Genomic DNA, 72,089 nt, shown 5'->3' on the forward strand with positions numbered 1-72,089 from the left:
GTCCATCATTCATAGTGACAAAAATATCAGTTATAGCGAACTTGTTTTTGTCAATGCTTTGTAATCTCAAACTTAAAGTTTAGTTTATCTCTGAGTTAGAGTAGAATTCGAGATTCCCATCTTCAACCTCTTCATCTTCAATAAAATGTGAAAATCTACCAATATTAACACTTCAGTAAATATGGCCATGATACATTCAATTTCTAAAGCCAAAAACTTAGAAATCTCTGATGCATTTCTTTTCTCATGTTTCTCATCACCAAGTTTTATTGCTCTACTTCCAAGTCTTACCATCAATTCTAACATATCTTTAATCCAAAACAACTTCATATATTATCAAGAATAGTTCAATAGCTTCCAAACGTATCTCCATTATTTCTGCTGTCCTCTCCCCCACTGCAGTACCTCCACTTCAGAACTCAATATCTCCCTCAACCACATCAGTCAGACAATATCACACCTATACACAAAATCATCTAATGATCCCCTCTACTATTTACAATGAAATCTAAAGTCTTTGCAAAGAATTCTAAACTGTATAATCAGGACTCCCTTTACAACCATTCTAAAGGGGAAGAGCTGCAACAGATATTAAACACGTAAACAATTGCATAATTTTTTTAAAATAAAGACAGGTAATGATAAATGCCACATAAATAAATAGAGAAGGTAAGGAAATAGGGCCCATGTGGTGGAGATGAAGAGCTATTTATATAAAGTGGGCAAGGAAGACCTTCCTTAAGATTTGCTGATTGACAAAATATTCAAGTAATATGAAGAACAAGAAAGAAACTAGAAGGTACTAATGCCTGAAGTCATAGCAACATTGACTGAGAGAGAGCAGGATAACCTGTAGCTGGGACAGGGAAGATAACTTGTAGTTACAACACAGTGAGAAATCAAGGGAGTGATAGGTGATTATGCAGGAGGCCATCAGGTTAAATTTTGCCTGGTGAGTTAAATCCAACTTTCTATCCACTTCATGTCTGCAACCTTGCAACTTCAGGTATCTAGAAAAAATCCACAGCAATGATGACTGCCTCTTTTTAAAGTCATTATCATTAATGAGCCACAAATGCTACCTTCCAATCTCACAGTATTGTCTTAGTTCAGTCACTCTTTCACTCTCCTGGTCATTAATTTCATAGCTTTTTATCTCTCGTCAAATTCTCAGCGCCTTCTTCTCTATTCTGACCCTCAGCTCCTAACTTTACTTTCTATTTCACTGAGAAAAATTGAAACTATAAGAAGAGAACATCCATAGTCCTACTGCCATGTCTACCCAAGCACTTGCATCTGTGCTCATTTTCTTTGTAGTTACTCTTGTTACCATAGACGGCCAATCCTTTTTTGCAACGAAAGCCAACCTCTCTGCTAATACATTCCTTCCAAAAACTGCACCTACAGCCCCATCTAATCAAAGATAACTATATAACAATTCTTTTGTCTTACTCTGAATTGGTTGATGCTTTCCTCTTGACTGCATCTTTTACATCCTCTTCCAAACACATTTAACAAAATCACTTAACCCCACTTTCCTTCTAGTTACCACCACATTTCTTTCTTTATCTTTACGGAAAGTCTCGGTTAGATTTTCCCCAATATTTCTACCCTCATTCTCTCTTTAACCTACTTCCTCCAGGCTTTTGAATCCTACAATACACTAAAACTACCCGTAAATAAATCACGACTGATCCTTCTGTTGCTAAACCCAATGGTTAAAATTCGGTCTTTATTTTTTTTTGACTAATTGGCAGTACGTGAACCAGATGCTTTTTCTTTTCTTCCTGCAACATGTTCTGAACTTATCTTCAAAAACTCAATACTAATTATCCTCCTAACTCTCTGCCTTTTTTCTTCCCAACATTTTGTTGGTTCTTCTTTGTTTTGCTAGTCTCTAACCATGGAGTTCTGTAACACTCAGTTCTTGGTTCTCTCTCTTTGTTTGCACACACTTATTTAGTGAGTTCATCCATTTTCCTGTTTTTATAAATGATATAAGTATACTAATTTCCCTCAAATTTATGTTCTGACCACTCCCTGAGCTCCAAGATCACATATTTGATAGCTTACTTGATATTTTCACTTGAATGTCTGCTTAACATATCGAAACCTGAGGTTCTGTTCTTTCCCCATCATCAGCTCTCTCAGTTCTTTTCTCTATCATAATAGATGATAGCACCATTCCACTAGTTTTTTAGGACAAAAACTTTAAAGGCATTGTTGACTTCTTTCTTTCACACTCTATATTTGACCCATCAGCAAAAATTATAAGCTCAACCTTCAAAATATATTTAGAATATCCAATTAACCAATTTTCACAGCAGCCATTACTACTATTCTGGAAAAAGCAGTATAAAATCTCTCTTGAATTACTGCAATGTTTTCCTAAATGTTTCCCCTGCTTATAACTTTGTCCTTTTTTAGTCAATTCTCAACATAATGTCTAGAGTAATCCAATTAAAACATAGTCTGATCAAGTCACTCTTCTCAAAATTCATCAACAGCTTCCCTTCTCACTCATGATAAAAGACGAAGTCTAAGCAGTAACCTGGAAGAGCTTGAATGGTTCTCTCACCCTCTTAAGTCTTGAAACTTATTCCCATTTACTTTTTTTAATCATTCTGCTCCAGCCACACAGGCATCCCCTTTAACCTGAGAAACTTTGAGCTTGCATTTTCCACTGCCTGAAATCTCTTCCGTTGATTGTCACATGGTTCTCCCTTGCCTCTTTCAGGCCTATAGTGACATATCATCTTCTGTGTGGTTTTTTGTGACTGTATTCATTTTCTAGAGCTGCCATAGCAAAGTTCCACAAATTGAGTGGCTTAAAAGAACAGAAATGTATTCTTTCACAATTCTGGAGGCTAGAAGCCTTAAATCAAGGAAACAATCAAGGGTTAGTTCCTTCCAAGAGCACAAAGGGAGAATCTCTTCCCTATCCCTCCCTTAGTTTGTGGTGACAGCTAGCAATCCTTGTCATTCTTTGGCTTGTGGATCCATCACTGCAATCTCTGCCTCTATCTTCACATGCTATTTCCCCTGTGCCTCTGTTTCTTTACAAAGCCATATTCCCTCTCTGTCTCTTTTCTTATAAGGTCACTGCCATATTGGATTAAGAGTCCACTCTACTCCTGTAGGACCTCCTTTTAATTAACTACATCTACAACAATGCTATTTCCAAATAAGGTTGTGTTCTGAGGTACTGAAGGTTGGACTTTAACGTATCCTTCTTTTAATGGACACAATTCAACCCATAACACTATTCATCTCATCTAGAATTGAACCTGGCATTCTCTGCTCCTTTTCCTAATTTATTTTTCTCTATGATGTGTATCTCCATCTTACTTCCTATATATTTTAGTAATTTTTTATGTTTGCTATCTATTTCTTCTTATTACCTTTTAAACTCCATGAGGGAAGAAGTTTTGATTTATTTTTCTTCATGTTCTACTCTCAGCGCAAAAGAAAATGGAATGTAGTTGTTGCAGAGTCATGAAAAATATTTGTTTAATTAATTGGTGAATGAAGTTTAAAAGCATTAATGAAGGAATGAATCCCTGGACTATAGAATACTTTATTCTAAGCACTGAAAATATAATGAAAAGCAAGTCACATGCAGTTTTTTCTCTTTCTAACACTGGAATATATTAAGTATAAGTACATAAATATGCACCCTCTTAAGCACAAGTTGACACCATCAATGCTTTTTCACCAACGACGTGAACTATATTCACATAAAATTCAAAATATTCCCACCAAGATGTGCTATTTACTATTCACAGTTAAGAAGACACTACCTTGCATAAAATTTGTGCTTGTAACATAAGTATTTATTAAGTGTTAAACCACAGTTTATATTCATTTCTCTGATGTGTGTATAGTAACATGGATGGGTCGATGCTAATGAAAAATCATTTGGCACTGATACTTCCTCCACAGTCTCCCAAGTCCCATGCCAGTAGTGGAGGAACTAAAACTGAGTAACATTTCATATAATTTTATTTTGACATCATTGTTCATTTTGTTTCGCAAGTTTGCTCTTTCCCAGGCACTTATGATGTTAATGCATTTTTTATTACTGTATATGTTGTAGTCCTGTTGAATTCTGATTAGGATCTGGAACTATATATCACATATGTTTGCTCAGAAGCAAAAAATAAGTTTGAGTTGATGTATTTCATCATTTATCAATGTTATCTGAAAACTCTTCAGAAATGCTCCATTTCATTCCCTATCACTTTTGTTGCTGTGAGAGAGTAAGAGATATTAAAGTTGGACAATGTCTTTTTTAATTAAACCATTATTAAATGTGAAGATAGAAAATTAGAATAAAGAATCATATGTAACTTAACATTGATTAGACATACACTTGTGGATGCCACTTTCAAAGTGATAACAATATCACAGATTTAAATGAAGACTTCCCCTTGGAATATTTTGGCTTTGTTTTTAATCACCTTCCTGGACACAGGTATGAACAATAGAATGTACTTCTTAATATAAATAAGCCAGGTAAAACGTGGCGTAATGAAGGTCGTGCTTTCAGAGGGAGACTTGATCTGAATTCTCTTTCCTTGTTTTACTCTTATGTACTTGGGCATGTCCCTTAACCTTTCTGGAATTTGATTCCCTCATCAATTAAAATGGCAGATTCAACCTTAGTTTAATGCTTATAATATGCCCTTGAGGCTCTGGTTTAGAAATTTCACAGACGTTATATCATTTTATTTCCATAACACGTTGGTGTGGTATACAATATTTATTTCTTTTTATAGACAAATAAATCAAAGAAAGTTCTCAAAGGTAAAGCTGATGGTGGATATGTGAATGCGGAGCTATGAATTTAGCTGTTATTGAGTGCTCATATGTGCCACATTGTGAAATATATATTTTATAATGACTCTTTTGGAAATAAAAATTATATATATTTATACATAAATATACATACGTGTAGCTCTCTCTCTAAATATATATATTATATATATATATATATATTACTTTTATGAGAGTTTTTCATAAATATAGTTTAAAAAGCCAGAGTCTTAAAAAACTTTTGAAGAAAATGACCGGAGATTGCCCCACTCCTTGTCATTCCCAATCTCTGCTTTCCAGAAGCAGTCACTTTCCTTTCTTTTACTGTTTCCTTTGGTGTTTATCTCCGTGTCTCTTAATAATGTGCTTGTATCCTGATTTATTAACTTGTCAGTATTACATGCTATCTATGTTTTCTCTATGGAAAGCAATAATTTATCCTCCTTACACTCTACCAGTCCCCCTACACCTCTACCTGCATCACCCATGCTCACTTCTTTCACAATCTACACAGTTATTTTGAGTTCCTTAATTATTGCATTTATATTCTTATGACTATATAATATTATTCACAGTTGAATTACATAATGCTGTATGATTATATGCTTTGCTTTGCATAGTTTTTGTTTGCCTAGGAATTAGTAATTTCCTCATCGGTTTTATTTAATTTTCTATATACCCATCCTTTTATCTTATTCGTGAACTAACTTTCGGAATTTTAAATCTCTTCTTAGTACATTCATAAAGCTCAGTGATCTCCCATTTTGGGGGGCATATTTCTCAGGGCCTTCCATTCTACTCCTCAAATACGGACTACTTGTTTTTGGGCCACTTGCACAACAGCACTTCTCTATTGTAGAATATCTTTTATTCCTCTGATCTCCAGTCTTTTTCTTTCTTGGCTTCTTCCTTCTTCTGCAGAACAACTTCTAGTAGCTTTTTATGAAAGGGACTGTAGGATCATTGTCCACATAAATGTGCTGTAGTCTATAATCACATCTGATTCTTACTTTGCACGTTAAAATTTTGGTTTTAAAATTTTAGAAATTATTTTAGAAACTCTTTTGGGGAATGGATTAACTGAAAAATAATTACTGTGTAGGCTTTTGAATGTTTTGTTCCTTTGCTTCCAGATTCTAGTGTTGTTTCTAAGAAATCAGATGCCACTCCTGTTCTCAGCCAATTTTATATGAACTTTAATTTTCTTAACAGTTTCTCTCTCTTATTTTTTTTAATATCTTTCTATCACAAAGTTTGATGATGATATGCTTTTTTACAAATCATTTTAATTTGGAAACTCATGCCCTTCAGTTAAGCTAAATGTTATATATTATTTTTATGTTCTAAAGAAATTAGAAATTTCTACTTAATTTTCCTTTTCTGCCATTATAGCTTTCAATATATTTTCCTGACTTTTTAATATATATTTATTGATTCCTTACTTATATATTCCTTTTCTTCTTTTATAGATAGATATATGTCTGCAGTAGAAATCACAGACTGACCAGCAAATCCTTGCTGTTGGCTAAATCCTAGAACAACCCTCCAGTAGGCAGGGGCTGCATGAGCCATGCTGGTTCTCTGGAGGAACATTCTCCAGTACTCACTTTATATAATTTAATGAAAAAAGAACTTTCAGTAAGGAGAACATAGCTGCTAGAGAGAATTTTTTTATTTTCCTGAGGAAGATTCACCCTGAGCTAACATCTGTTACCAGTCTTCCTCTGTTTTTGCTTGAGGAAGATTAGCCCTGAGCTAAGTCTGTGCCAGTCTTCCTCTATTTCGTAGGTGGCATGCCTCCACAGCAGCTGAGAGTGGTGTAGGTCTGTGTCCAGGGTCTGATCCCACAGACCCGTGTGGCCGAGGCTGAGCATGTGGAACTTCAACAACTAGGCCATGGAGCCGGCCCCTACAGAAGATGTTTATTTTTGTTTTTGTGAGGAAGATTGACTCTGAACTAACATCTGTACCAATATTTTTCTATTTTATGTGGGATGCTGCCACAGCGTGGCTTGAGGAGCAGTGCTAAGTCCATGCCCAGGATCTGAACCTGCAAACCCCAGGCTGCTGAAGTGGAGTACACCAACTTGACCACTACGCCACTGGGCTGATCCCTACAGGGGACTGTTTTATTATTTTCAGAGATTGGCACCTGGGCTAACAACTGTTGCCAATCTTATTCTTTATTTTATTCTTCTCCCCAAAGCCCCCCAGTACACAGTTGTATATTCTAGTTGTGAGTGCCTCTGGTTGTGCTATGTGGGACACTGCCTCAACATGGCTTGATAAGCAGTGCCATGTCCCCAGCCAGGATCCAAACCCGTGAAACCCTGGGCCACTGAAGTGGAGTGTAGAAACCCAAACATTTGGCCATGGGGCCAGCCCCTACAGGGGACTTTTTAAAGTCACTTTCTTACAAATAACAGAAGCAGCCTCAAACAAAGTATCTTACTTCATTATGAAGATATGGCCACTTGAAATTCTTGCCTAGCAATATTTCATTATGACAATGAAAAAATCACCACTGAATTTCTCCTTTTTTTTTTTGAGTGGAAGCTTTTTGTGTGATTATCTTCTTCATTTTTACTACTCTTTATTGATTGTGAGTGTGTGCAGGAGATTGTAGTGATATCTATTTGTTTATAAATTGTTAGATTAGTGAGCCATATCAGACCTACTGGAAAATACAGGGCAGAACCCAGAGATCCTGAACGTTAAGCTGGATACCTATGTTGTATGGGATCTTTGAATGGTCCTCTTTGGTGAGGAAGGAGCGCACTTCATGAACGGGAAGGAGGGTGCACTTGAAAATGTGGGGGGCCGGAGGAAGACCACTGCCAATTTAGTGACTGGATTTCCTAGCCTTCCTTTAAGACTCATGTGTTCATGTGACTAAATGACTGTTAAGGAGATGTGAGTGGAGAGATGAGTGCAACTTCTGGATCATTTCGTTTAAAACAAGCCACTTGCCGTATATTTTTGTTTTACTCTTCCTCTGAGTACAAAAATGGATGTGCAAATGAGCTCTTCTATCATATAGATGAAGACAAAACTGTTGGAGGTGGGGGAGAGGAAAGTGAAGGAACCTGGACTTGCACGATTGCAGTAGTAGAACGGCCCTGCCAACCCAACACTCCTTGACTCTGGAATGCTCTGTGAAAGAGAAAGTTGCTGTACTTTTTGGCTCTTTTTGTAATAGCAGTTTAGTCTATACGGTAATTAACAAAATGTAAATACAAAAAACGGTTTGGAAAACAGTGTGCATTTTCTCCTAAAAATGAACCTGCATATAACCTACTAGAACATGAGCACAAGCAGACACATACAATAATATTTGTAGCAGCTTACTCATTTTGGAAAAACTGAAATCAATCCAAATATCTATTATCAATAAAGTCATATACTGGATCACATAAGCATTCTTCAACAGTTGGCCGAATTTCATTCGTACACCTTCTAAAAGGAAGGAAAACAATATAATTTTGGAATATGTGCAGAGATGATATGAAGAGAAGTTTGATAATGTTTATCACCAAAGTCAGAGATGATATGAAGAGAAGTTTGCTAATGTTTATCAACAAAGACAGACTAGACGTGATTAGCAGTAGAGTAGAGAGAAGCATACAATGGCAAAGGGAACATGAAGAGAGATTCTAAGGAGCTACTTTCTGTTACTTTGTCATGTTGAGGTAAAATGAGTGTTTCCCTTTTAACTTCTCTTTAAAGTGAACACATTTTATACTCTCTTTTGTGAATTATTTTACTATAAAAAGAAAAAATAGTTTGAGTTGCATCATTCATAAGATGTGTTATATTTGCACACATATTATACATATCTGTTGCACATGCACACAATATTTGATATAACGTGATATAAGGTGTGTATGAATATAACACATCTATAATATACAGCATTAATTTTACAGTGCCAGTTAGAAAGGATAAAGGACGCCACGAAGGAGCAAACATTAATTGGAAAAGTTCTTAAAAGGCAGTTGCATTACTTAAAAAATTCAATACTCTAGAGCTTCAATGAAGTTTGTATAAAATTAGTTTGAATCTTGCAAAGAGGGCTCCTCCTGTGAGTCGCAGTGGTCTCTCGTGTAACACGGGTAGGAGAGCACCTGAACAAAGAAAAAAGGCACTGTGATTAGAGATTTCTGTTAACCTGGGGAAAAATACAATTATGAAGAACCCTGTTGAAAAGCTTTCCAAAACCCCTTGAAAGCCATAAACCCCCTGGACGTGGCAAGAGGCATTTTGCTTGCCTTCACTTAAAGTGCATGATGGTCAGAATCTGACTCAGAGAGACTTGAGTTTTGTTTGGCTCAGCAGGCAATTCAATTAAAACACAATAATATTTGGTTGGAAAGGGTCTGTTTTTATGCAGCTATGGCCTTCTTTCATTTATGGATATTTAACTGTAGTATTTACTTTTTTTTTTCCTGTCTATTCACAACATACATGATTTTTTGTGTGTTGCATTCCATTGTGTTTTATAAGGTTTCTTTTTCCTAAAGTGGCAGCTTATTTCAATTTACAAGACCGCAGCAAATAAGTTACTCTTTTGTTAACAAAATGGTCTCTTTGCAGTGGCCATTAGGTAACACCAGAAAACTTGAGTGATCAAGTTATTGTATATATTCTGTGGTTTCCTCAAGAGGCAAATTAATAAAGATTTTCTTTCTCATATATTTCCATGCAATATTGTAAAATAAGAACAGGGGCCTAATGGACCTCAGTTCTCTCTACCTATTCATTCTCTCTTGCCATATCTATCATAGGAAATGAGTAAAGGGATTACAAGTAAAATGATGGAAACCTCCAACATTACTAAAAATTAGGGAAGGTTAAAATAAAATGCAGATAAGATGAGTTTGATGGAAGACATGAGTACTAGATTTTTAATTACCCCCTCTGAGAAGCAGTAATATTCCTAGACAATAGAAGGAGAAAAAGCCACAAGAAGTCAAGTACTACTCATTATATAGAGAGTGAGAGGTCCTGGTGAGGCCATTTGGGACACTTTGTGGAAAAAAACCCACTAGTATGCCATTTTACTGCTAGGAGTCAGCCACAATTGAAATGCTAGAAATGGGAAGCCTTGGGGATTAATTAAGGAGTCTACCACAGAGCTGACTCTATCCTACTCCCCACCCCCCTTTCAGGCTACTCTATTATTGATTATTAACGTAAATTCACAGCAATCAGCAGAACATTGCAAATTTTAGAGGAGTATTTCAAGTAAAAAATAATAAGAACAAAGGAAAACCTACTCATCCCATTGATCAGCTAACACCAGGCCACATTGTTTTTTTTCCGACTCAAGGAAGAGTAAATGAACAATAAAATTACAGGCCAAGACTGATGAGAAGAAACCACAGCAAAAAAAAGTAAGAATGTAAAATCTCCTTCAGAGTAATGTCTCCTTAGAGACCCAGAGCAATGTAAAAGAAGACAGAAATCTTTTGCCCAGAAGAATTATTGGTACTACCTTGATCACATAGAGCCTCCAAACATAGGTAGTATCCCCTCTTAGCCCCATTTGAAAGGAAACTCTTTCATATAAATATATTAATTTTAGTTATATCATTCCACTCGTCCTACTTCACGTACTCATTGTGAAGACTTACAAATGTGATAGGAGGAAATTTTCTATATTCTGCTTTGTCCAGGGACTTTGCTTCAATCAACCATAACTCATAAATAGAACTATAACATCACCTGCTTCAGGAAAAATAAAATAAAATGTAATGTACACTGATGGCTAAAACACTTCACAAAACAGACTCTGTATTATATCTTTAACTTAAAATTTATCTATCAGAAACCTAAAGCAAACATCAAACTTAATATTGAAACACAAGAATCACTGTGTCTGGGGGTGTCCTGAGGATCGACATCATCGTGGGGGGAGGGAGGTGAGTAAACTCTATAGGGTGTGTTGGAGGTCCATACGTGATACTAGAGCTCTCTGCCCTAACGTTCATTTCATATCCTCAAGTCACATGAAGTAGCAAATAAGGTTTAAGATTTCACCTTTCCCCTCAGATATGAATGATTAATGAGGTAATGATATAATGCATACCAAACATGATGAGAGAAAGCAGATTATCTGAAGAGCACAGCACCATGAAGACAAAGAACTAAATAACCAAATTTATATACAAGGCAGAAAAGCAATTTAAAAAGCATAATAAACATGCTCAGAAAGGTAAGGGATGAAATTACAAACTTTCAGCAGGAACAAGCATTATGAGATAGGGCCAATTTAAATTATTGTGTATAAAATTTTAATTGCTGAAATAAAGATCTCGATAAATATATTGGATAGAAAACAAATATGGTCAACAGTTAGAATTAATGAACTGGATGATGAGGTAAGGGAAATATCCCAAAATAATTGAGTTAAAAATGTCAGCACAAATTTTATGAGTCACTAAATAAGAGAAAAAATAAATATGAAAATATTTAATGGTGTAATAACTAGAATTTCCAAGAATGAAATATGGAAATGACAAGCAAGATATATAAGGCAAAACAAATGCACACACACAAATGCACAATTAGAAATATTGTTTTTAAATGTAAGAACCTCAAAGAAAACATGACAATTCTAGGAGTACCAGAAGAGGAAAAAAGTTCACCAACAAGAGACAGGAATCACACTGACTTCAAACTCTTCACTCAATGATATTTGAAAGCACTTAAAGATATTAATAGTTTTTCTTTTTTTTTTTAGGTTTTATTTATTTCCTTTTTCTCCCAAAGCCCCCCAGTACAGAGTTGTATGTTCTTCGTTGTGGGTCCTTCTAGTTGTGGCATGTGGGACGCTGCCTCAGCGTGGCCCGATGAGCAGTGCCATGTCTGCTCCCAGGATCCGAACCAACGAAACACTGGGCTGCCTGCAGTGGAGCGCATGAACTTAACCACTTTTAAACCACTGAGCATCACATTTTACATACAGGTAATATCATTTAAATATCTGATAGCCAAATTCAGTAAGTTGTCAGAAATATAAGTTCTCATAGGTTTACTAAGCAACGGCATTCTTTGAAAACACTCACAGCAGAAGTACATCGGCAAGGATAGAAATGACCCTGATTAAAAGAAGAGTAATGCCAAATTGTACTAAAAATAAAGAAACAAAGATCAAGCAATCTCTTGTCTTTATTTCTCCAAAAACAGAAAAATTAGTTATATAAGTATGGATGGAATCCATGTATATATTTTCTTTTATCTTATATATCTGTAAGAGGAAACCTGAAATACTTCTAGAAAATTTTAATATCAGATTAGACATAATTTAAATATAATTTTAAAGCTAAAGACAGAATAAGTAATGAAGAGGTGTTCTATGTATTGATAAAAGACATACTTTGTCAAAAAGAGATGATAACCATATTAGAGCCAAATACCAAAACATTTCTCCAGTATTCCCTTTAAATATTTTTCTCTTGTGCCAAATATTCTAGTCATATTATATCTACGGTCTTTTGATAAGCCCACTGGAAAGTTCAAAGAAACACAAAGGTGAAAAACAGAAATCAGCATCATTATTGGACAAAAGGGCAGTGTAATCAGTGGACCGTATCTTTGAGGTATTCTTGCTGTGGTGAAGACGGTATCAGATAGAAGAAAATAAAAATTAGCCTCTGATCATAACAAGGACAGACCAATGAGAAATGAATTATTTCAATAAAGTCAAGGAAGACACTTATAATGCAAGATCTGTAATTAGGAATACTCACTAATGAAAACTCTCTAAATACCAGAAAAACTAATAAATGCCAACTTATTTACAAACAAAATATCTTTAATGAATACAATATATGCCAGATCCAATCCATCAACCATGAAGATGAGAGAACATTCAGGAAGCCAATCCAGAGGCATTCTGAAAGCCAATCAGCAGGTTATGGAGTGTGTGCCCAAAGGAAGTGCCAGAATCGTGAAAAGAATAGTGAATGTGGCTTTTTTGGAGTGATGTGATACAGGGGTTAAAAGCCATAGAAAAGATAGGAGTTATGCCTTTATAAATCTAGTTTGAAACTACAGTTTGGGAAGTGGCTCTAAAAGAGGTCATATGAATAAGCCAGAGGCAATTATTGAAAGACAAATTGGGTAATAAAAAATATTCTCAAGCATTCACACTTGTGTTATCCCTGAGGTGAGGCGGGGTGACGGGGCTGCTTATATTGAATTTCAGCCAATAATAGAGACTTTTTAGTAAAACAATTGGTATTGAATCTATTTTAATATAAAAATAAGAATCATGATTAAATATAAGAAAATAAATGCTAATCTTGAAAACATAAAAATAACTTAAGTAATAACACCTGGAGAAACAGGCTGGGGGAGTGGAAGTAGGGAAATGTTTAAAGATCTTACATTTGTTATCTTTATTAGTGGATAATAGATCTTGTAATTACTCCAACCTTGTAAGTTAGAAAACTTCGAAGGAATAATTTTAGGATAAACATCTATACTAAAGAAACATTGGAAGGCTAGAAACTTTCTCAATTTTACTTCCTACTGATTCAGATTGATTTCTACTTCAGCAAAATTCAATTAAAGTAACGCTTGGCATACTTTATTAAAATAAGCTATAAGGTCCATTTTTAATTATTTATATGTATATTCCTATTAAAAGTAATTCAACAAAAATTTATTGAATACTACTAGGAGCCTGCATCTTGTATAGGTCCTGAAGACATGGCAGTGAATAAAATGAACAAAAGTCACTGCCTTCACAAAGTTATGTTTAGTTGAAGTGGCAAGGGGCAAAATATGCACCAAAAAAGTTGTACACTTAACAGTATATTAGAAGGCAATGAGTAATTATGGAGAAAAAGCAGGGAGGAAGGAGACTCAGGACAAGGAAAATTGAAAGGAGTTTAAGTACAACAGTTCGGGGAGTCCAGACTGAGCTGTTGGTGCCTGTGCAAAGAAGACAGCCACGATCAAGAGATTTCTGAGTAGTACAAAAAAGTGGGTGCCGGAAGAAGCCACTGGGACTGGAATGGAAGTAAAAGACAGAGAGGGTAAGAATGACATCTGTCAGGGATAAAGGGTTGTGATCATTTAGGGACTTGTAGGCCATTCAAAGCATTTTAGTTTTATATTTTGAGTAAAAGAGGGTGCTACTGGAGAATTTTGAAGAGAAGACTGACATCTACCTATATTTCATCAATCCCTCTGTCTCTATCTCTCTATCTATGCTATATCTATATATGCATGCATCTATATTGATTGACCTTGTTTGAGTCACATCATTACACTATCCCAATCTTTTGGTGGGATTATAGTTTCGTTTGGATTAATATACTTTTACCTGTGGTGAGGGCAGAGTTTACCGTAATCACTAACACTCGGCAGACCCCCATCAAGGAAGTATGAAGGAGGTAAAAATTGCCGTTATTAGGGGAAAAGAGGGGGAGTCTCTAAGGTTCACTGAACAGTCAAAAACAGCTACTATCTATAGAGAAAATAAAGCTGAAACATGGATGGGAGACAGGTAAGAGGACTAAAGCTTAGGTTCCCTCGAGCCTACAGTGGGTCTCTGGCATGGACCACTGACCAGCAGCATTGACATTACTTGAAAACTTGTTAAAAATATAAATTCTCAAACCTGAAAAATTAGTAACTAGGAGTGTAGTGCCTAATCTTCTTCTTCTTCTTCTTCTTCCTTTGCTGAGGAAGATTAGCTCTAAGCTAACATCTGTTGCCCAATCTTCCTCATTTTTGACTTGAGGAAAGTTAGTGCTGAGCTAACATCCATGCCAATCTTCCTCTGCTTTTTATGTGGGTTGCTGCCACAGTTTGGCTGATGAGTGGTGTAAGTCCGTGCCCAAGATCCAAACCTGCTGGAGTGGAACGTGCTTAACTTAACCACTATGCCACAGGGCCAGCCTCTAGTAATCTGTTTTCTAACAAGCCCTTTGGAAGATTCTGACACACACTAAAGTTTGAGAATTAATTGCCTATATAAATAGAGTTCTTGAGGTTAATATGTAACCTTAGTTTACCAAGACTGACATTTTCTATCTGTGATAAATGTTCCAGTAATTAATAAAGTATAATTCAATGATGTGTACTCAGTGCCTCTATACTGAGATAGTAGGGGGAATTGTTCTGGAAAAAGAAAGGGGCTTGTTAGAGATTTTGCGTTCAGATTTCTTCCCCTCTCCTCTAGGGAGATTCTCAAAATCAAAAGCCAAACTACACATGTACACATACACTTAGACATTATGTTATGTTGTGGAATGCCTGGGATTAATAAAACTTTTAAAAATAAAATATTAACTGGGTAATGGTGATATAGGAGGTCACAGAGAGCCCAAATTATAGTTACAGCAATTATTAATGCGTAACAGGGACAGGATGCCCACTGACCACACAGAGCTTAAAAATAACTCACTAATTGATCATAACTATTTCTGACATCCTATTTGGAGGAGAGAAGATGTAAATGGAGCCACTTCAACATCATAGCTTGTCTCCATGAACACTGCTGGGAGCTTCGCATAACATACCAAGGGCTGGCAATCGCCAATGCCTAATTACAGTCATTTACCACACAATGACATTTTGGTCAAGGATGGACTGCAAATATGATGGTGGTCCCATAAGATTGCAATGGAAGTGAAAAATTCCTACTACCTAATGACATCATAGCCATTGTTAATGTCGTAGCACAACACATTACTCATGTGTTGGTGGTGATGCTGGTGTAAACAAACCTACTGTGCTGGTATTCATATAAAAGTATAGCGCAGGACAGTCCTGGTGGCATAGTGGTTGAGTTTGCGTGTTCCACTTTGGCAGCCCGGGGTTTGTGGGTTTGGATCCCAGGAGTGGACCTACACACTGCTCATCAAGCTATGCTATAGCGGCATCCAGTATACAAAGTAGAGGAAGATTGGCACAGATGTTAGCTCAGGGTCAATCTTCCTCACCAGAAGGAAAAAAAAAAGTATGGCACATACAATTATGGGCAGCACAAAATACTTGGTAATGATAATAAATGTCTGTTACAGGTTTATGCATTTACTATACTGTACTTTTTATTATTTTAGAATGTACTCTTTCTACTTAAAAAAAGTTTACTGTAAGACAATATGCCATGTTACACCAGCAGCAGCCTCATACATCTCGTGCTTACTATGTCGCTTGATTGCATTGTTTTCTCTTGTGCTTGATTTAATCCCGTGTTGTTTTGTTCATGATGGCCCATAAGTATAAAAAACATACTGTTAATGTTGCCAGTAAGAGGCCACATCGAAATGAAATGTAAATGAAATTAAAAGTGGTTAAGGACTACAAAGGTGGAAAAATCAATGATGGTTATTGCTAGCCAGTCAGGCATGTCCCATTCCACCATAGCTACAATCTTGAAGAACAAGAACAAAGTGACAGAAGCTGTTAAAGGATCTGCTTCATGGAAGGCAACACGACTAACAAAAATTTCAGAAGGACCTACATCAGACACGGAGAAACTTCTAATGACCTGGATTGAAGACCAGATACAGAAGTGTATCCCTCACAGCACCATGATGATCACTGCCAAAGCAAAAATTTTGTTTGAGATGTTGGAAGAAAAGACTGGACCAGACTATGATGTTGGATTTACTGCTAGCTCTGAGTGGTTTAAATTATTCAAGAATCGTTACTCATTATACAACGTGAAAGTGAGTGGTGAGTCTGTGAGTGCTGATATAAAAGCAGCTGAAGAATTTTTGGAAACTCTAGATAAACTGATTGTGGAGGAAAACTACTTGCCAGAGCAAATATTCAGTGAGGATAAAACCTCCTTAGTTTGGAAACCGATGCTTGACAGGGCTTTCATCCTTAAGGAGGCCAAGTCAATGTCAGATTTCAAGGATTTTAAGACCAGGATAACAGTCTTTCTTGTTATTGTTATTCAAATGTTATTTGAATGATGAAATATTTCTTATTTTCTTTTTGCTTTCCATATAGTCCAACTTTTCTATGGTATGAAAAATTATATTTTGTAACTTTAAGGAATAAATTTTGTTAAGTATTACATGAGTTTTGAGAATTATACAGATACATATATAGCTCAATACATTTTCACAAAGTGAGCATTCTTGTGTAACCACAATATACAATGAGAAATAAAATATTACTGTATCAAAAAAGTTCCACTTCTGCTCTATCCCTGTAGCTGGCCTTGCGAGGGTAACTACCATGTTGACTTCTATCATTTTAGATTAGTTTTTCCTACTTTTTAACTTTATTAAATAGATTCATATGATGCATGCTCTCTTTTGTCTGGTTTCTTTTGCTCAATATATTATTGTGTGTAGTTTTTTTTTTTGTCAGATTTGTTTTGTTTTGTTTCATTTTTTAGTTTGTTCTTATTCATCACTGTATAGATACAGTTGTCTCTCGGTATCCATGGGGGATTGGTTCCAAGACCCCCACAGTTACCAAAATCAGCAGATCGTAAACATAATGCACAACTTGTGGTTGGTTGAATCTGTGGAGATCAAACTTGTGGATTGAGAGAGCCGACTGTATTCACTCTGTAAGAAAGACACAATTTACTCATCCATTCTAATATTGATATACATTTGTACATTTGACTGTTTTTCTCTTACCAATGATGCCATTATGAATATGTATATGCGTGTTTTTTGTACATATATGCTTACATTCCTGTTATATATATATATAAATAAGAGTGGACCTGCAATGTCATAGGGTATACCTCGTTCAGCTTTAATAGACACAACGTGTTTTGGAAAATGGCTATGCACATTTCTAGTCCTACCAGGAAATTGAGAATTTCAATATTTCCGCATCTTAATCAAGATGTAATTTTAATTTTCCTGACTAAAAAGATGTTGAAGAGACTTTTATAGTTTACTTGTATATTTGACCCTCTTTTGTTCCACCTCACATAACCTGGGCCTTTTTACTTCCATCATTGTCATGAAAAACAGATGCTCGATGGATTAATCTGATAACACATTGTTTCAACTGCATCCTGTGTTTTGGTTTCCTGTTATGGACCTAAGATACTGGGGAGATGCCTGCCAGAACCTTCTCAGCCATTCTGACACATGTGCAAGGGGGTTAATACCATAAGGGGCAAGCATTAGCCATAGGGGAACATGAGTCGCTGGATAAAGGTTTCTTTCCTCTCTCACTTAGGCAGACTATGTCAAGGTACAATCTACATGACTTCTCAGAAGGTCCCCTGAGAATTGTTCCCAAATTGGCCATAGCAATAACAGACTCAGTAGCATAGCCTGCTTTTCCTTTTCTGTTTCACACTTTCCAGGACTCTGGTCATATTCTTTTGAATTCCTTCCTAAAGTAAACTACTTGCACAGTCATTGATGTTATGGGAGAGCACAAGCTTAGAGAATTGGTCATTTGGAGATGTGTTCGAGATTTTGTGAGCTTTTATTGTTTCTTTTTTCTTGTTGAGTTGCAGAATGCTTGTGGTAGGCCAAATATAGCCCCTAAAAGATATTCACATTGAATCTGTGGAATGTGTTAATGTTACCTTATTTGGAGAAAAGGGTCTGTGCAGTTGTGCTTAAGTGAAGGACTTTGAGATGAGGAAATAACCCTGCATCTAAATAATCCTGGGTCCTAAATCCAGTGACAAGTGTCCCTGTAAGAGAAAGACAGAGGGAGATGAGAGGCAGACAGAAGAGGAGAAGACACAGAGAAGACAATGTGAAGATAGAGGCAGAGATTGGAGTAATGTGGCCAGAAGACAAGAAATGCCAAGAGCCACCAGGGCTGAAAGAGGCAAGGAATGATTTTCTCATAGACCCCCAAATGGGAGTGGGGCTCTGAAGAGATCTTGATTTTGGAATTCTACCCTCCAGAACTGTGAGACAACACATTTTTGTTCTTCTAAGCCAGTCAGTTTGTGGTCATTTGTTACAGCAGCCCTAGGAAACTAACACAATGCTCTTTATATATTGTGGAGATGAGTTCTTTGATATATGTGTGCTACTATCTTCCAAATCGTATCTTTTGATGAATGGTTGTTCATCATTTTAATGCAATTCTATTATGAATCTTTTATGGTTACTGTGTTTTGTGTCCTACTTAAGAATTCTTTGTCTATCTAAAGGTCTTATTTATTTGGTCCTTTGTTATCTTCTAGAATTTTTATTGTTTCAACTTTAAAATTTAGATATACCAAATATCTCACATTGGTTGTTTTTTGTTTTGTTTGTTGTGTGTGTGTATGTGCTTGTGTGTACGTGTGTTTCTTTTAAAATTTGCCTTTTTTCTTTTCTACTTCGTTTTGTTGTTTATATGTTTTCTTTTATCAAGCATTTCACATTGTTTGCCTGAATTTTTTGTTTTGTTCTGTTTTATTTTACTCTGTCTGGTATTTGTATTACTTCTTGAATCTCTGGCATGGTATTTTAAGTCAGTTTTGAAAAACTTGTGCCAAATCTCTCTTCAATTATTACTTTTTCCTTTCTATTTCTTTCTCTCCTTCAAGAATTCAGGTATGCTGGACTTTCTTTTTGTAAACTGTTTCTCACGTTCTCTTAGGTCACTTTCTGTACTTCCCATTTGGATTATTTACATTTCAGCCCTGTGAAGTTTAAAAATTGGTGAATGCCTTGAAGGGAAAATCAGCACATAAGCTAAACTCTCTTCTCTGAGCTTTCTTATTTATTTGAGATGGTGGCATTTTCATTTCTGTCTGACATGCATGGTGCCTCTCAGTAATTTCATCCAGTTCTTCCAGTTATACCTAGGGGGAGAAATAGTCTGATCCATCATGCTCTAAAGCAGAATCGCTACTTTTTAAATGTGCATTTTTCATTGAAGTATAGCATTGAATACAAACTGCATAATTGTGCTTAGACTTTTCACCAAGTAAATACAGCCACCCCCAGCTCACAGATAAAGAAACAGAGCAGTTTCAGCAATTCAAAATATCCTCTTGTGCCCCCTCCGTCTTACTAGTCACCCAAGAGTCATAAATTTACTTCTAAACCCGTTTTCACTTCTCTCTGTTTTTGATTTGTGGAGAAATAGAATCAGATATTAGAATGGACTTATGAATTCAATATTATATTTGTAAGATTTATCCATATTATTACATATAATTCCAGATCATTGATTCTCAGTCTGATAGTGTATTGCATTATTTAAATGCAGCACAATTTATTATTCATCCCTCTGTTGGTGGACAGTTGGGTTGTTGCTTGTTTTTGCCTATTTGGTATAATGCTGCTATGAAGATCCATGTATGTGTCTTTTTTTATTTTTTGTAACATTGGCACCTGAGCTAAAATTTGTTGCTGTTGCCAATCTTTTCTTTTTTGCTTTTTTTGCTGCTGCTTCTCCCCAAAGCTCCCCAGTACATAGTTGTATATTCTAGCTGTAGGTCCTTCTGGTTGTGCTATGTGGGATGCCACCTCAGCATGGCCTGACAAACAGTGCCACGTCCGCACCCAGGATCTGAACCAGCGAAACCCTGGGCCGCTGAAGAGGAGTGCGTGAACTTAACCACTTGGCCAGCTCTAAATATGTATCTTTTGATGATCAATAGCGTACATTTCTTTTGGTTGTAATCCAGTTACAGGCTGGATTTTGGAGTCATAAAATACAGTAATATTTAGATTTAATAGTTAGCAGTACCACCCGAGAGTTTTCTAGCGATTTTACCATTTCTTGCCAGCTAAGTGTTAGAATTACACAATTTTACAAGCATACTTCTCATCTTTGCCAACATTTGCCTTTCTTAGTCAGTTTATTATTTGCCATTCTGGTATGTGTCTAGTGGTATCTCTTTGTGATTGAATTTGCATTTCTTGAAGAGTAATGAAAACAAATACATATTCATAGATTGATTTGCAACTTGGATTCATATTTTTTTGACTGTTATTTAAGTGTTTTGTTTCTTTTTCTATTAAATTGTCTATCTTTTTATTACTGTCTTCTAGAAGCTCGTTATATAGTCTTTGTGGGTTTTTTTTTTTGAGGAAGATTAGCCCTGAGCTAACATCTGCTGCCAATCCTCCTCTTCTTGCTGAGGAAGACTGGCCCTGAGCTAACATCCGTGCCCATCTTCCTCTACTTTATATGTGGGACGCCTACAACAGCATGGCTTGCCAAGCGGTGCCATGTCCACACCTGGGATCTGAACCAGCAAATACCGGACCGCAGAAGCAGAATATGCACACTTAACTGCTGTGCCACTGGGCCGGCCCTCTTGATATATTCTAGATAGCAGTACTCTTTTGAATATGTGTGATACAAATATCTTCTCCCTATCTCTGGATTAATCATCATTATTTAATAGTATCTTTAGATTAGTATAAATTTTTAGGTAATATTATTATTTCTTTACATTTTTCTTCTTTCAAGTTTATTATCGCCAACAATTAATACTCCCAGAATCAATGTTTGTATATTTGTGATGGGGGGAAAGGAGATTAACTTTTTTTTTGTATTGATATACAGTTGGACTAGAATAATTTATTGAACAAAATTTTTCTTTATTGCACTGTAGTAATACCATTGTCATAAATTAGGAGACCGTATGCATTGGTCTATTTCCAGGCCCTTTATTCTGTTCCAATAACTTATTTTTTTGTTATTGTATCGCTTCTCTTTATTAATTGCTATAACTTCATAAAAAGTCTTGATTTCTGATAGAATGAGTGATCTAAGTTTGTTCTTATTATATATTGCCTTAAATATCTTAGCCCCTTGTTATTATGGAATAAGTTTTTAAATCAACTTTTCAATTTGTACAAGAATATTCTTCTGGGGTTTTGATTGTGACCTCATTGATTCTATGGATAAATTTGGAGAGTATTGAATGTTTATAATATTGAGGCTTCTGATCTTTGAACATGGTATACATAGGTCTCCTTTTATTTAGCCCTATTTAATTTGTCTCAAAAATTTTTTGTAATTTTTAGTATAGAAGAATAGCTCATATTTAGTTATACTGTCAGCCCACCATATCTGCAGGTTGCATATCCAGAGAGTCAACCAACAGCAAATAGAAAAGCCTACAATGGTTGCATCTGTACTGAACATGGACAGACTTTCTTTTCTTGTCATTATTCCCTAAGCAATACAGGATAACAACTATTTACACTGTGTTAGGGATTATAAGTAATCTAGAGATGATTTAAACTATATGAGAGGATGTGTGCAGGTTACGTGCAAATACTATGCCACTTTATATATGGGATTTGAGCATCTGCAGATTTTGGTATCCTCAGGGAGTCCTGGAACCAATCGCCCACAGATACTGAGAGGCAAATGCATATATTTCCAATTATTTGGTATTTTTGATGATATCGTAGATGATATCACCTTTATAATGTTACTTTTTAGCTTTTGTAGATTTATTACAGTGCAATCGATTTTTGGATATTGACCTTGTAACTAGTTGCCTTTCTAAACACATAGTAATATTCATTTTTTGTCTATAAGTACTTTTGGAATTTTCTCTGTACCATTCATGTTCCATTCATCTATGTCAAAAGAAAGAATTTATTATAGGTGGTTGTTTAAATGATTACAGACAAACTGAAAAGTTGAAGAGAAGACAGTAGGATAGTAATTGCAAAAAGTATCAAAAGTATGTAGTACAGTGGGAACAAAGGAAAGAGACTGGATTATTTGAATATAAGTTATTTTAAATAATTGTAGCTTTGTGGATTATTATATGCACTTTTGTTAGTTCGTTAATCTTTTTGTTTTCTTGCTTCTTTTTACTACATTTGCTTTTAATTAATGTTTCTAACTTCCTGAGCTATTTACTTATACTATTAATTTATTATCTACTTTTCTAATTTATAATTTTCTAATATTTATATTACAGAGTTTTACTGTTTCTCTAAGCACAACTTTAGCTTGAATTCCTGATGTTTTGACATTTAGTGTTTTCATTATTGTTCAGTTAAAAACATTTCTCATTTTGACTGTTTTTATTTCTTAATTTCTAAAGCCTGGTAGATTTTCTAAGTTATTAATTTTAATAAGGTTTTCTAATTTACTAATTTTAATTAATTTTTAAAATTTCCTTCCATTGTGGCTACAGGAGATCATCTACATTATTTCAGTTCTTGGAAATTTGTTGAGGTAATTAAACTTGGGAAACACAACGTGAAATTTCAAAGAATATATAGTCTGTGGCTTCTGTTTTTCAGAACTGCTCTACCCTTGCTAGTTTTTTTCCTGCTTCTTTTTTCAGTTACTGAAAGAGATATGTTTAATTTTCCACTATAATTGGTGATTTGACTATTTTATTATGTCTTATTTTGCTTTATATCTTTTGAGGTTATGCTAACAGCTCCGTACTCATTCAAAACTGTTATTTTTTTCCCAGTTGATTTGATTAATCATTTTCTGAAGTTCCTCATTCTCTCTAGCATTATTTCATAAAGTATACTTTCACTGGTGATGAATTGCTCCAATCCTATTTTCTCTTTTCTGCAAATTTTTCCTGTTTTCTTGAACAAATCAATCAATTATTTTAAGGTCTTTGACTACCAAATCTAATATTTAGGTCACTCATGTGTCTATTACTATTTTTGGTTTAATTTTTTAAAACTTGATTTTGAATGATATTTTCCTTTCTCTTGATATATTTAGTAATTTTTTTTTGAATTCTGAACACCTAATAAACTTAAGAGCCTGGTCTTGCTCCGGAGAGGTTCAGCCTTTCCTCTGCTACACGGCAGAGTGTGGGGATAATAAGTGTAATTCAATTACAGACTGAGCTGAATTGAGTGTGGTTTGCAGTTTTTCTAAATCTCTGGTCACCTAAATTGTAGCTCCGCAGGGATTAAAAGCTGACGTCCTGGTTTTGTTGTGTTTGCCATGCTCCTGGAAAATACCAGTCTATAATCCTTGTCTCTGTGGCACGCTGAGACTGCCAACAATAAAGCTTTTCTTTTCAAAAGCAGTCTGCTGCTTTTTCTGTTACCCGGAAGTAGACTTTTGCTAGCCAGACTAAAGCCCAGATACCTACCCTCTTGCTCTGTGCCCATAATTGTCAAATGTACTCAGGGAAGATATAGCTGTGGTCTCCTTGTGTTGCTGTAATTCTCCACTCTCCACAATCTCAGGTTCTAATACTTGATGCTTCAACGTTACTGTATGGTTTTTCTCAAATTTTATGGCTTTTTAAATTGTTCTAATATGGCCTCTCCTTCGTAACTATCGGTGAAAGCCCTCTTTCCAGGATTTTTTTCATGTTACCAAAGTTTAAGTATTTTAAAAAATATTACTTGATCCCAGATTTGATACTAAGATTATAAAAAGTGAAATATTGTTTCCCTACTATAAATTAGCGATGAAGCTCATTTGCAGTGACAGAAATTACTTTTCTCTGATTCTGCCTCCATATTGAAATATATGAACCTTATCACAGACAGACCTAGATTCAGTATCAATTGCAAGTGATTAAAATAGTTTATACATAATGGAAATATATCGGCTCACATATGTATGGTGCTGGAAATCATCTGCTTCTTACCTGGCTAGATGCAGTGGATCATTGTTGTTAGCATTCTGTATTTCTCCAGCCACTTCCTGTCTTTACTTCACTGTGTTTCTCTTTTAATACTAATATTATTTTTCTTCCTTTAGCTGGCTTATTATTTTTACTAAGTAAAGATAGCTACAATACTTCCAAGGAGTATTAGCCTTAAAGCTTTTGATCCCAAAAGAAGGACAGCACTGTATGCCTCCATTAAACAAATCTTATAGAATAAAACTGTTTCTGTCTAGGTTATAGGGAAATTGGTGCCATGTTTAGTCATTCTTTGGCCTTCCACTCTTTTGAGTATGTGGTTGTCATAACGATGTGATTAGAGCTTCAATGATTTATGACAGCATGAGTAAAGTATCACATGAGCTAGGGTAGAGGATGTTACTCATTTGAAAGAGTATTAAGCAGGTAAATAAAAGAGATGGTTACTGCATCTGTTCAGAACTCTTTGTTACTTACAACCATTTAATGTAGTTTTATCTCTGATAATTATGTTCAAACTACTTTGCATAATCTGCAAAACTTTTTTCCGTTTAACTTTAAACCTTGTTTTCTGTGTTTCTTCCTATTGGAAGAGGACGTGGCTGATGGTGGACCTTTGAGCTAGACCCAGACAGTTGGAGGTTCCTCACACCCTCAACTGTCCTTTGAACGCACAATCTGCCCACCATTCCCTAAGTGGGAGCCTTTTTCAAGGACGCAGCCTTGAGAGAGCAGTGTGTTATTAGGTGGTATATGTGGCTGAACCCAGTTGAGGCCTCTATCTAAACTTTTAAGATTCTGGCTGGTGGGTGTAGAAATCTGCTCATCTTGTGGCCACCAGAGAAAAACTTCGTATGACTTAAAATTAAATACAAAATGGAGATCAGATTTGAGAATTCCCTGAGCAGACAAAACCATTTAAGCCATGGAAGCAAAACTGAATCTAGCTTATTTCATGAACATAAGCAACACTTAGCTTATTTCTTGTAAAAGTCTCTGACAATCATAAAAGAAACTTGAGTTATCTTCCTAAAAATGGTATGAGATAATCACATTTAACTATGCCCTGCAGTCTGGAAAGTCCCATTGTAATAAACAGTCATTACAGAGGGTAAAAATTCCTCATTTTTGCTTTATAAACCATCCTGTAACTTCATGCTTCTGAGTTTCATATCAGTCTTTCAATTTGGAATCTCCCAATTTGCGAACTGTTGTTATATGCATGATAAATTCTTGGTATATACTGTTTATTGATTTGGTGGTTTTAATTTTGCTATTTCTGGATTGTCGACATATATAACTTCCCTTGCTCATCAAATTTACCACCTGTCAATCTGGAGTGGACTGCCTCTTTCTTCGACCTCTCGTTGCCCTCCGTGTACAGGGACCAGTTTCAGATTCCCCTAGGAAGCTCCCGAGTTTGTGAAGCAACACTTCCACACATAGTATTTGATCTCTCATAATCACCCCACTTGTGCTTTCTCAGATGTCTCAGGCTTCAATAAGCCTATGAATCTGAGCAAGTTCTAGAACTCCTAATAGCTTTGTTCACATAAAAAACTCAAACATCTACTCATTTGTGAAATCCTTTCTTAGCTAACTAAAGAAATTTAAGTATTTTTCCAGTTCATTGTAAATATTTGAGTATTTGTGTGTATGTATGTGCTTCCCATTAACTCATTTTTTTTCTGCTAAGGAAAAAATCCAGTTCTTCATCTGATATGAAGTTTTTGTACATCCCACTTGATAACAATGAGCTAAGATGGCCCTAATTTCTAAAAGATATTTCCTGGACTTTCCTAATCATGTAAATGACTGAAGTTTTCTGTCTCTCTAAATTAATACGTTGTCAGATGACCCTGTTCTCCAAAAGTCAGTGTTACTTTGCTGAATTCTTCATGTCTATGGTTACAGGAAGGAAATTTTGAATTGTTTTAATGAGAAACATCATTCAGTACTTATTTTGAAGCTGAAAAAGGATTTTTGTGTAGCATAATGCCATTTCTTACATGTTAAAAATTGCTTTCTTGAGAATGGAATGTTATTCTGACTTAATCTTAAAGCATTATTCATTTATGGTTTTGCAATGTACTCCGAGATTTACAATGTTAAAGTTAGTCTCTTTTATCTTGTGTTTTCTTTAGTAGTGTATGAAGACACCTAGTGATATTCTCTATTATTTTTATCTTAAATTATTTGTTCATCATATATAATATCCATGCATTGCTAAAATGTTTCTTCTGCCTGTGTATATATTTTAGAGGGCCCAAACTTATAGCATATGTATTACATCATTATCTAAGGCCTAAATCCTTTTCTGGCCATTGAAAGAGTCTCAGCAGATACCAGTATCTCACGTGAATAGTAAGGGAGAAGATGCCTTGGAGGAAAACATTGTGAAATGTGGTCACTGGTATAGTGGAAGAATGCCATTTTCTATTAAAATAATAGTAGGTATCACAGTGATTAAAGGCGGCTATGTCTGTGAGGCCATACTAAAACTTCTAGAGCCCATTTTGGAGTTTAGTTAAAAATATCTGTCCCTAATGGTGACAATATGATAAACAGCACGTCACTAATAAAATATCCTATGATTCTCTTACAAAGGGTCATAGCTACTGTTTTCCTCACATAACTAAGAAAAAAAAATAGAAAAACCAAGGAGCACACATGGAATTTCACAGTGAGAGTTGCAAAGAAAAAGAATTGCTATATGGATATATAATATTCATTTATAAATATTTTATAAGAGAAGGAATTAGAGAAAGGTAGGGGAAGAAAAGACAGATTTATCATTCAGATATTTGAAGACCTACTTAGACATTCAAAATTACAAAGAGAAAAAAATAGGAGACAGATGATCTAGTGAAGAAATATCCTGAGACATAATAATCTACTAGTAAACAAATATAAGTATTACAGTTGGATTTGCTGAGGCCCACTTCAGTTAAAAATTACTACATTTATCCTAAAGATCTGAGGTGATTCCCAGAACTGCCCCCCATCAGTTTTATAAAAATATAAAGAAATTTGATGCAGGACATTTGAGTAATATTAAGAAGGGTTTTCCTGGGGGTGAGAGGTAAGTTCTAAATTCCTTGAGGGTAAAAAACAAAAGAGTCCAAATTAGGATGATTGGATATTCCTGAAATGAAGAAAAGAGTGGGTTGTGTTTTTTTTAATATATGTCCAAGGCATAGACCGAACTTGCACGTGTGGCCTCAAATCAGAGATCGGCGTGGAATAACTTATAGAACTTTGATGCTGTGTGCCACAGCCTTGAGAAATGAGACAAGGAACTCTGAGAATAAGTTTGCAATTGTTGGAGTATAGGGCTCTGCTGTGAAAAGCATTCTTGAGTCTGCCCAGGACAGATTGCCTAACCATTGAGAAGCAGACCTCAGTAGCAGCATTCAGCAGCTGATGACAAACAATGGTGATATCTAGAACCATTCTTCACAGTTTTTCCCAGGTTATCCACCACGTAGGTTTGGATGCGACGTTTACAGTATCTTGTGTGAGATAAAGAGTAGCCCTAAATATAATAAAAATGGGATAGCCCACTAGCAAGATGAGTAGAGGCTGCAGGCTTAGCTACAGTTGGATCAATATCTATATTTCTTTCTCTCTTGTCCTGTAGTCTAACATATATGCATACTCAAGTGAGTCTTTATTGACCTGATCATTGGGATGAATATCTTCTTTCCTGACTTGACAGTTGGAGAGCAGCTCTTCAGTAGCTCTTGCTATAGGGCTTTGTAACCCAAATATCATCATCTGAACAGTGTGTAGCAAAACATTATTGCACAAGTCTGTTGAATTTATTTGGGACCAGCTGTCACGACCTCACCACCACCACTAGATTTCCATTTCTATACAATATTTCGGATATCTACAAAGTCCAACTATTAGTAATTTATGAAAATCAAGATTCAAAATCAAATACAGCATATAGGTTTGTTTCACAAATTAGGGACTAAATAAATAATTATTGAGTAAATTATGGGAACATTATAATTTACTTAATAAACAGCATTTTGTTGTTACTTTATACTAAACTTAACATTTTGATAGTTAGTGTCCTGTTGTTTTGCTATTTTTAGCCTTTTGTAAAGAAGCACCATCAACTTAATTCTTCCAATACAGATAATACTATAGGAATGATAATTATTCTTTCATTTTATTAGAGATTGCTCCTCTATTTTCCACAACTTGAAATAGTAAGGCTTAGAAAATGTTCAAATAATAAACTATTAATTCATTTACTGAAATTTAGCATAATATACTTTGGTACCTAGTATACTGGTAAATCCCTCCTAAAATTTCAAAGTGTTTTCATTGAGATAATGATATAAATGTCTGGATAATATGAGTGCATTTGTGAGTGTGTTTGTGTGTGCATGTTTCCTGGAAGCCCCCCACCTCTGCTCTTCTATCAATGGCTGGATTGTCCTTCTCCTGGTTATCAGAAAGTGCATTAGCAGGTGCTGTTACGTTGCTGCTAACAGCTTAGCAAAATGTTTTGTTTTTCAAAGCTGCACCTATGACTTCTGTGGATGTCACAGATATGGTTAAAAATTTGTTGTGTTGCAATCTTTGTGTGCTTCTGCTGTTTTCTCCAATTCCCTACCTGTCCTGGAGTATATAAAGCTGAAAACTAAGTTAGCCTAGCTTTTAATAATCCTTCTCATCTTCATTTATTCTTTATGCTTTGAAGTGAATGGACAATACTGTATATTTATGCTCTTTTCCAAAAGTTGGGACTTGACTTGTTGGTTTTCAGTAAGAACCTGGAACTTCACTTTCTGAAGGTAATGGTTCTGATATTACTCTTTCCTCTTTAAAATGATACAGATAGAATCAGTCAGATTTTTATTTGGATTCTAAAAAAGTAAATCTATGGAGAAACTTTTCTCCATCTACAGAAAGTTATCTTTTTTCCTTGTTAATGTGTTTCTTTAAAACTTCAAACCTGTGTACTCTTCCCTTCAATACTTGAGTATAGTCTATGTAATAGGCATTGTGTTAGATTCTGTTGAAGCTTAAACAAATATAGATTACTTACTTTAATAGGTTTACGCCAGACAAAAGAGACTAATGTTTTAAAAGACAATTAGAAAGTAATGTAAAAAGAAAGTAAAAATAAAAATATAGTAATAGAAATATGAATAATAAATTATATGAGAACCCAGAAGAAACATCTAGTATTATTTCATAGAAGGCTACCAGAATGAGGTGAGACAGAGTTTAGTCTTAAAGAATGTGTAGGTGATTCACAGGAAGAAAAAGAATGTAGCATTTGTGCATTTCTTTGTGGATTCAAAGCAAAGAAGTAATATGAAAATTAGTAAAGATCATCGAAGTTTCTTGAATTTTCTGTTTCAGGCGGAGAGTGATGTATAATGGCATAAGCAGGAGCATAGAAAGAGCTAGCCAGATGATTGAACTGGTTACAGAATTCCAGGGTGTAAATTATTTTATGCATTATTTGGACAACATTGTCTTTGTGCTTTTCTTACTGTTTACACACAGCGCTATTCTGATTCCTGAGGCTTTCTATGTGATCTTATTTTTTTTTTTCTCACTGAAACTTTTTTAGGATTGTCAGTTATTTCGAAGTTTTCTGTAGTTTCACATTGATGTGCCTTGTGATATTTCTTTGTGCATTAACTATACTGAGCTTTTATTGGACCCTTTAAATCTAGAAAATCCTATCATGTCTTAGAAATTTTTCTTGGACAATTCATCCCTGTATTTTCTTTGTTCTCTCTTTTTGATACACATGTAAGTCGCGTAATAAGTGGCTGGGACTGCTCTTCTAAGTTCACTCAGTATCCTTCACTGTTTTATAGCCCCGCCTCACTATCTACATTCTCCAATACTGTGTAAGTTTTCTTTCAAGCATTTATTGGAGTAATAATATTCTTAATTTCCAAGAGTTCTTTCTTTACTTTTGAATTTCACTCTTTTGAGGGCATCCTATTGTTGATTTACGAATGGAAGTTATTTTCATTATCTCTGTATATTAATTGTGATTTTAGTTCTCTTTTCATATTTTCTTCTGCCTCTTGCATTTTTGTTTCATATCCAATTTGCTTTTCTTATTTACGTATTTTGTTCTTTATCTTTCATTTTAGAACCTCTTTTCAAAGGTGAGATATTTATGGGTTATCTCCACATATTTAAGAGTGAGTCCTTTTAAAACTGAGAAGACATTTTGTATAAATTGGTGGAGCTGGTGAACCATTGGACTTCTAAAAGATGTTTAGACAGGAATAAAACCGGTTCTTTGGGGGACTTCCAAATATCAATAGGAATTTCTTTCTGAGTCAGAAACTTACCCCAGAGGAAATAATCCAGTATCTTGATAGGGCAGGGTATGAGGTGACAGGAAAAAGTGGGGATACCTAGTAGCTGGCACTCTCATTCTGTAATATCCAAACATTCACTTCATCTCTCAATGAATGAGGGTCATGTTGGCCCACAGCTGATTTTAGAGATAGTCTGTATCAGCCTTTCCAAACAGTATAACCTGTCTTTTGTCTAGATAGGAGTCATCTGCTGACTGTGCAGATGGAGGCATGGAATTAGCAAGTCTCACTGTGCAGTTTTTCCATTTCACTCAAATCCTTCTGTTTTCAGCTCCACCAGAACCTTGGCCATCAGAGATAATTGATGTCTCTAATTCCTGAATCTTTCTGAGAAACTGTATTATAAATTACTTTACTTTGTGTTGGTTCCTCCTTTGAGAGTATTTAACCAAATGTAGAAGGCTGAAACGTAAATCATTTAGGATTTCTCATCTAATTTTCAACATCACAATTTATGTTGACATCTCTTCTGTTTTCTTCTCTTTACTGCTATTCTTAAGGGTTTCAGGAAGGAATAAAAATAGATGCAAATATTACTTTCACTATGTTTAATGAGAACTTCTTTCCTTTGTGTATTACTTTGTTAGACAATAAACTTAAATTATTTTTTAAAATTTCCCCAATATAAGTTGTTAGCACTTTTGCCCAAAGACCTTTACCTCATTTCCAACCAAGTTATTTTAGAGGATATATTATTTTTAGATTTAAGGTGACAAATTGAATATAAGAAATAATTAAATTTACTAAATTATAAAAGTGATTCTTAATTTTATCAATTCATTAGAGTAATTTGTGAACATTAAACAAAAATCCAAAACCTCAAGCCAAAAATAAATAAAATCAGAATTTTGTGATGATGGTCATTCATCTATTTTTTAAAAGCTTCAAATATTAAATTGCGGACCCGGGTAAGCACTGGCACACATTTCTGGTTTGACACTCGTGGAGATTTAACATAGTCTAAAGGGAAGAAGACAATGACTGTTACCATCTCATTTGCTTTCATCATATGGATATAACTAATAAAGCTGATATGTAGAAATCTTGATGCAGAAGTTTTATACTGTACTTTCAATTACTTAAAAATACATTTCATATAATTGTAAATGACTACAATATTAACTAAGCATTTTAAATTTGCTGATTCATCTGTGAATACTTTTGAAAAAGATTACTAGATAATTATAGTATCTTGAATCACTGCCAAAAATCTTAATTAAAGTGGTTGTTTTACTTAAAATTCATTTGACTCGTTTGAGATCCTATACCTCACATGACAATTCCAGTTGATGAAGGCCCTGTGGCATCTTGGACAATCATGGTTTGGGCGCCAGACATGTTTAATTGAATTTGGCCCATCATTTATTTAAATTTAGAGCTAAAAGATATTTTAAATTGGCTCTATGCTACTTTGAAAATTTACAAAGGGGTGTTTGTTTTTTTTCCTTTCCTCTCTCTCGGAGTGGGGACCATCTGTTTGTCATGGAAAGTCATAAAATAATATTTGATGTGAAATTTGCACTCCAAGTCTGACACTCAAGTTAAGTGGAGTTTTGGAAACTAATTATCTATAACATATCTAATTCATTTATATTTTAATTTTAATCCATCAGTGTCAAATAAAATGAATTATTTCAGTTTCAATTTTTAATGATCTTAACAAACTTCTGGTTGCTGAACTGGAAATTATGTCATGCTGTGTAGTGATGGTCTCCTGGATTAGCACAGCTGCCAGAATTTCATTCCTGTTTTTAAAAATAAATTACAACATTACACAAGCTCAATATCTTTAATTTTGGCATTGAAATAATGTCAGAGGCAACTTCATAAAAAGAAATATATTGTTAAGAAAAAATCACATACAACTGAATTAATTATAAAAATAATGTTACGTATCAAGTTAGTTCCAAGTTAAAATAATAGATCAAGTAATTATGTACAGAAAAACTGGCAGAAAACTAAACGTCTTAAATTGAATGCTTGCCACTCAGTAATTAGAAGCAGTGTTTGTTTGGGGGGAACAGATAGTAAAAGACACTAAATTTATGAAGCCTTCGAAGCTCCTTAAGACCTGCCTTTGAATTTGATGCTTGCGGGATGGAAGCAGAGCACTTCCAGAAAGGCTGAGTTGTGAAGTTCAAATACCAAGCAGTGAAATATGAGAAGTGCTATGGTGTCTTACTTCTAAATTTGGAGAAATTTACAACTTTCATCCAGTTCATGATATTAACGTCACTGGCAGAAGAATCATCATATGGTTTAAGGAAATATGGCCACTGGGGAATTACTTTGATGATTCTTTCAAATTAGATTAATACAAATGGGGCCAAATTCTCAGGCCCTTCACTGTTAACAGAAAATCAACAAGAATAAAATGAGAAATAGTGAAAATAAAATAACAATGAAAGCCTCTTATTTCATTTGGAATCTCTGGCTGGTTAGCTGAGTAGGAATAGTACACCAATCTGTCTAAGATTCAGTATTGGCTCTCTCCCTGTTCCCCAACAGAGGCAGTTAGCTTCACTCTGTTCTGTGACTACAGAATACATCTGTTCCATGAGGAAAGGGTAATTTTTACCTTATTTACCATCATATCTCCAGCATCTAGGTTACGTGGACACATGGTGGCTGTCCAGTATCATGCGGATCAGCGAAAGACTGGATGGATTAATTAAAATCCCCAGACAGGAGAGAACAGATGATATGCACAACCCTACACCCATTAACAGCTACTTTGCATAAATTGGACAGAACTTGATCAGAACAACAGAACAACATCTTTTTTATCCAAAGGACAATACTTGGTGCCACTGATGAGACACAAAAATTGATAGCGAAAGGTATTTCAAAGAAGACAAGAGAATATGGAAATTTCCCAATAGAGTTTATTCACATAAAAGTAAAACAATGTACAGTTCACTTGAAAAAGAGTGGATAATAAATTTTATTTGTGCCAGAATTCCAGAGAATAAAATAACTATTGATGTTATAGAAGATAGTTGGGGTTTATTCCCAAAACTTAACTTTCAATGAATACCATTGGATATTAAGTTAACAGCCTAGTAAAATACCCAGGACTATATAGTCTGCTTTGTTCTGGAATCTTGAGAAAATGAGATATTTTGGTATTTCATACATTTTCAATATGTCAAACACATAGGATATGCTCACACACAATTTATTTTTTGATAAAATAAATTTGTTCCTCAGGAAAATCTTCTGTATATATGGGACTAATTATAATATGTAACATTTAAATTATTATAATTATGGAAATCAAAAAACGCAATATAATAAATTGAATCTTACCTAGAATATTTGTTTAAAATATTCTAATAATAAAGAGCTATCATTTAGTAAATTTTACATGTTTATGCAAAGTAAATAAAATGAAGAAGCAAGATATGAAATAGTTCTAGAGAAAAAGGAATTCCTTAACCTGTCTTTTTTTCTTTGACTCTAAAATAAGAAAAGATAACTAAATGGCCACCACAAAGGTTGAAATTGTGTTATAATTAATTTATAAATAATAATCAAATAAACTGAATCTAGGCACAAACGTTAAAGGATACACTGGTAAGACATATATATTAGGGCACACTAGAAATGATCTAAACATCCTGGTGGTAATTGCTGGAACTTAAACTTGTGGCAAGAGCAAGATTATAGTATAAGAAATGGAATTCTTTTTTCTTTTAATTTTCAAATAGAAATCAATGTTTTTGTCTGAACTTCAATACATCAAATATTACCGCTCTTCAAATTTTATTCCTCATACCCACCCTCTGACATTTTTAACAGAGGTCTAAAATAACATACTCTTAAATGCAGAGAATTTGACTTTAAAACCTCATATAGCACAAAAATTTGACTTCTTTCTGCTTAAAAGAAATTTCGTATGCATGGTACTGAAGAGTATGAATAATAAGAAACAAAACAATTCCTTCTTGCTTCATGCCATTTAAAAATCTATTATTGGCAGAAGAAAAGCACATTGAATATTCAAATCATCATGACATCAGAAGAGCAAAATTATAGTTGTTTATGTCAGCTATTATAATACTTTTTCACTAAATATCATATTTTATTTGACTTCTGTAATGTAAATACTGAAACACTACTTAAGACCACTTTTCCATATGTCCAGTTTCCTGGGTTAGAATCTTAGTTTTAATTATATTTTAAAAGGGTTCGTGACAATGCAGAAGCATAGGAATCATTATCATACATTTTTAAAATTTCTAATTTAAATATCAAATGGACAACTTGACAAGACGGTATTTCACATCAATCATTTTAGTACCCTCTTTTATATGACTAGCAAAATACAGTGACTTAACATTTAGTCACTAATGTTTCTAAAAACTAAAGTTATGCTGTCAAAAATTTAAATGCTATGTCACCTCCTTCACAATCTATAAAAAACTAATGAGTAATTACTTTTTGGGGAAATAATGTAATGACTGCAGGCTTTACATTATTGTTGTTATTTAATTTGAAAATCAGGATTAATCATATTTAATATGCAACACTCTAGCTGTGCATAAATTTCCTACCTGGCTTTCCTCTCAAAATATCATCCAGTTTCTACTTAATTCTTTATTGTAATGAAGACTTTAGTCTTGAATCATCCTTATTTATTTTTTGACTGGTTAATTTGTAGAAGATTCTATTTTATCTTTTGGTATGTTATTTTATTTTATTTTTGAGCCAAAATGCATAAAATGTCACAAAAAAATGCAGTGCCAGAAAATTCTACTTTCCTCACAAATATTCTCTTCTTGAAGTGATCTTAAGTCATAGTCAGCTTTCAAACAGCCTCATCAGTATTTAGTCATTCTGATTTTGCAGTTGGACCTATATCTTTCAATTGAAGAAATCCATTCAAATGAAGTTGCACCCCCCCATTTCATTTTCTAAAGAAAACATACCCTTTTTATTACTTTGACTTTTATTCAATTTAAACTTTTAAAAGACAAAGTAGTCAGGAGATGTTGATACTTATTCGAACTGAATGTGTTTATGTTATTTTAGGTTTAGATTGTTTTACAGTTTAACATTCTTTTTTCAGAGCTGCTAGTAGAACTTGCTTGAATTTTTAAAATATTCAGTTCAATTTAAGTATTATTTCAACCTAAAACATCGTAACTATTCATTTTTGGAGAGAATGTGTAGATATATTAACCATGAATTGTAGTATACACAAGTAGAGCTTGTTGCTAAGTAACAAATATCTATTATCAGGGGAATGATATTACATCTTCTGGAACACAGAAAGAGCCAGGAAATGATCTCTGAGGAAAGGGATCAGTCACAAGTCTATCACAAACCTCCCATTACAGACGGTAGAGGAAAATTAATGGTCTAGGTTTTCTGGCTTAATAGGTTTCAGTCCCTGTCTTCTGGAAAACATGCATTTCAATTTTATCTACTCTGAATCACCATAGCACTTTAAAAGATTAAATATTATGAGGTCTACAGAATAGTAATTTAGAAATAAAATATTCCTTTTGCAGGTGCAGCCTGTCAGGTTGCTAACATTTAGTTAAGCTTTTACAGTCCACAGAAAAGCTTTCTGGGAAAATGAAGCCTGTAATTGTGGTAGTCACCTTAAACCATGCTTTGAATAATCTTCAGAAGCATTGCCAGTTTTCCCCTAGCTCAGATCTGGTAACTGGCGCTCAGATATATACACTATCAAATATGCACACGTATAATAAGTAATGAAGAAACGTTGAAGTTTCTTTTTCATAGGAATTATTTTATGGGAGTAAATTAAAATATATTTAATGCTCTTTTTAATGTTTTCCTTGCCCATATACAAGCATGAATCTTACATAAATAAGATGATACCCTAGTCTAATTCCTCATATCTTTTGCTCCATTAATTCATTAATTCAACAAATATTTATTTAGTGCCAAATGTTTGCTCTTCCTGAGGCATAGTTGTGAACATGAGCGGTCACAACTGTACCAGCCCCCAAATCCAACAATTATTTTTCTTAATGTTGAAATGGCAGAAATGTTTCCTTATAAATCATCACAAAGCAAAGATACCACCAATGTTAATTATTCTAATTAACATTGTAGTAGAATTTCTAGCCAGTGAAAAAACGCCAGAAAATATATAAAATGGTATTAAGATGGACAAGAATAAACAAAACCTTCATTCTTCACAAATGATCGCATTAACACTGCAGAAAACTTTCAATTTATCTCAGATATTTATTATAATTAATGGCAGAATCTGGTGATAATATTTGCTGTAGGTTCAAAGCACAAAAAATAGATGTAATTCAATACAGCACCAATAAAGAATTCAAAAACATAAATGCAAAAATGTAATTTTACAATCATATGAAAAATTAAGGTATATAACAATAAATATATAAAATGTACAGAACCTTTATAAAGAAAATATAACACATTACTAAAGGCTATAAGAATTTCTAAATAAATTTTCTGATAAATTATATTCACGACTAGATTGACTCAATATTGTAAAGATATCAGTCATCCCCAAATTTTTCTATAAAATTACTGCATTTTGAATCAGTATCTGAAAGTGTTTTTTGAGGACATTAATGTTAATATTTTTGTGAAAGAGGAAATGGGCATAATGAACCAACATATTCTTGAATAAGAAACACAAGATGAGGGCCTCTTATGAAAGGATAGCTGATATACCTACCAAATATCAGACTGACCATAACACTACTGTTAGGAACAGAGTGTGGTATTAGGGTAGGGTTAAAAAAATGGACCAGTGGAAGAGACTGTAGATCCTAGAAATAAACCTATGACACCTGAGGTACGTGGCAGGTAGCTTTGGAGATCTCTAGGAAACAAAAGTCTCTCCTAAACATGGTGGTGGGGCAAAGGGTATTTTTATAGGAGGGAAAGGAAAAGAGAAGGGAATAACCCCTCATACTGTATACAGATATTACTCAATAATAGATTAAATATTTAAATGTTATTTGTAAAACTGTACAAATTTTGACTACGGTAGAAATTTTGTTTGGGTTATGATAGGATTTCTTAAGAAACAGAAAGTATACAAATCAGAATAATAATTGGTGAATTTTACCACATAAAAGTGAAGAGATTTTGTTTATGGAAAGATATAAACAGGAGCCAGTCAAGCTGAAGTTAGAAGTTTTGCAATACATGTATAAGTAATAAAGGATTCTTACCTACAATTTATATATTGGTTTTGAATGTAAGAAAAAATGAAGATAATCTCTAAAAAATGTAATCAATTTCAGAAAAGAAGACTACAAATGGTGACAAACATATGAAAATGTATTAAACCTAAGTAGTGAGCAGAAGTATGAAAATTAAGAATAGAATGAAATACTACTTTACAAACACTAGATGGTCCAAAATTAAAAAGTTTTAAAATATAAGATAACAGAAAGGATGTGGGAAATCTATATACTACTGATGAAAGTCGAATTGGACAATATTTTATAAAAGCAGTTGCCATTATTTAACGTTGGAGGTGAACTACAAATTTTAGTCTAACGAGTGTCCCCTGGGGAAACTCATGCAGATATGATCTAAGAAATATACTCGTTGCAGAGCTTTTTTTTTGCAATGAAAATTCTTTCAAACAAGTCAAATATATATCAACACATTGTGACAGATTAACAAAATGAAATACAACAAAGCAGTGAAAGTGAATGAAATGCGGGTACCCCAATGGCGTAGATGGATTCCTGATACATAATGTTAAAAAATCATATTTTAAAGGTTATTAGTGCATTATATCATTTCACAGAGCTGAAAAACTATCAAAACTAAATAATATATGATTTAAAACAATACTTATGTGGAAAAAATATTTTCTTCAAAAAGAAAGAGGAGGAGATGGAGGCAGAGAAACGGAACTAAATTGAAGCACATATATCAGTAGGCTGAAGTAATTGCAGTGGTTTTGGTAAAATTCTAACTGCTCGTTTCACAGTTATTGTTTTATTTTAATGACTTATACATTGCTTATGTCATATGTATTATTTTCATTTACCAAATATCAAATAGTACTTTTTATCAAAAAGTATCATCGTTATATAAGCTGCACATACCCACATTTCTGGAGTTGATTAGCTTGCAATTAAAGTAAATAAATTCCAAGTGTAGGTAACCTACATGAAGATAAAAATATGGTATGTTTGCAAAACAGGACATAGTCTTTCTTTTAATAACCAAATCACACAATCACACCTTCTATAGTTCTTCAAAACACTATTCATATTAAAAAATTAAAGCTGGCAAATAAAATATGTAAAAATTGTATGTTTATTGCATTTACTTTTTAAAAATCTTTAACGTACGGAGATTTCTGTCAAAAAATTTGATAATCCTTGTATTATTATCTCCTAAAACAACCATTCTATTGGCCTGCATTTAAAATTGATGAGACTTTTTTACAGCGAGTTACATAGGTCTGTAATGCTTGAAAGTGTCAGAATCAACATATTTTTGATTAGAAATCTATAGTCTTAATCATGATGTTATATTGTCACATTTAAAAGATAAGAACACACTTGTTCTGCTTAAATGCAAATTTTTATCTAATCCTAGCATAGAAAGTATCATCACTTTCTTCCTGGTACACATTTGGTTTGGATAGGTGGTCACTTCCCTCAGTTTCTTTAGCAATAGGGTACATGTGCAAAAGAAGTCTGCCAGGAAATATAACAGAAGTGAAGTCAGCATCGTTGCAGCATAAAACATCAATCTTTTTTGCCCTTCCTTTTTAACAACAAAATTTTGGCATCCATCCAGGAACAAAAGTACTTGTGTCAGGTTTGTGGGATCTGGTACCATATGCCAATGAGCCCGGAAGGAGTCTCTCCCACCTATGCATAGCGGAATAGGAAGACCCAGCAAGAGTCAGTGAACTGGCCCCAGCCCCTCTCAGCCGTGGTCAGGGAAAACCTGAAGAGTGCTGAGTTGAGCAGACACCCAAAGATGAGAAAGCTTTTGTAGAAGTCCAGCCTTCCTGAGGAGAGATTCCAGCACTCCATTGGAGAAAAAAAAATATATGAGTTTGGATGCATTGCAGAGGAAAAGAGAAACTTTGCCAACCCAGGCTCTCCCACAATGTGACACAATAATTAGCAAGCAGTGACCTCTCCTGTGAGGGAAGAGGACAGTGATGAGTGAGAGCTCAGCGACTCCAGCTGTGTGGGAACTGGCTGGAGAAAGGTGTGTCTCTTCCACGGCACCCAGAGTATTAAGGCAGGACCTCCAGGACTGGGAGAGGGAGGAGATCAGGGAAGAGGCTGATAAGAATATCAAAGGGCATTAAAGGGACAAGGTTCCTGCTGACTGTTTTCAGGACTCCAGCAGGAAGCCCACCCATGAGCGACTGGGAGAACCTCACCCGAGGATACCTCCACCTGGCCTGCAGGCATCCCCAAGGCACCAGTGCTACAGCCACACCTCCTCCCACTCTGTGACTGGCTCCTTGTGCACACATCTAAGTTCAGCAGCAAGGCTGAGCTCCAGCAGACAGAGAGTGCCCTCAGAAATCAGACCAGGGATTGTGGACAAGGGAGAAACCACTAACCTGAGCTGTATCATCATCTTCTAGAGAACAAAAGAGAGATTTCCAGCAGCCAGCCTGGTGAGTTGTAAGAACAAGAGACACATATAAGCTTAAGAATTCTGCCACAAGAAGGAGCAAGAAGCAGAGAGCAAGTGTGTCTGTACAAGGCTGGCTCAATGAAAAATATCTCGCACCTGAAAACATCGAGTAAAGATCTGAAAACACCGAGTAAAGATCTGAGAAGGTGATAGTTACTTCAAATGTAAAAAGAGCACAAAACTCCAAGAAGCATTAAGAATCCAGACAACATGTCATCACCAAAAGATAATAATCCTTCAGTAACAACTCAAAGGAATTTTGTGAGTTAGCTGATAATAAATTCAAGATAGCTGATTTGAGGAAACTACGAGGTACAAAACAGCACAAAAAGACAATTCAAAGAAATCAGGAAAATAATAAAGGGAAAAAATGAAAAATTTTGCAAGATATAGAAATCATTAAAAAGAATCAAACAGAAATTCTGGAACTAAAGAATTCAATGAATGAACTGAAAAATGCATTAGAGAACACCTACTGCAGAATAGACCAAACTGAAGATAGAAGTGATCTGGAGACAGGAACTTTGAAATAACCCAGTCACAAGAGAAAAAGAAAAAAGAATAAAAAAGAGTGACGAAACCCCATGAAATCAATATTTCACTCACTCACTCAAAACAATCAGCATTTTTAGGTGAGGTAACTGAGACACACAGGTAATATAATTTGTCTGACATTATAAGATTAGCTTATTAGGTAGTGTAGGATAAATGGTTATAGGTCCTCAAAATTTGTTGGCAAAAAAAATTGAGGTTTAATTCCTTGTCAATTTGTTCAAGTTATAACTTTTAGGTCACAAACAATTCTATTTCACATGATTTTTCTAGAATTCATTCATTTGTTTATAGATACTTAGGTTGTTTCCATACCTTGGTTATTGCATAAAATTCTGCAATAAACATATGAGTGCAGATATGTTTTTGATATCCTGGTTTCATTTATTTTGGATATATACCCAGAAGTGGGATTGCTGGATCATATGGTATCTATATTGATTTCTGTAGATTCTAACATTATAACTTCCTTTGAATAATGTGCTTTCCCACCTTTAGCAAATGCAGTTCAGTGCATCCTTACCAATAATCTTTAATATTCTAAAAATTAATTTCTACGTATCTTTACTTTTAGATTACCCACTGGTTATTCCACTAAAGAATACCTGTCACCCTCTTTCTCGCTTTTTTCACTTAGGACAATATCCTCTAGATTCATCCATATTGTTGCAACTACTACATGATGCCACTTAGATGAGCAATCTAAAATAGCGAAAATCATAGAAGTTGAGGGTAGAATGGTGGTTGCCAGGGGCTGGAGGGAGGGGAAAATGAGGAAGTATTAGTCAAAGGGTGCAAGTTTCAATTATATAAGACGAGTTAAGTTTTAGAGATCTACTGTATGGCATAATGCCTATAGTTAACAATACTGTGCAGAATACTTAAACATTTGCTAGAAGGGTAGGTCTTATGTTAAGTGTTCTTATCATAATAATAATAATAAAGAGGGCAGGAAGAGATTTTTGGAGGTAATGGATATGTTTATAGCATAGATTGTGGTGATGGTTTTATAGGTATGTACTTATCTCTAAACTCATCAAGTTGTAAACATTAAATATATACAGCTTTTTGTATGTTGTAAACATTAAATATATACAGATTTTTGTATGTCAATCATACTTCAGTAAAGTGGTTTAAGAAAAGAAGAATATCTTTCACCATACTGTAACAAGATAAACTTCCTTTTAGAAGGATTATACTCATGTCACTATTTCTTGAAAATCTTGGTGACATCTCTTTACTTAAAAATAAAACCCCAAATCCTTAACTTTACATTCAGTGTCCTTTTTTAATCCAAATCAAAACTCCCTTTTCAGTCTTATTTCCCACCTACCTATAAATACACCACATCCAAAAAGTACTTCTGTCTTTTGCCAACTATTCAATAAAATTTCAAGAGTCCCTGTTTTTAATCACATTGTTTTCTATTTAAATATTTTTTTACTGTATTTCATATGGTATTCATTTTACTGTCTTCGTGAAGATGTCCTATGATATTCCTAGATAGCAATTATATTTCTATTTCCAGAATTTCCATAATATGTTGTTTGTTCTCTCGTTAATTTTATTAATTCTGTCTTAGATTAAGCCATTTGTGAAAACCCAAGATAGCTGCTTTTAGAGTATAAATACAAATACAGAAAGTGCTCAATAATACCTTACACCTTGATATTCCCTATATCTCATAATTGTGCTGTGGACAGAACAGGCACACAGTGGGCATGTAATACCATGTAAGCAATATTGTTGATATTTTTATTGATCAATCTCATGTTGGTTTATGTCATTTCCTACTTAGATATAGGATTGATAATGTTTTAAAATTTTTCAATTTCCAATAAATCTGCTTCTTTTTTACGTAAAAGTAGTGAAAGTAGAATTTAATTTACCTCAATCGTCTAGTTACTTAAGTGAATTCCGTGAATATGTAGTGGATACTAAAATGATAAAATAGAAATAACATAATTATTTAGGGTGTGCATGTTAATTAACATATAGTGTTAACACTCTTCAATACATTTTAAGCAGCCTGATGCACACAATACTTTCTTCTAAATTCTGTATCACTCATCTTGTTATTATCAATTCCTGTCTGCTAACGTTAACTATGTAAGTAAAGTATAGATCTGCTGAAGTCAGAAGATGCAGTTTATAGCTCTCCTACTATTTCTCCCCATAAAGTTTTAATTACAAACTTTTAAAACATTTTAGAACTTAGAATTTAATACTTATCATTGCAATATTTATTCATTGTGTTCAAATATTTTCAAAACTCCATTTCTTTCTCGGTCTCAAAGACCTTAAAACTCTCCTTAGCCAAAGTATGCCCTTGATTTGTTGTCATCAGTGTGATTCAAAATTTTGCTGAAGTCATTAAAGGACGTCAACCAAAGACATTTTAAATTTTTAAAATGATATGCCCACACTAATCATTTTAGGAAACTCTTTTAAAATATTCTCAGTAATTTATTCACTCCCATTACTAGCTTCCACATTTTTATCCCTTAGATTGAATAAGACATATTATTAACATTCTCTGATTAGATAGTAAAGTTATTCAATAATAAACCTAAGATTTTGTGGAAAATAACCCAAAGACTTTGAGATTTTGTCTTGATAATAGAAGTCTGAAGAATATAATAGCCAAGAATTTCTTCTATGACCTGTGATAGTTATTGGTCATTCACAGGCAATCGTATTCATTTTTGTTAAATAAGGGAGATGGACATAAAATAGTAACGTTTATCTAGGCACAACCCTCAATATAGGAGGATATATTTTTAACTGGAAATGGGCAGTGAGAGCCCCTGAGGACTGAAAGGACAGCTGGCATGACAACACTTGACATCCTGTGTGTAATTGGTTTTGAACGCTTGGCAGATTTTTCTAATGGTATGGAAGCACTCACACTGGCAGCTAACTGTTGAGACTGGATGGAGTGGTGGCGAGGCCCTTTCACATAACTGTTCCATGAGAAGCCGTTAGATACACTTCGCATCAAAGATATATTCGAAGTTCAAGTGCCTGCCCACTAGTATCTCCTATTTCATCAAATTCAAGAACAGAACAATTTGACCATCAAAAATTATTTAAATAGTTCTTTTTTCCTTTCCTTTCATTTTCAATGCATAGGTCAGTTTTAGATTGGAAGTGAGATTATCTTAGCTAGAAACGGGAAATCAACGATTTGGGGAGTCTAAATTCTATTTATTGACCAAATATCACTTGAATATCATAGTTTAAAATAGTGCTAGAAACAGTTCAATTGTCAGAATATTAAAATTTAAATGAGATGAGTTGCCTTATTTGTTAGCAAAAAGTTATAATGTGATCATTCCTAAAAACACGTAAGAAAATAATAATCAAATTATAACATAAACTGTATCGTAGAAGAAAGGAACCTGTATAGAGAGTCAGAATGCCGAGATTTTAGATTTAAGTCCACTATTCACAGCACGACAAATTCCACTGTCTCTTCTTTCATGTATAAAGTGAGGATTATAATAATACTTGCTTCCCAGTGTTGTATGAAAATTAAATCAGATCATATATATAATCGCTATATAAATACGGCTTGTTATTATACAAGCTAGTCTCATCTTCATTATTCGCTAGAAATTTTCACCAATTATTGCATAACCTCCTATGTTTTGCTATTATTTTGTTTTGGCTTTTGAGGGGAAGTGAGGTTTAGAGCTATAAAATGGTCAATATTTGGGTAATTATCAATAGCTCACCAGTTTTTCCAGACTGAAAACCTCAGTAATTTGTGAACTCTCCTCCTACAATTGAAATGACATCATGGACTGGTTAAATTTATTATTGTGGCTATGTTTTGAAAGAAAAAATATTAAGTTTTAAAAGTTAATAAGATCAATAAGATGTAATTCTAGCCTTGTGGAGCTCACAATCTAGATAAAAAAAAGAAAAAGCAAGGACTATAGTATGAGGTAGACAATTTAGTGCCCTAAAAAGTACAAAGGGTATTCTTTGCATTAAAAGGAATGAGGATTTTTATAATGATTGATTATAAAATTGTATAATCAATTTACAATATATATAATTTTTATATATATAACGTATATTATATATAATATATAATATAATATATATATATAATTTATAATAATTGTTTCATAGAAAATGAGGTATTTGAGATGTGACCTAAATGGATAGAATATAGTCAGAGGGGAGAAAAGAAGTCAGCAAAAGGAGCATACTCATGGGAGAACAGGGATCACTTAGTAAAAATAAAATACCAATAAGACATACAAGGATGAGTGACAAGATATTTAGCTAATATGTTCTATCCAGAATGTTCTTAATATCCATTCACTCTTGCTTTCTATTTGCTCTAAAGCCATTGTAACCTGAGCCTTTATTCTCATACTTTGATATTAATTAAGCTTCCTAATTGGACTCCATTGCTCTTAGACACTGTTCACTTGAATGTCTTCAAAAACAAGTTTCAGATATGTCTTCCAAAATGATACTACTAATATGTTTGTACTCATTTAAAAATAACATTCACTCCTTATTTTCTCAAAGTTCACCAAAGCTGAGTCAAATCATCTTCTCAAAATTATTATTCATTCCTCTGTTGTAAGAAAACTATATTCTTTACACAACTATGCTCACCACTCCCAGAATATTATGCCATGTTCTACCAATCCTCAATTCCCCCAGCCATCCCATACATACACCTGGAATGCCTGTGTTCTTTCCTCAAAATCCAGATCAGTTTTCATCATTAGAATTAAACCATTCCTTATCATCCTAGTTGTCATTCATTTATTCATCCATTTATTTAATCATATTTAACAGTATTTATTGAATGTCTGTTATATGCAAGGATCTGTGATATGCATAAAGGATTTCATTTTTTTCCAGCTTTCATAATGCTTTTATGAAAAATTAAACAATGTGCATATTTACGCCCTCTTCCTCTAAGTTTATAGTCTTTACTGTCTATTCCATGCATTTGTACTTTTCTTTCATGTGAACTCTTTGGAATCTGATGTGAAATCAATATATAAACATAATAATGTCTACCAACTTTAAAGAGAAAAATATCACTAAAACTCTCATCATCCTCACACCTTCACTCATTTTCTTACTACTCTTAGAACTCTGCCACCATAATCTAGGCTAGTCTACTGGAGAATAGGAGACACAGAGTCCCATCAACCTCTTTATCCAAACTGACAGTCATTCTAATTATACAAGGCATGTGAATGAGGCCATCCTAGGCCAATAAGTCACCATATGTTGAAGTTCCTAAAGAATTCAAAGGAAAATAAATCTAAATGCAATTGACCCTGGGGAAATACTGGCAGATATTTAAGCTTCACTCTGTAGATGAATGTAACACTGTAGTTTCAAATGCAAAGAATAGTTATATATGTTCATAGAAAAAATGCAGAATGTATTAATCTGGTCTCTTTCAGAAAAAAAAAATACCTAAAATTTACTCTGAATCTGTGTATAAATATATCTAAGGTAATATATCTATGATAAGAGAAAACAGGAACCAAAGCTTTACCTAAAAACTGCATACTACCTGGTATAATAACTTCTTTTTTCTCTTATTTAAAGATAAATATACCTAAGACCTTTCTTAAAGATATAAAATATTACAGTGACAGTTGAGGCACAACATATCATAGAAACCCTCATGGTTCCCATTCATTTCCCTTCTAATCAGAGGTAATCACTATTTAAAAGCTGATGTAAAAGCCTTCTCAACTACTTCTTAAAATATTTTTAGAAAATATGTGTATATATATTTCTTTTTTCATAGAACACGGTACTCTTTATTGTGATGCTCAGTGGAAACGTGTAAACCAGCTTACTGTAGTGGTGGCAGCTGTGACACATGCTAAGGCACTTTCATAATATAAAAAATGGGGTGGGGGGTGGGAGCTCCATTCACTCCTTTGTGACAGCAACTGGGACCTGAATTCAGAGCTTTTTAGGCATTCTTAGCCTTTATGTATCTTCATGATTTGTTGAGAGTTTCTTTAAAAAAAAAAGCCTTCTTTGCCATAAGCAAGTCTAAATGTAGCAATATACAAAACAGTTAGAAATACAGGTAAATTCAGCAACAAGTCTAGACCAGTGTAGGAGAAGCTACTGTCCTCTAAACATGGTTCCAAAGGAAAGACAGCAGTAAAGACTTAGAATTTTATCATTTATTACAAAAAGGGGTGGGGGGGGGGAAGAAAATCTTTTTTTTTTTTCCTTTCAAAAACATCTGTGCAGATGGCAGATTTTAAAACCATACTGAGTCAATGGTGCAGATCAACTACCCCGGGGCCCTAGTACTCCAGTAGTTTCAAGATGGTGTGGGAGGACCACCGGCCCTTTCTGATTCTCTGGCTGTCAGACTTGGGACAAATCCCTTAACCATTAAATATATTTGGTTCCCAAGAGTGTTGGGAGAAGCCACTGCTGGCCTTTCCAGCTTGGCCCCTAGGCAAAACGAGAAGAACTCTTTCAAGGAACAGCTGGAGAAGGAGGAGGAGGCCAGCAGAACCTCGAGAAGCCAATTGCCAACCTCCAGGCCTAGGTGACCATATGAAGAAGAAGATGGAGGATGGCGTGGGGTGCCTGCAAACTGCAGAGGAAGCCAAGAGGAAGCTCCCGCAGGAGCTAGAGGGGCTGGGCAGCGTTATGAGCAGCGAGTGGCCGCCCATGATAAGCTGAAGAAGACCAGACATGGCTGCAACATGAGCTAGATGACCTGCTCGTAGACGTGGACCACCAGCGGCAGAGCGCCTCAAACCTAGAGAAGAAGCAGAAGTTTGACCAGCTCTTAGCCGAGCAGTGGACTGTCTCCACCAAGTATGCCAAGGAGCCTGACCCGGCCGAGGGGGAGGCCGGTGAGAAGGAGACCAAGGCGCTGTTGCTGGTCCCGGCCCTGGTGGAAGCCTTGGAGCAGAAGGTGGAGCTGGAACAGTTCCACAAACAGTTCCGCTTGGCGATGGAAGATGTCCTGAGCTCCAAGGACAACGTTGGCAAGAGGGTCTTCAAGTTGGAGAAGCCCACGCGGGCCCTGGAGCAGCAGGAGGAGGAGATGAAGCCCCAGCTGGAAGAGCTGAAGGATGAGCTGCAGGCCACCCAGGACATCAAGCTGTGGCTGGAGGTGAACCTGCAGGCCGTGAAGGCCCAGTTCCAGCAGGACCTGCAGGGCCGCGACGAGCAGAGTGAGGAGAAGCAGGAGCAGCTGGTCAGATGGGTGCGGGAGATGGAGGCAGAGCTGGAGGATAAGCAGCAGTGCTCGACGGCAGTGGCAGCTCGGAAGAAGCTGGAGATGGACCTGAAGGGCCTAGAGGCCCACATCAACTCTGCCAACAAGAACCAAGAGGAAGCCATCAAACAGCAGCTGGGGCAAAGGCCAAGGAGAACGAGAAGAAATTGAAGTGCGTGGAGGCCAAGATGATTCAGCTGCAGGAGGAACTGGAAGCTGCCCAGTGTCCTGAGCGCCAGCCCCAGCAGGAGGAGGACGAGCTGGTTGACGAGACTGCCAACAGCGGCCACAAAGGAGCCCTGGCATTGGAGGAGAAGTGGCGCCTGGAGGCCCGCATCGCCCCGCTGGAGGAGGAGCAGGGCAACACGGAGCTGGCGAACGACCAGCAGCAGAAGGCCAGCCTGCAGATGGACCAGATCAACACCGCCCTGAACCTCGAGCGCAGTCACTTCCAGAAGACGAGAATGTACGGCAGCAGCTGGAGCGCCCGGACAAGGAGCTCAAGGTCAAGCTGCAGGAGATGGAAGGCACCGTCAAGTCCCAGTCCAAGGCCTGCATCACTGCCCTGAAGGCCAAGATGGCGTAGCTGGAGGAGCAGCTGGACAAAGAGACCGTGGAGCGCCAGGCGGCCTACAGGCCCGTGCAGAGGGCCGAGAAGAAGCTGAAGGGCATGCTGTTGCAGGTGGCTGATGAGCGGAGGAGCGCGGAGCAGTGCAAGGACCAGGTGGACAAGGCGTCCACCCACCTGAAGCCGCTGCAGCGGCAGCTGGAGGAGGCCCGGTGGACCCAGGCCTCCGCACGAACCCCCAGCGCGAGCTGGAGGCCGCCGCCGGCAGGAACCACGAGGTCAGCTCGCTGGGGAATACGCTCAGGCATGGGGACCTGCTGTTTGCCGTGCCCCACCGGCTGGCCTGGAAAGCTACTGAAGACGGCTCCACCAAAAGATAGACAGCAAGGCCGACGGGGCTGAGGCCAAAGCGGCCGAATAACCACGTCTCCTGCTGCCCAAGACGGAGGGGCGACCGACCAAGGGACGACTCCACCTCCTCTTCGTAGCCCCTGCAGCACCCCGTCCACCCTCTTGGCACTGCTGTGACCGTGACCCCTACTCCATCCCCCCAGGCCAGGGGATCTCAGGCCTGCATATCCCTGTCTGCCCCCCAGGCCCTGAGGAGGGCGTTTGGCCCCTACAGCTGCCCTCCCACCCCCAGAATCTGATACCAAAGAGTAAGGGTCCTCAGCTCCTCCCCGGGAGCAGAGTGACCAGCAGGATCCTTGGCCCTCTCTTGCCAAAAAGCACAAGATGTTGAGGCAAGGAGGGCAGGCCACCGGGGATGGGCAAGAGAGTTTTCTACGAATCTATTTTTCTTCAGACTAAGGAGTTTTGCTAGCCCGACACCTAGGAAGAGTCATCACCTTCTCCTGCCTCCGCCACCAGTTCCTCCCTTCTCCCCTCCTTTGCTGTTGGCAATCACACACGGTGACCTCACACCCTTTGCCCCTTTGGACCCCTACTCCTGTGGGCTCTGGGTGGTCTGGCAAGAGCATGCCCAGGACCCCACCTCTGTGCACAGCATGCTGGGAGCAGGGAGGGAGGGAAATTCCTCCCCACCCCTGTGGGCAGTGCCACTGTCCCCTTCTTGCTTCTAAACTGTCTCAAGTGCAGTGATGGCCCCTTCCCTCCTTTGCCGAGGGCAGCCCATCCTGCACAGCGATGCTGTGGGGCCGAGCAGATTCATATATTACATATATTAATAACTCTAAAATCCTAATATAATTTTTATTTGTTTATAACATTAACCAAATGCATCATGCACAAATATATCTATTTTAATGGTCTTTGTTTCCAAATTTTCTCTGATCCACATATGTAAGAGCACGTCTTAGAGTTTCTCTGTTGTAGATAGAGAATATACCTACAACCGGAGTTGCTTAATCTTGGACCCACAGAAGGGTTACCGTGTTCTGCTAAGCAGAATGCCTAATACCCAGTTTTAGGTCATTGTTGCCTATGTGAAGAGTGCTGCTCTGTGACGTGAATGAAGTTTGTGATCCTCTTGGTTCTACTTAACGGACCTACTCAGACACTGCAAATTTGCTTTTCAGAACGTGCGCAGGTAAATGGACTTCCACCAGCTGTGTGAACACCCATTCTTAATGCCCTCTGCTATTGCTGATGTTGACAGACCTCAAAAAATTCTGACAATCTAGAGGTTATAAAGTGATATGTGATTCATTTGTGTTTAATCATAACTAATAAGCTAAATGTATTTTTCTTGTTTATTTGCATTTACATTTTCTCTGCTGAAAGTGCCTAGGCCTACCCTTTTCCCTCTTTCAGTGAAATTATATGTTCTTTTAAAATGTATTTTTTGGGAATTTTTATATATTTTGGATCCAAGTCCTTTGACTCATATATAAATTATAAATATTCATTAATGTAATTATTTAATAAAATACAAGAATTTTAGAATGGAAAACTAATATTTAGCATTTATATAGTTTTTCCACATATCACAAAATATATTGATAATTTGATGGTTTTACCACCCTACATTAATTAGATTTGGGCTTGGATAAACTTTATGTATTTCTGACAAACATTTTATGTAGTTCTATATTTTTTTATATTTGAATGCGAACACTTCAACTAGTTCATGTTTAAAAATTATTGTTTGTCCTCTCTGAAGGACTTCCAAATTCTTTATAGAGCTGTGATTTTGAAACAAGAAATAAACAATTCTGAAAGAAAGGCAGATGAGGTTGAGAACAAGTGACCTGCATCGTTGCCTCTGGGTACTGTAAACTGATGCTCAATTATAAACAAAGGGTGTGATATTTGTGGTATATTGTAAATGAGAGTTCAAAAGAAAATGGTTAAATAAGAAGGTTGTGTATTGGACAAAAAGTTAGTGTACTTCCTAGCTAGCAGATTTTGCTCAAGAGCACTGTAACCTTACTTGAAAAACATTCCTTTCATGTTTTTTAAATGGACACATTTAAATTTAGCTTCCATTCAGAGAGCATAGTCCTTTAAAACTATTTCAGTGTTATTCAGCATAAGAAAGAAATGATCTATCAAGCCAAGAAAAGACATGGAGGAACCTGAAATGTATATTACTAAGTGAAAGAAGCCAATCTGAAAAGCTACATACTATGATTCCAACTATGTAACATTCTGCAAAAGGCAAAACTATGGCAACAGTAAAAAGATCAGTGGTTGCCCGGGATTGGGGAGGGGAATGGCTGAATACATGGAGCACAGAGAATTTTTAGGGCAGTGAAAACAGTCTGTATGATACCATAATGATGAATACATGTCATTATACATTTGTTCATAGCCATAGACTATACAACTCCAAGAATGAACTTTTCTCTAAACTATGAACTTTGGGTGATCATGATGTGTCAACGTAGGTTTATCACCTGTAACAAATGCACCACTCTGGTGGGGCATGTTGATGATGAGGCAAGCCATGCGTATCTCGGGGCAGATTGGATATGGGAAATCTCTGTACTTTCCCCTCAGTTTTGCTCTGAACCTAAAACTACTCTACAAAAATAAAGTCTTTAAAAAAATGTTTCAATGGTGACCAAAGGAGTTAAAATATTATTTTTAATTAGATTTCTTTATGCAAATTTTAGATTTAGTCATGACTGATACTATCTAGAGACATACTCTATTTTCTTTGATCCTGAGTAAACAATAATTAGCATTTAAGTCAGTCAATAGCTCAGGTATGTTTTGAGTCTATAAATGCTTCACATATTAAGAACCAATAGCTGACACTTTAATGCTTAAATACATGCTAGGCAGGTTCTAAATGCTTTATATTTTAACTCATTTGATGCTTACAAGAACCCGATGAGACAAGAACTATTATTCCACTATTATTATTACTATACCCATTTTTCAGATACAAGTTGTGAGAAACAAAAAGATAGGTACCTTGTCAAAATAAATAACGGTAGATTGTAGAGCTGTGATGCAAACCCAGGCAGTTTTGCTCCAGAGTTATTATTATTATTGTTATTTTACCTCTACAACTACTCTACTCAAACTGTATTCCATGAACGTGTGTGATCCAACAACTGTTTGGATCCATTTTGCTAGTAGAGATGTACAAAGACTGAGGTTAAGTATTGATAAACGTAATTGCTGTTTCACACTGATGCGTCATCTAAATGCTTGGTTGCTTTCTAATTATACATTTTTATTATATTTGACAAATTATTGGTCTGCATGAGTTGGAAACTAAACAAACAACACCCTTCACCCTAAATCAGAGATAGGCCAACTTTTCCTGTAAAAGATCAGATAACAAATATCTTAGAATTTTTGGGTCATATCATCTCTGTTGCAACTACACAGTTCTGGTGTTATAGCATGAAAGCAGCCATATACAATAGCAAATGAACGGTTGTGGCCCTGTTCCAATAAAATTTAATTTACAAAAACAGGGGTGACACTATATTTATTATATATTATATATATTATAATTACAGCAAAGAGTGAAACTATATTCTAGTGGAAAGCACATTAAATTAGGAATTGATTGTCCAGAGTTGTATTACTTATCTTACCACTAAGTAGTTATACAACTTTGGCATGTCAACTCACCTTTCAATTTGTATTCTCCACCTTGAAAAGTTAGGAATGGAAACAGATAGTAATGGAATGTTTTTAAACTCTAAAATTACATGTAAATTGATTCTTTTGACTTGTATTATCTTATCAATGAACTTGCACTTGTTATTTTCCTGAAATGTACAATAGAATTGTATCATTCTTGTGTAAACTAAGATCCTTCCCTCTCCCTATTGAAGTAGTTTAACTTAAAACATATTGTATGCAATATTAATACCATTGTTACTTACTAACTTTGCTCACTCACTTTCTGCTTATCTCTAGTAAGCTCATGGTACACGATCTGCTCTTAGACAATTAACCTTTTCTTGTGTTAAGTGGTTATCAAAAAAAATACTTAACATTGTCACCTCTGCCAGTAAATTTGTGTACCAGTCAGTGGTTCTGTGGCTTATGCCATGAAGCTTCCAAGCTGTCAGATAGTTGAATCAATGAGGAAATTGTCCATCACAGGTTAGGTGAAATATGTGTGGGAAAAAAAACTTAAGTACAATATATAGATGGTAGTCTGAACACTTTTATAGGACTTAGTAATTTATATTAGAGTGTATGTCTATTATTATTTTTACTGTTTCAAAATCTATGACTTTTTTTAATCTTCCCCATTCATCATGGCTGCTGTAGCATGTCCTTGAACACAGGAAACAAAATCTGCTGGAGAAATATCAGCATCTATTTTAAAAGAAATAAATATTCTCCCCAACATGTTAAAAGCATGAAGCTACAAAAGGTTATTTACAGATAACTCTGTGGTCCTCTTAATTTAGATCAAAACATTTTAAAGTATTTATTTCTTTATTTTTGTCCAGGTTTTCCTGTGCACTTGCAAAAAGTAAAGCAATAGTTGACCCATTAATAGAGTATAGAATTTTTAAAAAGGCAATGTTTACTGACAATAAAAAAAAATAAAAGACAAGACTGGACTTTAAAGTAGAGAACTATTAACTTTAAAGAAATAAAAATGGAACATAAAGAACTAGAAATCTTGATAGTAACTCACATTACATTTAAGATAAAGAAGAAACACAGATAGATAGAGAATTGAGATCTGAAGAATGGTCAGAGGAAATATTTTGAAAAAATATAGATATACAAGTATAGAAAAGGAGACAAGAAGATAAAAGACATGAGAGAAATGTTCGAAACTTTAATGTAAGTACAGTTGGCATCCAAGAATAAGAGAAGCATGAATATGGCAAAGATTACCATAAGATTTTTCCAAAACTATCAGAAGCATCAATCCAGAGATTCAAGAAGCACTGCATGCACTAAAAGGGCAGCATTACATAAACACACACACACACACACACACACACACGCGCGCGCGCGCGCGCACGCGCACACACATACGTACATCGATCAAGAGCTGCAACTTCTACCCCACACTCCCTGTTACATTTCTGGCTTTATTTTTCTCTGTGGGACTTACCACATCTTTCTATATATTTTCTTATTTATCTTAATTTTTGCCTTTTCCCACTCACTAGAGTATGAGCTCCCTGAAGGGCAGTTATTTTCATAATTATATTATTTCTTGTTGTATGTACAATAAACCTTTGTTGCATAGATGAATAGACGAGCGATCTACACCTTGCATGCCTCAGCAGCCTCCCTGGGGGTATCAGACTCATAAGTTATGCTTGATATAAGGCACCACTAAATGCTGAGTTATGAATTCTTACAATTTATGGAAAAACTTTACTATGAAGTGTCCTAAAGTGTGAATTTTTAATGCCAATAAGATGGTTTAAGCGTGTACTTTGAAACTCTTTTTTTATCTAAAGACCTTCAGAAATACTTAACTTTGGACCTTATCATATGCAAATTTAGTAACTACTTTTTGCATACAAAAATTGCTGTGTTTGACTTACCAAAATAAACTATTAAATTGTTGTAAGATCATGCATATTTATGCACTAAATCTCCATAGATCCACAGGAACTCTGGAAATGTTCTGAGTGAATATCATATCCTCAAATTATAGTTTCTTCTCATAGACCGTGCTACTTCTGAGTGATTGAAGTTCTCTCTTACTGGATACCCTGACAAGATAACTACAAGTCCTAATCAGCCATTATCATTATTCTCTTAGGATTATAACTTTGTTTAGAAATGACAAACATAAGAGACGTGTGACTAAGCTTGAAACAGAACTACCATTGTGGTTTGTTTGTACTTTGAAAATTATTTCTGTTACTGTGGTGACTACTGTCTCTCATATATTGTAGCTATTTAAAGAAGTGTATTCATCATATCCTTCTGAATTGCTCTTAAATTTTTCCCATTAGTTTTTATATAGTCTGAATTAGAGTGGCCTGTATTCATATGTGACTTTTACTATGACAATTTAAAACTAGTTAGAATATCTCTCTGAAAGGACTGGTTGTGTTGCTGTTAGAGTAGTATAAAGTATGCAATCCTGAGCATTTGAACATAGTTTTGTAGGAAAATATGATTGGAGACATGTAGGTTTCATTGGGTGCCAATGGACACAAGGTGGGAGATGTCAACAGCATAGTGTCCAGATAAGGTCTCATAACAGGAAGATTCTACAGTTGTATTAAACTTGTATAAACAAAGCAATTCTGAAAAAAAAAATTCTAGTGTAGAGCTCTGATTGGTCCAACTTGGGACAAATTCCCTGCACCTGGACTAGTCATTGCAAACGATGACTGAGAATAGTAGAATACAGGTACTCCTCAGAGATATTCTGTTCCAGGCCACTGCAATAAAGGGAATTTTGCAAAGAGAGAGTCAGACTAATTTTTTGGTTTCCCAGTGCATATAAAAGTTATGTTTACACTATACTATAGTCTGTTAAGTATGCAATAGCATTATGTATGAACAAACAATGGATATACCTTAATTAAAGATACATTATTGCTAAAAAATGCTAAGCATCATCTGAGCCTTCAGCGAGTCATAATCTTTTTGCTGGTGGAGGGTCTTGCCTTGATGTCGATGGCTGCTAACTGATCAGGATGGTGGCCCTAGGATTTTCAGAATGGTAAATAAGCATTGGCTTTAACTTAAAGTCACTGGCTGCATTAGCCCCTAACAAGAAACTCAGTGTTCCTTGAAGCTTTGAAATCAGGAGTTGACTTCTCTTCTCGGCTATGAAAATCCTAGATGGCATCTTCTTCCAATAGAAGGACATTTTGTTTACATTGAAAATCAATCGTTTAGTGTAGCCCCCTTCATTAATGATCTTAGCTAGAGCTTCTGGAGAACTTGCTGCAGCTTCTACATCAGCACTTACTGCTTCACCTTGCACTTTTATGTCATGGGGACGGCTTTTTTCCTTAAACCTCATGAACCAACCTCTGGTAGCTTCAAACTTTTCTTCTGCAGCTTCCTCACCTCTCTCAGTCTTCAGAGAATTGAGGACAGTTAGGGCCTTGCTCTGGATTAGGCTTTGGTTTAAGGAAATGCTGTAGCTGATTTGATCTTCTATTCAGACCACTAAAACTTTCTCCATATCAGCAATAAGGTTATTTCACTTTCTTATCAGTTGTGTGTCCACTGGAGTAGCACTTCTAATTTCCTTCAAGAAGTATTTCTTTGCATTCACAGCTTGGCTAATTCTTTGGCACAAGAGTCTATCTTGCCTTTTGACATGCTTTCTTCACTAAGCTCAATCGTTTCTAGCTTTTGATTTAAAGTGAGAAACACGTGACTCTTCCTTTCACTTGAACACTTAGAGATCATTGTAGGGTTATTAATTGGCTTAATTTCAATATTGTTGTATATCAGCAAACAGGGAGACCCGAGGGGAGGGAGCGAGATAGAGGAACGGTCAAGTTGGTAGAGCAGTCAGAACACACACAACATTTACTGATTAAGTTCACCGTCTTATATGCACGTGGGTCATGGCAGCCAAAACAATTACAGTAGTAACATCACAGATCACTGATCACAGGTCACTGTAACAAATATAATAATAATAAAAAAGTTTGAATTACTCCAAAAATTACCAAAATATGACACAGAGACATGAAGTGAACAAGTGCTGTTGGAAAAAGGGCACTGATAGACTTGCTCACCACAGGGTTGCCATAAACCTTCAATTTGTAAAAGACGTGATGTCTGGGAAGCATGATAAAGCAAAGAGCAATAAAATGAAATATGTCTGTAGTCTACTCTTGGGTTAGGGAGATAGAGTACTGATAGAGATGGGAGACTTTGTGGCCTCCAGAAAAATAAGAAAGTGGGAGTCTAGAATTTTCATACCTTCTCCTGTTACTGATTATGAGTTCCAGGTAAATAAATATTAAAAGAATAGTGATTTCGTCAAATTATGAAACCATCACTTAATAAATTAAAACAAAAAGCTGAATGTATTGCTCCCTTAAAGGAGTGCTGTGCTGGTCACATATGGCATCCTTGAGCAAAGCATACTGATCTCTTATAAAGTATTTGGAAAAAGCCTTTGTCTTTAGGCTGTGTTGGTTATAGAGGTCAGAGTGAGTTGCCTCAGTCTTGAGAATGTGGCATGTAAAAATTTGTGTTTTGGGTAGAGGTGTGTGAGTTTGGTGACATCATCTTTAGAATAATGCTCACTGGAGTGAGTCCATTGAAAGGCTTACCTTCAGAGAATGAGGTGGACAGTGTTTGGCCAGCTTTCAAAGGTGGGTTCACTGAAGTGAGTTATCACTGGTTGTTTAGATGGATTCAAAAACATGTTATAATAGACAGAGAATTATAATAGCCATAGAACTAATATTTGTTAATTAAAAGAGCTCTTTGGTTAATGACTCTAAGGTTATAAGACCATAATTCTGTCCTAAATAAGCAAGGACATTTTTGAAGAACATTTAAAAAATAATTTTAGATTTACAGAAGAGTTGCAAAGATAGTACAGAGAGTTCCCAAATCCTTGTTACTCAACTTCCCCTAATGTTAACATCTTAATAACCATGGTGCATTTATCAAATTAACCAAATAACTTTTAAAAGTGTTGTTTTGGGCATTCTTGAAATTAAAAATAGTGTAACATTGTGACAATTATTGATATTATGTATCTCAATAATAGAATAAAATTTGAAAATCTAGTTATTTCAATAATAAGTATTGAGTAATATTTAACACCCATTCCTAGTTTAAAAAAAAGTCTTCAAAATCTTAGAAGAACCTTTTTGCAGCACGAAAAAAAATGCACATATTAATACAACTATAAATATCATCCTAAAGGAGTAAATATTAGAGTTATCCCAAGATAACCACTTAAAAAATTGACAATATAAAGCTACTATAATACAATATATATAATTAGTAATTATAGTAATGCTTCTGTATCAGTAGTCGAGCTATGATAATCTTACATCCGATTTTTTGAGACCTTTTATCAGTGTCACTAATATTGTCTGTGATATGAATTTTTCATTGAATTCTGTAATCACCAATTGCAGCATCCAAGAAATTAGACAGTCTACTAATACAAAGGTATTGTGGTCAGAAAGATGCAAAGGTAGATCTATTTATGATTAGATAAAATGCTAACACAACAGTAGCATGTAATATGGATTTATGGGGAATAAAAATCATGGAGTTCTAATTGGAAACATCAGAAAACAAGGTTATAATTTTGGTCAAATATGTTTCTATAAATGAAAAAAATGAGCACAGCCAACAATTTACAAATGGCAACTTAGTTAGAAATACCACTTTTAGACATAAATCAGAAGATTATGGTCTTTATGAAACCATGTGTTGAAGGATAACTATTGAAAATGTATAATTTTTTTCAGCCTTACTTGTGCCCATGGTCAGAAACATGACCACACAAAAATTATTCCAACAAATTCTGAATCAATTTACATTTATTGATATGCTCTCAGTTTCGTAAATTGTGAAATTGGATAAAAATAGTGCCTACTTCACTGGATTGTTTTGAGGATTAAATTAATTTAGTCCTCAGTGCATTAGTATGCAAAGCATTTAGAAGCATGTCTAGCATATAGTATGCTCTTGGTAAATATTAGATAGTATGACTCTATAAGAAATATATCAGATTTCCACATACTCATTAAAATGCTGTGCACTTATAAAGAACAGCGTTCTTATTGTATTCTATTGTTAAAATAGTATCCTGCTACCATTAGCAAATTTATGCAAACATGCAAAACGGACTAGAAAATGAAGGATATTATTCAGATAATTCACTTTAAAAAATCACCTAAATGCTATGAAAAAATTTTTTAAAAGTCCTATTATCCATCATTTTCCTGTATAATTCCTCACTTAACATTTGTAGTTTAGGGTTACAGATGACGTAATTTTTATCTTAACCATTTGGTCTTGGAGCAATTAAAAACTTTAATTAGTACTAAACAAATACTTTGGGGACATTAATGATAGTTCACATATTTATCCTGGCTCGTAAGAAAAGCGATTTTGAGTTAATACTTAAAAGCTAAGACAGATGATACCTTCGGCATTTAGATCAATTAATGTAATTACTTTTATGCATAAATACTAACTGCAGTTTTTGAGTCTTCAATTTATTGTTCGAGTGGCTGGTGGATCTTTGTAACATCCACAGAGGCTAATTTATATTTTGAAAGACTAAGCAACACATTCTTTAAGTAAATTAACCCACTTGTGCACAAAAATACAAAATATTTTAAAGTTTTTTTTTCATTGTAGAAGCCCAATATGTGTATTTATTTTTATGTATATACTTTATACCTAATGTGTAGATATAAGCAGTATTATAAATGATCAAAAATGAGACTGGGTAATTATGATAAATACATGATATTCTGAAGTTATTGAATATTCACATGGTCTTTGGCTAAATATTTAGGATTAAAGAATTATTTAATCATACCTTTACCTTCTGCAAAAAACAAGATTTTGTTAATATTTTGTGGAATATGTTTTTTAATAAAGTCCTAATATCAAAGAATATGGCTAATATTCTGACAATATTGCCATAACAATTGATCAAAGAATAAATATCAATAGCTATCAATTTATTTTAGGTATGTAATAGAAGGAGAAAAGGAGAAGTTTTTTAAAAATTAATTTTCCTCTTTGAATGTTGTATTAAGAATGCACATGTCAGGGGCTGGCCCCGTGGCCGAGTGGTTAAGTTCGCGCGCTCCGCTGCAGGTGGCCCAGTGTTTCGTTGGTTTGAATCCTGGGCGCGGACATGGCACTGCTCATCAAACCAAGCTGAGGCAGCGTCCCACATACCACAACTAGAAGAATCCACAACGAAGAATATACAACTATCTACTGGGGGGTGTTGGGGAGAAAAAGGAAATGATAAAATCTTTAAAAAAAAAAAAATGCACGTCAGCTACTGTTTCTGGTTTAAGCTGTTTCAACCAAACTGCCTACAGAAAGCATATTGAAAGAAATGCAAAAGTGATAGGCAATGGCTAAGTGAAAAATGTCAATTTATATTATAATTTTAATTCCTATATTTATTATTTCTGAGGGTTATTTGCTTGGGTATGAAAATGGTGGCACATTTTTCATTGTTTCTAAATGAAGTTCTGAATTGAGTCACCCATAATCATAAGTGTACTAGTAAGAATGTGTCAAATATGTGAATATCATCTAGTATGTGTGTCACTTATATACTTTGGCTATGTTTACTGTCAAATGGAATTATCAATTTTAATATGAGATAGGTTTATGGCTTTAATGAAGAGCTATCATGTTTGTTAATTAAATAAGTTAACGTTCCACAGCATTTGTTTATTCAGAACCCTCCAGAGTTCAAACTAAAGATGTGGCCAAATCAATGTTATTTCCTTAACTTATGGTTATAAAACATGTAATTATAATTAAACTGCAGATGCTTTATTAAAATATTTCACTGTGAATATATTTTTATAATGATGAATTTCTAATATAGAAACATAAGGCAATATGTGCAATTTTAAGAAAAATCTTGTGCTTTTTAGATACTATTTACTCTTTGTATCAGTAGATAAGAATTAGATAAGACATATTTACAGTATAAAGTTTTCTTGGTTATAATGTAGGTAATGACACATATTTCTCCTCCATATAGTCAATTATGCAGGAGTGTCAGCTGCCTTTGTTTTGCTATAATTTATATCTTGATCCTTTATTCCACCCGGTGGCTATAATTTAGTATTGTTTAATTCTAGAAAATTTCAAGTGGGTCAAGGATTATTTTTCTCTGTAAATTAAAGGCTTATTTAGTCAATAAAAAGTCTACTGATTTCATAACTGGGGTAAACTTAGATTCTTGCAGGTCCCCTTTTATTACCCTCCTTTACTGTCTTTCCCTGAGTTGGAGATGACACTATTTGTCTTTTGATTGTAACCACACCTCACACGTGTGTTTGATGAAATATTATGATACCGTTTTATTTCTGGTTAAACAATGTATGACATGATTACTGCTATACTTCTTCATCTCAGTCAAGAGCTCCTCCCAAGTGTAACTAATCAAGAGTTATACGTTAATGCCACTATTTGACTCATGTAAACCCATTTGACTCCTCCCTCACCATTCTGTTCTGTGTAAGGATCTTGTTAGTGGTGAGGAAAATATGCCTAAAATGTCATTAATATAGATAGAGAAAAGAAGAAGTTAAAGGAATGAGACCTAAAATATTCCAGTATTTTAGTTCAAGAAATTAAAGAAGATTCAGAAAATATGAAGGAGTGGATTGTCAAATAAGGTACCAAAAACACAATGTTAGTGTGATGTCTAGGAAAGCAAGTAAAGAAAGTCTTTCTAAGATGAGTAGTTTATGGATTGCACAAAATATTTGTGATAAATCAGATAAGATAAAGACAATTAATTTAGCAAATGAAACTCATTGCTGACTTTCTTTAACAAAAGCAGTTTACTTGAAGTTGGATGAGGTATTAAGTGGCGAGCTCTATTAAAGTTTGTTCAAAAGGGAATGAAATGAGAGGATCTGAAGACAGGGAACATAGCATTCTTTATAGTTCTGCTGACAAGTGAAAGAGAAAATGAGATGTTAGGATCAAGAAAAACATAAGATGGGTATAAAGAGTATGTTTCCATCAGAGAGAGAGAGAGAGAGAGAGAAAACTGGATGACACAGAAGAGAGAAAGAAAAAAATGCTGCAACAGTGCCCTGTGTCTGTGCAATAAGATAAGAATTGGCACAGGCAAAGAGATTCTGGCATGCAATAAGAACATGGAGAGTTCTGGGATAGTGGGAGCATCTGAGTACATGCTGTAAGTAGGTAAGTTTGGTGATGGAAATATGTCCAAGTCCTCTTTTGACAAAATCAATTTCTTTCAGTGAAATAGGAAGAAAACAACTGAAAATGAAGATAGTAGTGAGGTCACTGGAGGTTTGAGGAAGGGGAGAAATATGTCCTAAGTACTCAGAAGAAAGGGAGAAGGAATGAGTGAATGCACTGGGGAAGTATAGTATGATTGACAGGCAGCCTTAAAGGCCTACTCAAGGCTGCCCTTCATTTATTTATGATAAGACCATTCAGCATGGTTGTGAGGTGCCTCATTGTATGGTTCAGGTGCAGAGGTAGAACAGAAATTAGATGTAAATGAGGTTAAGGTTTTGCCAAGAAATTACACCAGAGCAAGAGAGAGAAAAAGGAATTAATGACGTGGACAAAGAAGGCTTCTGGAATTCACATAACTGGGGTTCTTATGTTTACGGCAGAGGCTAGTTTACTCAATTCAGTAATGTATAAACATAAAAGAGCTGATGGGGTCACTGTTGTTTCCCTAATGCAATATTATCGTGCCTTCAAGTCATGGCTTCACAGAAAATTGACTAGATCATGCAACTGTACATTCCGTTATGCAACTAACATCTCATCCATCCAGTGTGAGACGCCTACCACAGCATGGCTTGACAAGAAATGTGTAGGTCCATACCAGGATCCAATCCGGTGAACCCTGGGCCACCGAAGTGGAACATGCAAACTTAACCACTGTGCCACTGGGCCAGCCCCAGAATGTTTATTTTTAAATTATAATATTACATGAATAAGAACTTTAGATTGGTTTTATTCCTTCTTATTTGATAGATTTAATTAACTAGAGTGGGTAATTTGTATTCCATTCCATTTCTCTAGTCAGCAGCCATGTTTTTTGTATAGTCTTATTTAATCCTGTATGATAGAACTTGTATTTCTATAGAGGCAGTGAGTTTGACATTTTTGAGCTGTATAATAATGACTGAAATGTGTCTTGGTAATGATTTAATTACTACAATGGTGCTTACAAAATTGGTTCGCTGTCCTCTCGTTGGCTGATACTATGTATAGCCCTGTGACTCTCTCCATTTACAGAGAGCTTGTCTCTTCTGTTCTTTCACTCTCCCACCTTAAGAGAACTACATCCTTAAGTTTGTCTATGGTTCCTCCAAATTGAACTAAATACTATAAATTTTAAACTGTGTCTCTGAAAAGAAACTTTGAACCATTTTGAAATAGCCTTTGGATATTTGTCTTGGTGGGAAAAGAATTTGAAATTAAATACATATATTATTCTATACAAGAGGACAAGATTTACGTTACATTGAGAACTTTACTAATTAGGAAAGAAAAATTTCTTCTCAGTCAAGAATGGGACCTGTGTGATATCCATGCTACCCCAAACCCACCCTTAACATTTTAATCACCAGTGTCATGGAAAGAGCCAGTAAATTTAAGATTAGAAATAGGCTAAAGAGACATTTAATTCTTGATCATTGCAATCTTTAACAAGGAATCCTCGACCCATTAGGGACATTGGACAGCTAAGCAACGCTATGGTGCTGTTATGGCCTGCGTGACCTAGGATGAAGACAACGTTCCAAAACCAAGGTTTCTAAGTACTGTAGATGGGTAATCTGACAAAGAAATTCAGAAGAATAAAAAAGGAAATTTTTTATTTATTTATAGGTTTCACACTTTAGGCATCTTTTTTTCTTTGTGATTTTTTTCCTTAAAATTAAAGATTTCAAAGTTAGAATGTTTTATCCATTTTCACTAAATTTGAAATATAGTAATAAATATGGAAAGGATATAGATATAGATGAGAATGATAGCTCCATGGCTTGGTATTTAAAGAAAACAGAGATGTTAAATACAGTTTCTTACTGAAACATTGAAGGGTATAGATCAAAAAATGAGTCAATTTACCGTGAATAAAAACATATTCTAACCACTCTTTCTAACATAGCATTGATGTAACTGTCTCCAATAATTTACCATTCTTTATCTTCATAGCACTTAATGTATTACTCTTTGTCATGATACATATATATTGATCATCTCTTTATGATCTATTTTCACGTCTTCTCCACCAGATTGTAACCTCTACAAAAATGGTCTAGTTCAGGGCTTTATCTTTTTTGCTGAAAATAGTGTCAGACATATTAAAGGCACTTAATATTTTTTCAATTAATGAAAGAAGTGAGAAGGAATAAATTATTACCTACTAGCAAATATTTAATAAGCACTTGATATCAGCTAGGAGTTATACTAATATCTTTACATACATCCTCTCATTCAATTTTCACACTAACTGAGAGGCAAACACTGTTACATTGTTAGTATTTTTGTTCGACAAATGTGGAAACTGAGGTTAGTAAATAGTGCTAGAACTGCAGAATTTGAAAGCTTTTTGTTTCATAATAGGTAAAATTAATCTAATTTCTAAAAGAAGTCAATAATTTATTGTTATTCAATTTGCCTGTCCAGTCTATATACTAATATGCATACAAAAATTAATGTTAGATTCTATACCCTTTTTAATTCCTGGAGAAATTTAAGCAAGCGTATATAGTCCATAAAATTATAAAATATTTATTATTTTTGGTCATGCACCTGAGATACCAAGTTAAAAATAGTAAGCAAGACCCTAAAGACATTTATAGTTTTCTCATACAAAGAACATCTAGACTTTTTTTGGAATAACTAGATCCTCCTTAGGTAAGAAAAATAATAAGGTGTAGTTTATCAAAATTAAATATGTCCTTGATTCACAGTTAATGTATTTCATGTGAAAAAGCAAATCCATGTAGATAAATAGTGTATGTATATGTATGTTTATATAGGTAAGCATTCAGTGTTTATTCAATAAAAATGTTCTGTATTTAGTTTTATTCTTTTATTTTTGTTGTTTTAATTGACACCTCTATATACCAGCTTTGCATAGCGCATCATATATTTAAACTTAAAAGAACGAGGTAACAAAAGGCAGCCTCCATAGTAAAAGTGTTAAATGTAAAATGCCCATGACTTTGAAATCAAGTCAGATTTATCATCATTTATAATTCATTAGGACTCCTTTTAGACACTGTTTTAAACATCTCCTAGGTATTTATATCGGAGAGAGAGCAAATGCATAGATGCATGTTGCTGCCTAATAAATCTCTTTCATGATTTTCCCTTGCAGTAACGGAATAACCTGACCTTGCAGGAGAGCTCTCATCAGTGTCTTTATAGAGATGTGGGAGCAGTTTCGACAAGCAAAAGATAAAACCTAGAACATCTAGAACTCTCTTACCACTGCTTAATCTTCGTGATATACTAAGACAAATCCTTTTCTTCATTTTTATATTCACATATTTCAATTTTATCACCTACTTTTTTTAACTCTTAAATAGAGCTGTGAAGGATATAGGAAAAATGCTAGGCAAGCACACTACTAATGGAGAACTCCCTAGTCTGAAAAAGCCACAGGAAAGCAGATTTTAAATCAACACAAAATTACAAGAGGGAAAGATTAGGGCAGCAAGAACAAACCCATAAAACTATAAAGGACGAGGCAATAACAGTCAAGCAGCAAGAGGAAAAGCAATGTTTATTAATTGTCTCGTGACTTTCCTTCCATCGGGTCTCATCTCTTCTTTGAAAGGAGGCTAAATAAAAATCATAGCATCTGCTTTTTTTCTTCTTCTTCTACAGATGCATCCATGGTTTCATATATTTGCAGCTGCCTTCCTGAATCACAGGCAATTGTGTATGTGGGTTCTCATTTACAACAACAAGCACAGTCTTTGAAGAAAAAGAGAAATTTATGCATGGGTGCTTCTTCAATGCAGAGCCATGATTTTATTTACCTAAAATTTAGCAAACTGCTTAAAGACATTTGGAAGTTTGTTCTTTTCTTCCCAAACATTCTCCAAGTAGCACCATCCCAGTGACAGGTTATGTTAATTACGTAAAGTTCTGAATAGATTCCATGCTCTTGGACTATGACCAAAGCATATGTTAAAGAAGTAACTCTCTCAATACGTTTAAAGTTTTGTCCACTAAAGCTTTTATGTGGTGTTTTAAAATTTTACTCTGTGTAAATAGATGCAAGAAATATCTTAAGGCTGCCTTATTGAACGCTTGGGAGGGTGAAACAATAGGACACCTCTCTCCCAAAGCATCTTGCTATTTTCTGTTTTATGTAATGAGATCCTATATAATAACACATTTCAGGACGAATTTTCGTGTTAAATAATTTAGCAAAATTGTACTCAAAAGCCTTACATTTCAAAATATATATTCATACACAGATTCTGTTTATAATGTCTTTCTATAATTCACACTGTCAAACTTTTGACAGTTTACCTACTTCATGATTGCTCCATGATTGCTTCAATACTATCATACACAGTTTACCAAATTACTTGCTACAAAATAAAGAATAACTATTATTCCTTTCCCACATGGAAGAAAGAAAACAGAATGAAAATGAAATATCTAGATAATGATTTTCCAGGTAGTACCACACAATCTAAATTGATCTGACCAGAGGAGGAGAATATATTCCTCATTATAATAAAAATTAAAATAACTAGTACATTCCCTTCTGTTGTTTTTGTTAAACAAGAATCCACCACTTAGGATTAATTTCACCTGAAAACAGTCAGGATCCAAAGTTAAAAAGGCTGAAACAAGACAAAAGTATTTATATCTCGTAAAAATCTGGAAGAAGGCAGTCCAAGCTAGTATGATGGTACAGTTGCCTAAAGTCATCAGGAGTCCGGGCATACTCCAGCATTGTCTGCCATCCCAGAGTGTGTTCTTGTCCACTGGTCCAAGATGGTACCTGGATGTACAGTTGTCATATCTATATCCTTGGTAGCAAGATAAAGGAAAAGAAAAAGAAGAAATGAAAGAAGTTTGAGATCTGGTTTGTAGGAGCTTTACTCAAGCTGTCCAATAACCCTTTTCCTTAAATTCCTTTGGCCAGTATTTGTTCACATACTTACATCAAGCTAAAAGAAGATTTTATTCTAGCTGACCATGTATCCAGCTAAGAATATAAGTTTTCCTTTCTTCTGCCTTCCTAAGTTTCAAATGCTCCAGATCTTGGCCTTGTTTCTTTTTTAATCAACATGCACAGCTTGGTGATCTCATGCTGTCTCAAGGCTGTATATACCATCTTTATTGCAATAAGTCCTAAATTTATATCTCTGGCTCACACTTCTCTCTGGAACATCAGACTGCTATTTTCAATTCTTACCTCATATCTTCACTTGATTTCTAATAAATATCTTAAATTCTACATGTTCAGAACTGATAATCTTGATCATCTTTCCAAAGCATGGTTCATCCATTCTGTATTTTAGTAGCTCAGTAAAAAAATCATGGAAACTTTCTTGACTCCTTTTTAATCCACAAGACATCCTTCTTGGCATTTCTTTCAAAATATATCCCAAATCTAATTACTGCTCATCATTTCCAGTGCTGTATCTCTCACCAAGCCACAGACATCTCTTAACTGAACTAGTGCAATCATCTTCTATCTGGTGTCTCTGCTTTTAACTTTATTCCTCTACATGCTATTCTTAACACAGCTGCTGGAGTGGACTTTCTTAATTGTAATTCTGATCATTTTACTCTTCAACTCCAAACCCTACTGTGGCTCCTCATTGCACTCAGAATTAAAGCCAAAGTCCCTGTATAATCTACCACTCAACATCTCTTTGACATATCCCTCCTTTACTGCTGTTCTTGTGTTTCCAAATGCAGTAACCTCTCTGACGTGCTCTGAGCGAGACCGACATGCTGCCACTTTAGGGGCATTTCTCCACCTGCCCCTCTGTTTGGAATACTCTTATCCCAGTAATCCACTTGAACCCTTCAAGTCTTTGCTTGGATATCATCTACTCTATTAGGCTTACCCTCACCACCCTATTTAGCATTGAAACTTCACCTCCACTTGATCTCATCACTTCCAAATCCTCTTACCAAGCTTTAATTTTTTTCCATAATACTCATTAATTATAATATGCTATATAATTTACTATACACTCACACACACACACACATACAGCTTATTGTCAATCCTCTACCATAGAATACAAGTCCCACAAGGGAAGAAATTTTTTAATCTTTATCACTTCTTTATCATAAGCCCTAGAACAGTTCATGGCACATATTAAGTAGGCAATAAGTATCTGTTAACTGAATTCATTGAATGAAGGGTTTCATTGATATGGAATAAGAGAATTTGTATTGGTGATAACTAGTTATCTCTGCCATAGGATCTAAGTGAAACTGCATTGTTTAAAACGTCTTCTTGGCAACACAGTGAATAGAATGGAAGTAGCAATTATTACTAAATACCTAGCGTGTTTCTACATGAGAAGTTTAACTTATTTCACAAGCACTAGTAAAAAGGCTTCATTAGCCTCATTTGCCTGACTGCGACAACTGAGATGGAAGGAACTAGGCCACATAGTGAAATCATAAATCAGAGATTTGAATCTCTTTGCAGGTGTCATTGCGTTTGCAATTTTTTCTAGTTCTATATAATAAGGAGTTTGACTACATTTTTTGGTGTTTGATTGCTATCTGTTTTTAAGTACCACTGCTTAATTTTCCCTTCTGCTCCACATCTGGACAAGCTGATAAGAAAGTCTGAGTACTCCCTCTTTGGCACCAAATGGAGATTCAAACCATGAAAGCACCTTCCTTTGTACAGGAACACACACCCAGAACCCCCTTCCCCTAGCACAACAAATTCCAAACCAATCTGCTTCCTTTGCTCTCTGAAGCTATTTCTGATGGGTTTAAGAAGCCTGCCATTATCTCCCCAGACTCTCAATTGCATGAGTACTAACTCTTGATGATGATGATGATGAAGATGAAGACTTAACTTTTTTAGAGTAGGTTTAGATTTATAGCAAAATTGAGGGGAAAGCACAGAGATCTCCCATATATCTCCTACACACACACATGCATAAACTCCCTCTTATCAACATCCCCCAATAGAGTGGTACATTTGTCTTAATTGATGAACCTATGTTGATGCATCGTAATCACCCATAGCTTACATTCGGGTTCACTCATGGTCTTGTACATTTTATAGGTTTGGACAAATGTATACTGAAGTGTATCCATCATTAGCGTATCATTCAGAGTATTTTCACTGCCCTAAAGATCCTCTGTGCTCCATCTATTCATCCTCCCACTCCCTTCCCAACCCCTGGCAATGACAACCTTTTTACTATCTCCGTAGTTTTTCATTTTTCAGAATTTCACATACTTGGAATCATACAGTATACAGCTATTTCAGATTGGCTCCTTTCTCTTAGTAATGTACACTTAAATTTCCTCCATGTCTTTTCATGGCTGATAGCTCTTTTTTTTTGTTTTTTTGTAGCACAGAATAATACTCCATTCTGGATATACCAGAGTTTTTTTATCCATTCACCTACTGAAGAATATCTTGGCAGCTCCCAAGTTTTGGCAATTATGTCTAAAGCTGATATAAACATCCTTATGCATTATTTTTGGTCTGTGGACATATGGTTATAACTCCTTTGGGTAAATGCCACGGAGTACAATTGTTGGATCACATGGTAAGAGTATGTTTAGTTTTGTAAGAAACTGCCAAACTGTCTTTCAAAGTAGCTGTACCATTTTGCATTCCCATCAGTAATGAATGAGAGTTCTCTGTTGTTCTGTATATTTGCCAGCATTTGATGTTGTCAGTGTTTCAGATTTTGGCCATTCTAATAGGCATGGAGTTGTATCTCATTGTTTTAATTTGCATTTCCATGATGACATATAACATGGAGCATCTTTGCATGTGCTTATTGTTCTTCCGTGTATCTTTTTTGAAGAGGTGTCTGTTAGTCTTTTGCCCATTTTTTAACTGGACTGTTGGTTTTCCTTTTGTTGAGTTTTAAGAGTTCTTGGTATATTTTAGAAAATAGTCCTTTATAAGTTGTGTATTTTGGAAATATTTCATGTAGTCTTTGGCTTGTCTTCTAAGTCTCTTGATACTCTGTTATGAAGAGCAGAAGTTTTTAATTTTGATGAAGCCCAGCTTATCAATTGTTTCCTTCTAGATCATGCCTTTGGTGTTGTATCTAAAAAGTCATTGCTATACTCAAGGTCATTTAGGTTTTTCCTATGTTATCTTCCAGGAGTTTTGCATTTTACATTTAAGTCTATGATTCATTTTGAGTGAATTTTTGTGACAAATATAATGTCTATGTCTAGTTTCTTTCTTTTCTTTTTTTTTTTTTGCACGTGAACATCCCAGTTTTCTGAGCACCATTTGTTGAAAAGACCATCTTGGCTCCATTGCAAATATCAGTCAACCATATTTTTGTGGGTCTATGCCTGGGTTCTCTATCCTGTTCCATTGATCTATTTGTCTATTCTTTCACCAATACTACTCTGTCTTGATTACTGTAGATTTACAGTAAGTCTTTTAAGTCAGGAAGCATCAGTCCTCTAACTTTGTTCTTCTCTTTCAATATTGTCTTGGCTATTCTGGGTCTTCTGCCTCTCCTGATTTATTTTTTTTCCATAGATTATTACTTTCTCACATCTGATACAGTTTACTTATTTGTGTTATTTCTTATTTATTTTTCCTGACTAGAATACAAGCTCAATGAGGTCAGAGATTTTTGTCTTTTTTTTTTCTTTTGTCACTGTATTCCCAATAGTGAGAATATAGTGGACACATAATGTATCCCTAATAATATCTGTTAAATAAATGTGTAAAGTACATAGTAAAGATTCAATCAATGCTAATTAATATAATTTTTAAATGCCCAGAATTAAAAAAGAGTTGAATCTACATATTGAATGAGCAATCTGTGTTCCAGAGAAAAGAAATACAAACCAAAAATATTAGATCTAGGCAATCCGTCTTTAAAATATGAAATGTAAACATAAGCTCAGGGAATATTTCCCATGCACTGTCTTTGATGGCACTATGAGAGAATGAATTTCAACCAACCAATTGGTAACTGGGGTAACTGCAGCAAAAAGACACAGCTCAAGGTTACATGTTTATTCTATTGAAAATGCAAGAGCAAGTTTGTGTAAATAAACTCTTTGTGAGGTTTTCAAGTTCTAGAGAGTTAATATTGACAAAGACCTCTTGATACCTGCCTCAGGATCAAGAACATGTTGACACATCATTGTTAAAAAGTGTATCCATGATTTTCTATGAAATTGTGTCTGATACCAAATAAATTAATTTATTAACATATGTTATCACAAAAGGAAGCTACATTACTGTAACATTAGTACTGATTTTGTAAAAATTTTCTGAATGTAAAAGATGGTACAAAGTAGCTCTATAACAGCTACGCAAAGCCAGACAACAATCAAACCATCCAACCAAATAGAAAACTTTATAATCCATGAAGAAAATGTCAGTATAAAATGTGAATATAAGCACAGTATCATGTAAATAATTATTCAAAGAAATTAGAACTTTTTCAGGAGGAAAAATGACTAATAAATAGAGCTCTCATATAACATTTTTTGGCTGTCCTACAAAGAGAAAGAGGGAGAACATATAAGGAAATTTTTTAACTGTATTATGTTCTCTTATTTAAGCTATTCTTGAGTGTGTTAATAAATTAATATACTCATGCAAATGTATATACAATAATATTGTGGCTTACTCATCATGAATGAAATAGTTTAATTTCATTGAACATAATTTTCCTTATGATGAGATAAACATCTTGGATATATTAAGTGTCAAACAAAAGATAAAATAGAGATTGAAAAATTTCAAACAAGGGCAATGAATTTTGCTGAGATTATTTGAAAACTAGAATGTAACAGTAGCTTATAGTGGATGTTTCTTTAGAGCTTAATTACTTTATATGACTTAAGTTTATCCATTGAATATGTTTCCTGTTGCATTTACAAAGCTTTTGACAGAAGTGTAGAAAGGAGAAAAATGGGATCAATGACACAATCAAAAGAGATCTTGTGAAAAATGAGGATGTAATCAAACTTTAATATTTGACAAAAATAGTCAAGTCTTCTATTTTTCCTTTTTTATCCAAAATAGCACAGTAGATCCAGCATGAAAAATACAACCTCAAATTTTTGTAA

The 72,089-nt window shown here is 35.1% G+C and overlaps 1 pseudogene; it reads left to right on the forward strand.

The window, feature by feature from the left end:
* The first annotated feature begins 16,157 nt into the window (after positions 1-16,157).
* LOC100630089 (myosin-9-like) lies at positions 16,158-49,137 on the forward strand (annotated as a pseudogene).
* The last annotated feature ends 22,952 nt before the right edge of the window (positions 49,138-72,089 follow it).

The sequence above is a fragment of the Equus caballus genome, chromosome 5 (genome assembly GCF_041296265.1).
Source record: "Equus caballus isolate H_3958 breed thoroughbred chromosome 5, TB-T2T, whole genome shotgun sequence".
NCBI lineage: Eukaryota > Metazoa > Chordata > Mammalia > Perissodactyla > Equidae > Equus > Equus caballus.